The following is a 72,089-nucleotide window of genomic DNA, read 5'->3' as shown; positions in this document are numbered from 1 at the left end:
TTCTAGCCAAATACTATTTTTTTTCTAAATTCATCTTTTAAATATTCTTATTTTATTAGAGATTGAATTTTATAATTTATTAAATTTTTAAGTTATTTTAATCTCATAACTCATATTATAGATTTGACCGTTAATTTAATTAATTTAAATTTATTTATTTATTTTTTTAATTTTATTATTTAATATTATAATTATTTATTATTTATTTCAATTTAATTTATATAATAAAATTATTTTAATCTTACAACTCACATCAGTTTTATAAATTAACTGGAATAAACTTAAGTCATTCCATCTGACGGGTCAACTCTGACTTGTCCATTCTTCACCGGGTCCCACAGTCCTATTGTTCTTCCCTTTCATTCTTGCGGGGAAATCTCTCTCTGATTTCCATTTTTCCAATTTATTTTTGGCATCTCTCAATTTTGTCTTGTGAGCCACTGGGAGGTTAGGTTGCGGGTCATTATAATGAGCGTACATCTTGCCTTGACAAATTCTCTCTACAAATACCCATCCTTTTATTGTTCCTCTCCCTCAGACTGACCCCGTCTCTTCCACCTTTCAGTTCTCAAACCAGTCCACAGATTAGCGTTCCAGAGATGAATGAAGAAAGCACTAGCTCAAGCAATTCAACATGTAATTCACCACCACCACCACCATCTTTGGCTACTACCATTACCAATAAGCTCAATAAACAAAACCCAACTCAGCAAAGCTCAAGATCAAAGGTCAGAGACTGCAGCAAACACCAAGTTTATAGGGGTGTTAGAAGGCGAGCCTGGGGCAAATGGGTGTCAGAAATCCGCCAACCTCGTAAGAAATCACGTATTTGGCTCGGAACATTCCCTACGCCAGAAATGGCAGCGCGTGCTCACGATGTGGCAGCGTTGTGTATTAAAGGTGACTCTGCCATTTTAAATTTTCCAGAACTTGCCGACTCATTACCACGCCCAGTGTCGGTAATGCCACGTGACATTCAGTCAGCCGCGGCGAAAGCTGCTGCCATGGTCGAGTTTAATTCACCATCACCATCCTCGTCACTGTCGTCATCATCGGTAACGGTGTCTGAAGATGTGGCAGAATCCGAGGAGGAGTACTTGAGTGAAATCGTGGAGTTACCGAATATAGAAGGGAGCTTTGACTCTCCTGATCAGTCACGAATTGAGTTCATGTTGTTTGACTCTGTCGATGGCCATGGATGGGTGTATCCACCGCTAGACTTGTGTGGGGAGTTTTCTGATCAGTTATTGGGCCTGGAGAGCTTGATTTCGAGCAACTTTGCAGGGTCTGTATTGAATTGATGGCTAATTAAATTGGTGGTCTGCTCTCTTTTTTTTTCTTTTTTCTTCTTTCAATTTATAGAAGAAAAAAATATATGCTTGGCTACTTCTTCAGACTGGTCACTATTTTTATCACTGTAATATGATCGATACTATATGCTAGAGTAGATGCTTAATCTCTTTCTATCACACACAAATATATGTTAGTATTTTTTGTAAATACACATATATGAATAAATATGACTTGAGATGTTTTAATTGGTTGCTCCAAATACAAAGTCGTGTATTTTGTGATTCTATCAAGAAGAACTGAGAGATTTCCTAGACTAAATATATAGTAATCATGTGATTAATTTTGTCTACAACGCACGCAAATCCCATCTTTTGTTTATTAATGTGTGCAGATAGCTTTATTTAGTCTCTTTTAATCAATTAATTGAAAGATAAAGGAATTAAATTTATTACAGAAACCACTCATTTATTGTCGGGAAGATCTTCTGATCTTCAACTTCATCGAATCTGCTATACTTTGGAGAGTTCTGGGAATTAAATTTAGTTAATTAATTTCTGTGTTTGAGATCTTTTAAAGGTATTAATCTGAATTCTAAATAAAAAACAAATCCCTCTAATTTGCTCAAGAAATTCATTTTTAATCTTCTTTCCCCACTCTCCTTCCTTGTCTTCTTCTTCGACAAATTAAGAAGCTCTGGATAAGGAAGCAGTGGCTATATCCCCAGTACTGTGTCTGCTTGGTCCAGTCTATCAGGGAAATGCTCTGGTCATGGAAGGGGCAAAAGACGCAACGGCGGCTTGGCTCCTCCTTCCAATCCCGGTTTCGCAGAATTAGCACAAATCCCAGAATCACTGTGCCCAATGCTAGTACAGCACAGTACCACCGGAAGTGGAAGTGGAAGTGGTGGAGTCTGAGACCTTTCAGCAAGACCTTGACAGCGTGACGCATGTGTGGAGGGCGATGGTGATCTTGATGGCACGCGGGATACAACGTCTCCAAGATCCTCTTAATATACATACCGTTGCTCTTTTGTAATCTTTGATTTCCTATTTATTGTATCAATGAAACTTTCCTTGTTTGCTTTCTTATTTTCTTAATCTACAAGCGCATATTTTTTATTTCAACAATTGACGAAAATGACAATAAACTCTAACTGAAGATCTACCCCCTTGCTCGGCAACAAAATCTAACATTTGCCCTAATTTAGAGTGTGGGGGTTATTATTTTTTTATATGTCTTTTACTTGAAAATATGTGGAAAGAATAATTTTTTAAAATAAATTTATTTTAATATTAGTATATTCAAACAATATAAAAAAAATAATTTTTTATATATTTTTTTAAAATACAGAAATAAATATACTCTTAGTTGCCCTTAGTTGTCATGAATGCAAAAAATTATTTAGCACAATTTCTTTGCCCGCAAGGATCGTCATAAAAGTAGCTCAAAAAATGACATAGCTTGAAAATGTCAATCTGATTAGTGAAAAGATAAACTTTGTAATAAAATATAATATAAATAATTTCTAAATAAAAAGTAAAAGAATTTAGATTTTGTTCTTTTTAAAATGTGATTGAAATGTGATTGTGTTATTTTTTAAAATATTTTTTATTTAGAAATGTATTAAAATAATATTTTTTTTATTTTTTAAAAATTATTTTTGAAATCTAAAAACTTTAAAAAATTATTAATTTAAAATAAAAAAAATAAAAAATAATAACTTCTTTAAAAATATTTTTAAAATGTAAAAAAACAGCTTTTAATTAGATTGGTGGCCTCGTTCTAACGAAGAATATGGTGGCGGGCCATGATGGTCTCTTCAGGTATTAAGATTTTTGCCGATTGAAACACGACACGTGCCTTCAACACAGTAATTCTTGGAACTCAACTCATCTGAGAATATACTGGCGTCATTTCTTGGTTGAATTCATACGAGGAAAGGACGCATTTATGCTCTATGACACTAATATTTTAAATTAAAATCGAAGGTCCTAGTTTTATTAATAATAATAATAATAATAATAATATCTTAGGGAGGACGCATTTTGTTATTAATTATTTAGAGCAAATAAACACGAGGACGGCTGATTTAACCATTTATTAAGTCGCAATCACGGCCGTCGCCATCAATCATTCAAATGTGTTTATTACATTAGATGCATGAGAAGAGCAACTTGCACAAAGTGCCGTTGGAAGGATTGTCGCTTGTTGACGTCACATAAGCAGAACGGACCGTTGCAAGGGTTTTTCTTTTCTTTTCTTTTCTTGAATCTTATAAGTGACAGTTCGATGCGTCAGTATTTGCGGAAATATTCTCTTTGGGTGTTAAATGGAAACAGAGTAATATAAAATTTGTCATAGGCAATGTGGGTATCCAGAATATACTAGAGTTTGTTTTTTAATGTATTTTTTTTGTTTGACAATAAATTAAAATAATATATTTTTATTTTTTAAAGTTTTTTTTAATATTAGTATATTAAAATGATCTAAAAATATCAAAATACAATAATTTAAAGCAAAAATATATTAATATTTTAACGGAAATAGTTCAACTTAATACCAAACAAATACAATATACAGTCGAACAACTTCAGCTATTAATAAGAATCTCATGCTCCAAACTGCAAGGAAGAACAATTCCCTAATCCCAGAAATTATATTGATTTAGGGAATGTTTGTATTTATAGTGTCATTGTGTTTTTTTTTAACAAAATATTATTTTAATATATTTTCAAATGAAAAATAATTTAAAAATTAATTGCCATCGTAATATCAAACAATATCTTGATAAAGTAAGACATATGTGTGTCTATAATTTGTTCTAATGGAGTATATTATGGAAAGATTTAATTATAACTTAATCCAGTAATATGATTTCAGAAACTTTATACTTAGTCTTTATATTTTTTTTAATCTATTTTTCAACTGATCCATATTTAACAAAATAAATGGTAGAGTTGGAAAGTAATTTAAAACATATGACATGATATGTGTAAAGTTAAACTTTCTTAATACGTGAAAAGTCAAATTTGGCCACTGAGGGGGGTATAGTTTTGAAACCCGACCCAGTCAAGTGATTGGATCACGGGTCAGATGGGTTGACCCAGATCAACCCAAAAAAAACAAAAACACCTATACAACACATTCACTTTTGTTGAATAACACATTAGTTCTTCTGTGTCCATAGAAGCAAAATTTGAATCAAATGTCGAAGGAATTGAGCCAATCTCGTCAAAACACCTAATAAATCATCAGCATGCTTCTTTAAAACTTCATCATCACAATCATCTTCAATATCATTAATATTTATGACATCTACATTTCAAACATAATTAATAAATAAATATTATATATTAAACAAAACTTTATTTTAAATAATATTTATCACTAAATAATCACAAATCTTCAACTCACCACGATTATTCAAAAGCAGATTTGACATTTTCAGATTTTGATGAAGAACCCAATTATCATGAAGATACTTCACACCCTCCAACAACTGGAGCATTAAGCATTTAACTTCACTCTGACTAAATGGTTGTCGCATTGACTCAATGAGTCCTTTGAGGTCATGCTCCATGTACTCCATCACCATAAAAATATTATCAAGGCTGCTCCGTACCACAACTTTTTTAACATCAACAACTGAAGGATGATGAAAAGAAAGAAGAATGTTTATTTCCCTAAGAGAAGTCAGTGGAAAACCTTCATGTTCTTTCTCCATCTTTACCTTCTTCAATGCTACAATTTCCCCAGTCTTCTTTTCTCTGGCTCTATATACAATACCCTAAGTGCCCTCATCTATTTTATTTAGTCTCTCAAACTCATCAACACTTCTACACCCCTGAAGCATGTTTACACTTCTTTGAGGTGGATCTGCAGGTTCTGGTGTTTTGCAATAATCATCTTCATCCTCAGGTTCTGTATCAGAATCACAGATCAAGAGTCAAGTCGTCTTCTGCTCCTCTGCTTCTCTGTTTTTGTTTCGTTAATTCAAATTGATTTCGTCTTTCGTTAATTAGGTTTTCATCTGTCCCCAATTCTGCTTCGTTCTTCTTCAGCGGTTTTGCTTTTTAAAAGGCCAAAATAACGTCGTTTAATGTCTGTTAATATAAAAAAAATAAACTGGGTCTCACCCGGGTTTGACTAGGTGGACCGGGTCCCGGGTCGACCGGGTTTCAATGAGCCAACTCTCAAGCGGGTTTTTACCTCCACCCGGACCGGTTCTAGGCCCGGGTCGACTTACCAGACCGGTCAAGGTTTTAAAGCTGTGGAGGGGAGTATTAATATATTTTACAGTTATTCATGATTACTTTGGATTTCATTAATTTTATTACAATGGGATGATGGAACACTTCAAACGTATTTTATCTCTAATTTTTAAAAATATTTTAAGGCATGTTTAGAGTGTAGTTGCGGTTGCTTTTTAAAGTATTTTTTACTTAAAAATATATAAAAATAATATTTTTAAAATCAACACATTAAAATGATTTAAAGACACTAAAAAAATATTAATTAAAAATAAAAAAAATTATTTTTTTTAAATACTTTTAAAATACAAAATAAAACCTTACCTGTCGGCATGGAATAAGATTTGAAATATGGTGACAAGCATCATTCATTCATACATGAAATTGACTTGCGCCCCAAATCCTTTCGCGAGGACGATTAAATTAGAGTTAGTTGAGGGTTCGACAGGTAAAACAAACGGTTTTATTTTCTTACAGTCTTTTGAATCATTCAAAACCCACCATTGCAGCTCCCAGCGAGGCGTGAATCTTTGAATTACTGATTTAAATCGCTTCTCCAGTGTGTTTATTTCAATATATATATATATATATATATATAGACATGTTTTTTTAATACCATTTGCTTCATTAAATAAAAAGTCAAAACTTTAAAGAAAGACTTGCTATTTTCTTGTAGGAGTTAGCAAGTAAAAAGAAATGGTTGGTAATTTTGATCCAATTAACCATGGAGTTGTTTTATTATTATTATTATTATTATTATTATTATTATTAACGTGGATGTCCTAGTTAGTTTGTGCATACCTTAACTAATCTCATGGACTCTAAAGTTAATGATCATGTAAGTTTTCAGTTACCCTAAAAGAACTTGAACTCGTGATCATTAAAGAACAAATTCAAAACCTGATCAATTAAGTTTTTTTAGGATTTAACTATGAAATTGTCACGGCAGAAGATTGCTTCTTGAATTTGATTAATAAACTATAAAGGGAATAATATGTACTCTTAGAAAACATAACAAAGAAAAATCTTCTATTATTCTCCTTTTAAAAAAAAAAAAAAAGAATTCATGTTGATTGCATATTTAATTTTTTTAAGTCTTCATTTCATACTCTATCAAATTGGAAAAATCTTTATCATAGAATTGTACCAAACTATATATTTGAAAGATTTTATGATCGTTTAACAACTTAGAACACAGCTCACAAAAAGATGAAACACTCTACTTGTATATTTTTTTTATATAAATTATTACATTTGCAAAACTATAATGTATATCAATTAATTAAATATTTTTAAATCTATAATTGAAGTAAAACGTACGACGTCGCATCTAATAAACAAATCGAGCGTGAAGGATGGGAAAGGAAAAAAAACCCCTCTAAAAAGAACCTACCACCAGCATACTGTCACCCACAATATTAGGTTATGGAGTTTAATATGTTAGATCACATGTCAAAATCATGGATTCTAGCCCTAAGATCTGGGTGGTTTTACTTTTGGGAGACATCGAAACATTATTAGGCAATTAACGTGTGAAAATGACACTTTCGTTTGGGTTTACGAAAGAGACATTTTCATGAGATAGCAGTGTCCTTGTAGTTTCTTACCATAGCTCTCTCTTTTGTAAAAACAACTAGATTATGCATCCACGTATATTGTGAGTAATGTTAATTTTTATTTGAACATAAAAAAATACTTGAATATTAGTAATATCTTTTTTCTAATTGAAAAAAAAAATCATGAAAGTGTTTGCTCAATATAACTCGGTTGACTTTACTGGTCAAAAAAAAAATTCATACAACCTGTGAAAATAATATTTGACTAACAAAATTTTAAAATGATATATTTTTTTAATATTAAATTAACAACATATTGAATTGACTTAGGACAACCCGGATTAACATGTCAAATTTATGGTCTGGGTTATAAAACTATAATAACCCTATAGAATGCAAATCAAAATAAATTATGAAATTTAATTCTCAATCAACTCAACATTGAAGGATGAAATTGAAAAACAAATCAATTAAAAAAGAATCTAAAAAAATAACTCGAGTTAACATGTCAAATCAATATTAAAAGATAAAATTACAAAAAAATCAAGAAAAAAATCTAAGTCAACCGGGTTAACACGTCTAATCAAGTTAACCCGTTAAACCTGTGATTCGTGTCATGAAAGTATGATAACTAAATAGAAAAAACATTCTAATATTAGAGAATGAAAGTAAAAAAAAAAATTAATTGAAAAAAAATCAAAGAAAAAAAAAACAAAGCATTATTTCAATGAGTAATGCTTTAGGATGAGGGATACAATAAAAATCCCTCCTTTATTAGTTTATAATTAATAAGAGTTTAATAACTAAATAGAAAAAATATTTAATATTAAAAGATGAAATTAAAAAAAAATTAAAAAAAAATAAAAAAAATACTATTTCAATGAATAATATTTCATAAAAAAATAAGTAAAACTCAATCCTCTTTTAATTTATAGTTAATATCTATTCAAAAAGGTTATAAGAACATTTGGTATTCATTTTTAATAATAATAATAATAATAATAAAACTCTTGTAGTCATAAATTGCGCATGTAATTGGGTCTCTATGTTTTCGTTCATTAAGACATCTCTGTCCATTATCAAGGAAATTTCTGTTAATTTTTATTTTTAAAGAAAAGCGAGTCACGTGATAAATTTCTACATATTCAAATTTCAAAACAAAAAAAAATGATTAAAAATTAAACAACTAATAAAGAACTTAAAAGATTGCCAATTTCTTTATTCATTTACCATTTGATTTTTAAAAACAATTCTTTGAGTTTTTTTATTCACACTAAAGAAAGTTTATTTCATTTTAAGAAGTAAAAAAAATGATCTAATTTTTTAATCTGTTACTTATTTCCATTGTCTAAAATAATATAGTGATTATTTGGATCTTGTAAATTAAATATGGTCTCATGGTATTAAATGGAGGAAACAATTATGGATTTAATATTGGTGATACATTTTTTTTCATAGACATAACTTTTCAATTTATTTCTTCCAAATAAACTTTGATGTGTTTGAGCTTTTCAAATTTTACATGAAAATAAAATAAATATTCACCTAAAAATACAAAAATATGAAAAAAAAAGTCTAGCATAAATGAATGAAAATTGACATTAAACTATAACTAAAAGGAATCAGTGTTTTACTGTGGACTGCACTGTGCAGTCCACAGTAAAACACTGACTCCTTCCTTAGGCCTTTTTTTTTTATAAAGGTTATCTATGTTTTTTTAATTAATTTTTTTCGTTTAGTTTAGTTTGTTAATATTAAATTTCTTTCTATTTAGTTATTAGACTTTCATGACACATATCTCAAGTTTCACGGGTTAACCTGGTTTCACGAGTGAACCAAGTTAATTCCGGGTTGACCCGTCAATTTTTTATTATTATTATTTTCATAAATATTTTTTTTAATTCAGTTTGTTAATGTTAAATTTTTTTTATTTAGTTATCAGACTTTTATGACACAAATATTGGGTTTAACAGATTAACATGGTTTGACGAGTTAACCCAGATTTTTTTTCTTTTTAATTAATTTTTTTGTTTAGTTCAGTTTGTTAATATTCACTTTTTTTTTATTTAGTTACCAGACATTCATGACATAGATCCCGGGTTTAACCGGTTAACTTGGTTTGACGAGTTAACATGAATTTTATTTTATTTTTTGCTTTTTTTTTTCTTTTTAATTATTTTTTTCGTTTCGTTTAGTTTAGTTTGTTAATGTTAAATTTCTTTCTATTTAGTTTTTTTTCTTCTTAGAGGTTACATTGATTCCTTCCTTAGGTGTGTTTTTTTTTTTTAGGTTATCTAAGTTTTTTTAGCTGTTTTTTTATGCTTTTTTGGATTTTTTTTTGTTTTTTTCTTTATTTTTTTTAATTAATTTTTTTTATTTATTTTAGTTTGTTAATGTTAAATTTCTTTCTATTTAGTTATTAGACTTTCATGACACATATCCCAAGTTTCACGGGTTAACCTGGTTTCACGAGTGAACCCAGTTAATTCCGGGTTGACCCGTCAATTTTTTATTATTATTATTTTCATAAATATTTTTGTTTAATTTAGTTTGTTAATGTTAATTTTTTTTTATTTAGTTATCAGACTTTCTTGACACAAATACTGGGTTTAACAGATTAACATGGTTTGACGAGTTAACCCGAATTTTTTTCTTTTTAATTAATTTTTTTTGTTTAGTTCAGTTTGTTAATATTCACTTTTTTTTTATTTAGTTACCAGATATTCATGACACAGATCCCGGGTTTAACAGGTTAACTTGGTTTGACGAGTTAACATGAATTTTATTTTATTTTTTGCTTTTTTTCTTTTTAATTATTTTTTTCGTTTCATTTAGTTTAGTTTGTTAATGTTAAATTTCTTTCTATTTAGTTTTCTTTCTTCGTAGAGGTTACACTGATTCCTTCCTTAGGCGTGTTTTTTTTTTTAGGTTATCCAAGTTTTTTTAGCTGTTTTTTTTAATGTTTTTTAGGATTTTTTTTTTTTTTCTTTATTTTTTTTAATTAATTTTTTTTCGTTTAGTTTAGTTTGTTAATGTTAAATTTCTTTCTATTTAGTTATTAGACTTTCATGACACATATCCCGAGTTTCACAGGTTAACCTGGTTTCACGAGTGAACCTAGTTAATTCCGGGTTGACCCGTCAATTTTTTTTTATTATTATTTTCATAAATATTTTTTTTTAATTTAGTTTGTTAATGTTAAATTTTTTTTTATTTAGTTATCAGACTTTCATGACACAAATACTGGGTTTAACAGATTAACATGGTTTGACGAGTTAACCCGGATTTTTTTTCTTTTTAATTAATTTTTTTTGTTTAGTTCAGTTTGTTAATATTCACTTTTTTTTATTTAGTTACCAGACATTCATGACACAGATCTCGGGTTTAACGGGTAAACTTGGTTTGACGAGTTAACATGAATTTTATTTTCTTTTTTGTTTTTTTTTTCTTTTTAATTATTTTTTTTCATTTCGTTTAGTTTAGTTTGTTAATGTTAAATTTCTTTCTATTTAGTTTTTTTTCTTCTTAGAGGTTTTTTTCTTTTATTTTTTCTTTTTAATTAATTTTATTTGATTAATTTAGTTTATTAATATTAAATTTTTTTCTAAGTAGTACTCGACTGATGCCTTTAGTTTTTTTTTATGCCTTTGACTGTGAACTGCACAGTGCAGTCCACTGTGAAAAGGCTGATGCTTTTTTTTTAATTAATTTTTTTATTTAATTTAAATTGTTAATGTTAAAAAATTTTATATTTAGTTATCAAACTTTCATTATACGGATTCTGGGTTTGACAGGTTAACCTGGTTTGACGAGTTAGCCCAGTTAATTATGGGTTAACCTATTAATTTGTTTTTTTCTTTTTAACTATCAAGCTTTCACGATGCAAATTCAAGGTATGACGGGTTAACCTGGTTTGAAGGATTAACCCAATTAATTCATATTTTTTTTTTCATTAGTTTTTTTCTTCCTGTTGGTTTTTTTTTAACTAATTTATTAAATTATCACACTTTTATGACACAACCTTGTAGCCAGATCCATGTCCAATGTTATTGGGTCTGGTATTGCAATCCAGACACTTTTATGCTAAGGGTTAACCCAAGTTTAATGTTATTATTAATATTATAAACATTACTCTTGGATCAGGCGTTGGAACCAAACCTGAGACTCTTGGGTATAACTTTGTAAAAAAACCTAATACTTTTAGATCTTAACTATTTTTAAAATGTAAAAAATAATTGACCCGCGGCATCGCACGGGGCATGTAACTAGTTTAGATCTATTTTAGCTCAGGACTTATCTCATTGTGTCTCAAAAATAATGTTTTTTTTTTAATTTATTATTATTATCATTTTTTTTAATTATATATATATATATATATATATATATAAAAGAACTTTTAGGGATCTTCAATTGGGATACGACAAGAACTTAAGAATAATGTGAATAGGGTTAAGGTGTCGACCACTTGTAGACTGGGCATGCTCTGCACCTCCTGCTCGTTGGCAAACTCCAACGATCTCTCCTACGTCAACATGATTTTCAAATTGTTATTGTTTTATTCAGATACAAGCATAACCTAGACATATATATAAAAAAAACATCCAACACTAGTTCAAACTCATTTTTTTATTTTTAACCCAAAATCATTCTTTTAATTCTTTAATGATATTTCTTCCAAATTTCTCATTTAAAAGCTACTTTTATACTTTAAAATTCATATCTAAGCAAAAACTACATATTTATCATCGATTATCTAACTTTTTCAAGATTTATGCATGCCAACCCAAAACTTGTTTCTTTTTATATTCATCTTTCAAAATCTGTATTGAATTAATTCGTCAACATATATCACACATTCATTTAACCAAAAAAACATGATTACTCTCCTAAGTTTCACTCTAATCCCAAGACGTTAAAGTTTAAGACATGCCAAAATCTCCATCATAATCAAACGCAAGAGTTTATTTTAATTCTTAATGATCATGAATACTTCCACCCTTTCTATGTATTTATAATTAAACAAGCAATTCATGCAATCTCTAGATTTTTAATTTTTTTTCCTCAATGGTCGATAGTAGTTATATTAGTTACACTAAATTTTCTTTTGATTCTTCATTAAACTTCATTTCATATCATCGTAGAATTATACATAATCATCTTTTTAACAAGTTTTCACCCTCTTTTAATTCTTTCCTCACAAACTCCTTATTTGGCCGAGATTTTCATTAATCAATAATAGTTTCACTTTAAAAAATTTTCATTCAAATACATTTTATATCAATCTCAAAATATTTCCCTGCAATATAACCTACCACAATTCTTATGTCAAATCAGAAAAACAATTTAATTTATTTTTTTCAATATTAGCTGAAACACACATAACAAAAGTGGTATGATTTTTCTTTCAAATACATGCACATATAAAAATCCACATTTCTCTCACTTTCCACCATTAAGGTTGATTCTTAGTATTTATTTGATACTAAGTTTAATTTCAATTCATATTATAATTTTGCATTTATTACCATATTTTAACCCAATTGATCCAAATAATATTCAATTTTCATTTTCCTTAATTTCCTTAAGAACCCCACCTCAAAATTTATGAGTTTCAGTATCAATTTTATTTGTATTCATCCAAGCTTGTATATTTAGATTTAGAACTCCTTACCTGATAATAAAATGAGCTTTGAATGCTAACAAGTCAGAAATTTTCAACTCATCTTCCTTCTCCCTCCAATTTGTCATGCCTCTCTCTCTAAGATTTCTTTTCTCTCACTTGATTTTCTCTTTATTCTTATGGTTGATAGGTTCAGGAAATCATCTCTCTCTTATTCTAGCCTTAAACCTTGAATTCTCTTAAGTTTTCGATGTAAAAATTACAAGGAAACAAAAACCTCTTCTCTCTTTTTCTTTCCAGCAAAACTAAGGTGTTTAAGTGAAGGAGCTAAAATTTCCATTTTATTCACTTATTTATGTAAATGCCATTAATAAGTCTATATTTTATTTTTTATCCGGCTGTTGACATTTTTGTATAACTTTTGTGAACTCTAATTATAATGAAATTGCAACCTAAGATAGAGCATTGTGTCAGAAAACTCTTTGTAAAAGTTAAGTTTTATCTGATAGTCAGATTGAGAGTCATGCTTGATAGCGTATAATTTATTGATAAATAATTTTTCATCAAAAATCTGAATTTTCTTGTTCTATCCTTACATGGATCATATCAGTTATTCTACTAAACCCTTGAGACTATTTAATTATTCTAAAATATATTTATTTTACCTTTTTATTATTTAGTTTATTTATGGTCTTATTATTGTTCCACACGGTAACATTACTGATTTTCAATCAGGATTTAAACTCACATTTTTTTTAACCTTTTGATCACATGTTTAAACTCATTTAATTTTTTATTTTTATTTTTTTGAAATCTGACGGTTTACACCTACTATCCTAACTAACCATCGGAAGGTCTCCAAGCCTAAAGAAGACTTGTTTTTGTAAATGCTTGTGATTCTTCGTTATTACTAAGTACAACAACCCATTTACATTATTTTAACACAATACAAGCTTTAGGAAAGAGATGGCTATTAATCTTTCCACTATAGATGATCCATCAACTTCTGCATATCTCTACTAACTAACTCAACATGTAAAAATGCTCTGAGGGTCTAATTAATTATCAATTAATTAGACTTTTATTTAAAGAATTGTTTTTTATGAGAAGGTTATGCCCTCCATTGCTAAAAAATTTAAATTTACTTACAAAATTATTTGTCAATATTTATTCTTTAAGTCTATCGGTACAAATTTTACTGACAGGCTCAAAGATGGAAATACTTTTTCATAAAAATTCTTGTCGGTGATTTGTGGTCCATCGGTGATAAATTTACCGATGGGTTTACTGATGGCAAAAGCACACCAAAAAACAAATTTACCAGCTTCATTTCATTAGTATTTCTATTAGTAAATATGACATATCACCAACAGAAAAACTGTATGTAATTCCATTAGTAATTTTTTTTGTCTGTCAATATTTCCCTCAATGAATTTGACATATAACTGATAAAAGACTATACAATTTTGTCGATGATTAAACTATGGCATAGGCATTTTTAGTAATTTTTTTCCAACTATTTGAAATATACGAATAGTCTTAATCCATCGGTAACACCATCAGTGATAATTTTAAAATATTTTTTAAAAAATAAACAGAAGTATAAAATAATTAACATAAATTAAATTAATATAAAAATCAAATATTTATTAGAAATTTAAACATTTATAAGTTCAAATATAATCTAGAATAGAGATGTTGGAGGAGAAAGAGGAAGCAAGTCTTTATTGGGACTGTAAGGCCAACAAGAAGGAGCACATGTACCATCCATTTATGATTTCATCTTCATTACCAATCGATGGAGTTTGGTCATCTCAGAACTAAGTCATACATAATCAATAGTAAGATGGGTTAACTGAGTTTGTACTTGTTGGTCTAAAATTGTCTTGAACTCTAGAGTTTTAGTGCTTAGAATTGATTATGAGCATCTAACGACTAAAACATTGTGAATCATCCAAAGTCCTCGGCCATAGTGTTAAAAAGATTATACACCTGATTTCTATCAGGTCAACCAAACAATCCTGTTTTAAACCACAAATCTGCATCGAGATCTAGATAGATTGAATAATCATTCTTATATCTCTTCTTTAACCAGATGTTATATGTTTCTTGAAAAAAAAGTCAGCAAATTCAAAAAGATAATAACTTACAAAAAATAATAATTGAAAATCAACATATCACAAAGTGCTGAACTAGACTATTGATGAGTTGCTACACCTTTTTTTTATGGTCCACACATGCATTTCCACAAAAAGCTCCATCTGGCTCGACTCGCATCCAAGAACCGTAGCTCACAAGAAAAAAATGTTGTTAGTTAAATATATTTTAAAAAACAACAAATAAAAAAAGGATGTAATAAAAACAAAAACTTACCATCCTTTTTCGCATGTAAAATGAACATAATAGAATCGCCGGTGTGCGTGGTAATGAAACTGTGAACACGTCGTTTCTAGTTCTCTATATTGGACTATAACCATCGCACAAAGCGCTCGGATGTCACATGATGAATATATTCAGCCCATACAACATCTGAGATGTATGGTGGTATAAAATCCTTCCAAACCGCCACGTTCTTCCAACTTGAAAACTCTCTTTCTTTCGCATATTTTTTGGCTTTTTTTTTTCCTCATACCAAAAATCACACAGCCTATATGGTACAAATGAATTATCTGTTAGTAAATGAAAAATAAAATTAGCATGATTCTCTTAAACCCTCCTTGCAATAGCGTTGTTAGCTCTATACCATTCAATTTTTTCCTTCTAGCTAAAATTTGTAAAAGAAATTTTTTATTCATATTAATAAACTAACTAAATTAATATAATAAACTAACTGATAAAATTATAGGGGGTGTTGTTTGTTGTATTGAAAAATAGAAAAAGAAGAAGAAATGGGGGAGGGAGAGAGAAGAGTCTCTCACCAAGTTATAAATTAAATACTACAAATGGATTTACTAATGAAATTAACCCATCGATAATTATGGCTGTAAAAGTGACATCATCATATTTTTTGACTTTTTTTAATTCTTTCTTTTCCCACTTTAATTCCCTCGAAATATACCGAAGAAATATTTCATCAATGTTTATCGATGGATAAAACGAGGGAATAATCTGTTGGTAAAATTCACCACAATCTATTGACATAAAAATTTTGTCAGTGTTTCCATTTGTATTTGTCAATTTACTAGTAGTGATGGTCACAAGGTTTAGTTTATAACTAGTTTTATTAGTCGTGCAATGTCATTAGTAGAATCCCAAGTTATTTTCAAACATAATAAAATAATATGATAATGTTGTGAATGCATTTTGAAATGTAGTATGATTTTTTTTAATTAGAAATGCAAACATGCTATTTACACTGCATGTTGGATTTCAAGTAAATTTTTAATGCGAAAAAAGTAATTATGTTATGGATATGTTCTTATCATTTTTTGTTAAATTAAGAAACAAAAAGATATTGTTTATACTTTATAAAATAAATTAAGAAATATATGAACTGATTAATAAAAAAATAGTTGTTAACACTAATAAAACATTATAGCATGAATGTCATATTCATAGTAGAAATAAAATGACGGATGCACATTCAAATATTTTATACTAATTGTCCTTTTCATTTTAAATATTTTCATTCCTTTTATCTTAGTGGCTTTATATTGCTGCTAATAACAAATGATTTCTTTTTTATATAAAAATTCATACAAATACAACCAATTCATATAAAATATAAGAGGAAGAAATTTCAATACAAATCAAATTAATTTATTTGAAGTGTCCTGCAACTAAGAATATATATATATATATATGTATATATATATATATATATATATGTATATATATATATAGACACACACATACACACCATTGAAAAAAAAAAACAAAGTTAATTTAATTATTTAAGAAATAAGAGAGAGTGTATAAATCAATATTTAAATAAAAATATTTAATGAAAAGAGAAAAAACAAAAACAAAGAAAAGATCAAACATTGATGGATCAGGCCTAAGTGCGTCTAGGCCTAGAAGCCTAGACACATGCCTGGTATTTTTTTTTTCAAGAGCGAAAGAAGCATCATTTGCTCCAATATGTTCTAGTTTTTAAAGGAGGGCGACATGTCACTTGTAGTGGAATGCAAGTTGCCAGCACAAACAACATGTCATCGATTAGTTTGGTCATCGAAAATCAAGGTCCATGTTTTTGGATCCCAAAAATCAAATTTCTAGTTCATTTATACCGAATAACACCTCTAAAATACAATATAAACTTCAAAAAATCACTTAATAAACTCAAAATACCTCAAAATCATTTTTAAAAAATAAATATCTGTCGAATCAAAATAGACCAAATGAAACTTGATCTACTTTTCCCATAATGTTTAGAGAGAAAAACTACATTCATTAAACTTCTCTCGAGAAAAAGAGTTCATTGACACAAAAATCATCATTTTTTATGGTCAGAAAATGGCCTAACAATTTTCTCTCTCATTTATCGTTTCCAGCGAGTTTCTCTCTCATCTCTCAAACCCAGAGACTAATAAATAAATAAAACATTTTGGAACAAGATAAAGATTCTTAAAACCTTGAGATTTATCATATATTTTCTCCATGTTTTACATTGTTGTCCTTTATTTTTTAATTTTATTTTTTTACTACAATTAAAAACTTTATCTTGTGGAATTAGGCCACAATATAATTAAAATAGAAAAAGTCTTAGAATAAAATTTAAAAAAAGAAGAAGATGAAAATGAAAAAAGAAAGAAAGAAGAATGGCTTTATTGCATGTTCGTATGAATAATGGAGCAGCAGAGAAAAAAAACCCATATATTTTCTTAATCTACTGTATAATAGTCTGGGTACTCTAAATGATCAAAGCTTCAACCATTGGTAATCAGAAGTAGAATCAGATATTTTGGAATGGGGAATGGCTGAATAAGAAAACAATTGATTTTTTGATTGGAAAAATATGTTAAATTAAAGAATATAATTAACATTCAAACCTCTAGGACTAAAATATAAAACTTTCCAGATTTTGATGGTGCCATAGCCCCCACCAGCCACGAATCAATGTAGTTCCTCCTTGCTGGTAATGGTGGACCAAAACTTTAATTTTTATTTAGGTGTCCGGACTTTAATTAACTATATAAATTTTTAATAATATAATTTATAAAAAAAAATCTATAACCTAACAAGTTAAGTTATATTATTGACTGTTATCAAAATTTTAATCTTGGCTGGCAGCGGGATTGTCGTCCCTTATTTACACAAAGCATCCTGTTACATTTTTAATTCAATAAACATGCATCATTTTAAAAAAGAAAAAAAAAATAGTTAATAAACGACATGCATGCATGTTGATTTTCGCATTACTATGATTAGGCTGTTCGAGAAGATGAGCCCATCTGCTTTAAGGCGAAGTCTTCAAGTTAAAAGGGTCCCCATGGAGGACAAGCTGATGGCGTCGGTCATAATTGCATGGAGAGGTGATTCTCTTGTGGTGGAATCGGAACTGGACAACTCAAAAGGCAATAGCGGGACTCGTAGTTTTTTCTCTCGAAAAAATGTGATTTTTTCATGCATTTGCAAGCATAAGAAGGTTCCGACCAGTCTTGCCTGAATGGCATTAACTGTTACAGCTTACAGGCCCCAAACGACGGCAGTGTCGCGCACTGTTCCTTGAAAAATATGAGGATATAAACCATTGTTATTTTAAGTTCAGTCCAACCTCGTGGCAATGACCTTAAGGAAATTGACCCCTCACACCTGCTACTGGACAAACTGGTCCCAGTTAGAAGATTCGAGTCACATATTCAGAATTCTCAGCTCTTTTGTTATCCTGTTGTTGAGAAGATGCTGACCCTTATGGATTTCAAGAAGGAAAACGCAGTTTCTAAGTGCTGCTATCTAATTTTCCTACAGGTATAGCAAGAGTCCATTGGCACATGGAGTGGAAAATTTGACCGAAGTGCAGCGAGAGACACGAGGGTCGTTCATTCTTAAAAAAACCCGCGTCTCAGGATAAAATAACAAATATAAAATAAATAAAAACACAAAACAAAAATTAATGTTAATCTAATCGAAAGCTATAGATAGTTAAAAATAAAAAAGGTGGTTTTTCTAAACTACCTTGTAAACTGTGTCTGTCTAATTGATCCATAAAACACAGAGGTCAAGATTAGTTAGCTGTTCGTGGATGGTGAGCTGCATAATCAATCAAGTAAGATGTCAATTCTACTTTTAAGTATAAAATAGCTGGTCAAGTGGTTTGCCATCTCACGACTGAGGACAGATAGCCCTCTCTACAGCAGAACATCATTATATTCTTTGTTTTTGTTTTTTTTTATAACCATAAATATTTGGCTAGTTTATGTGTATCTTGATAAATTTCTTAAGATTTTAAAATTAATAACTATATAAGTCTTAATATCCCTAAAATTTATAATACTTAAACTAATAATTTTAAAAAATAAATTTAAAATTTAACCAATTAAACTATATATTTTTTTTATAATTACTTGTCAACTTAAGAACCCATACTGAAATGCGATGGAACGAAGGATGATCTGGTGGTTCTGATGGAATAATCATTGGGTATGATGAACATATATAGAAACTGGAATTAATCAACTTTTTCCTGGACTTCATAAATGCTAATACTATCTTCTGACGCTAGCCGCGCCATGTTGCTTGAGCTGAAAGGTCAGATTTTGGTGTCATTTTTTAAGATCAATATGCCTTGAGGATTGATGGCATCAGATTTCTAAACTTCAAACCCGACCATTCCAAACAAATATCTATACACTAGTCATACATCCTTCTTTGCGTCGTACAGTTGGGCTTATTTTATGGCTCAATTATTTATAATTAATAATTTTTTTAGTTTTTTTCATCATATCAATAATTAGATAATTATTTTTGTTTTTATTATTTTGTACTATCTATCTATGAAATAACAATATCGATTGTGAACATATATGTAAATATTGGGTTCTCAAATATTATATACACAACCAAAACTATGAAATAATATTATTCGAAAGTCTCTAGAATCTCGATAGATAAATCTGGAGTTGTTTAAGGATTTATTATCTTAAAATCTAATCTTTTTGGTTTTAAATAATTTTTTAAAGGCTGAGTTATTCAAAACCACAAGTCATCCAATTGTCTGGCATCTAACGATAATCCACACGAACCATCCATGAAAAATCTCCTAAATCTCTATTTAAGATAGATGGATTGCTATGCCTAGAATGCTACCTCTAATTTTGTGTTTACGTAGTTTTTATGTCTTACAAACAACAACTCTAAAAAATAAAAGGTATAACTTATTATTTATATGAAAATCTAAAAAACCCTTAAATTGGTAAAATATTAATTTGCCTCCTAAATAATATTCATATATTAATTCAGGATAATTTTATAAATTAACTCAATTAAGTCCTTACTTGATTTTTTTAAGTCTAGAAATATAATCTATGTATTAATTATATTCTAGTCCTTAATTTCTAAAATATACTTTAATTAAGTCATACTTAATTAAATTATTTTAGTTTAATTTATGAATAATGGTTTTTAATGTGTGTGTGACCCATTAGGTTCCTAATATGTTGGCCCAAATATAAATTATAATTCTAATTAAATAGAATTAAATAATTTAATTTATTATCAATTAAACAATTGATTGATTTATATTTGAAGATCAAGTGTATTGTCTAGTAACATGTCATGATCCCTCAAATATTAGAAAAGTCATTAGTGGTTTGACTAATTTTTTAGTGATCAATTTCTCAGTGTCATTAATATATTTTCATCAATAATGTTCTAATTTAATAATAAAGCATGAAGTATGTTTGTTATGTTGAATTATATTTATTCTCTACATAATAATCATTAATCATTTGAATAAGATTTGAAACTCTTTTCAAATTTCATTCCATCCTGGCCAAGAATTTTTCAATCTATACTATTTGAAAACAAATGATTTTTTTTTTCAAATTTACTTAGGGTGATGAATCCTCTCTTGATCGCTCAAGTACCTTCATATAGTTCATGTTATATCCAATGTCTGCTTTTTCATTACCTCGATCAAGATAACATATAACATGATCAAAGTATAATATTCTCTATATAAGATGACTTAGTAATCTCAAATTTAAGAATCACCTATACAATCATCACGTGAGCCTTTACATAAACATATGTGATCTCTTTCATATGAAATTTGCATATGGATCAATTCAGTGTACATGTCTTATAACAAGCATCCACATAGTAGTTTTAGGTGTCCATTATATCTCAGCTTATGAAAATAATTGTTTCCTTCCATAAAGGAAATAACATAATATGTATTAGTTTTTTACAACTCTAATGAATATCTAGTATTTAAGAGAGTATCAACTAGGAACATTTTAGAAACAATTCTTTAATGCAATAGGAATCTCATAATTATAAAAACTTTATAATTTTCTTCGCATAATATTTTTTTTCCATAGACTTTAGCTTTACTCTAAATTCATTAATATAATATTATATGAATATTAAAGATAAATCAAGCCTTTATTATAATAAATATATATTTATATAAATATAATAATATCTCATGTAACCAACCGATTGATTATAAATCATATTAAACTAATAGTAAAAACATAGTTAACTTAAATCTTATCCCATTGAAAAAACAAATGTTAACAATCTTATATTTGGATTTATTTTATATTACACCTGCCAGTCCAACTATACACATACAACCTAATTAAACATTTTTAGAATATTTTAACAATTAAATTTGAATTAAGAAAATTCATATTTCCAACTATAATTAAATTTATTTTTAAAAAATAGTATATGAAAATAGTATATTCTTCATCCTAGATGGATATTTAATTTAAAATTTTAATTTCTCTTGATTTCTGAAATAAATACTATAATTAACATGCAAAATTTGATATCATAATTTTATTTAAAAATAGATTAATAGAAAGCCAATGATAGTGAAAATAATTTTTAATATAAATAACTCTAAAACTCTTATATAAAATATATATTAAAATGTTGACATATACTCAATTTGAATTCATAATATATTTTTTATTTTTTAAGAAAATATTATAAATTTGTATCACATGATTTCACAATATTATTGGTAAAATATTTGAGTGAAAATAATAAGAATGTAAATGATTTATAATTTTTCAGTTGTATTATTATAATTTTTTTTAATAATTTAAGGGATCTATGACAAAGTTAATTCAGTATTAGAAACTTTTTTTCCTTCTATGATAATATCATAATATTTAAAAAACAAATATATGCAAGATGAGGATGAGGTAATTGGTTGAGATCGAGAGTCTTAATTCATTTATTTATTATTGATAGATGGCTACGTGCAGCGCCCATGGCCTAATGGATAAGGCGCTTGACTTCTAATCAAGCGATTGTGGGTTCGAGTCCCACTGGGCGTGGCTTTCATTTTTGCTCAAGCAACTTGATCATATCATTCCAGCTTTCAACTATTTTTGGCGCAGAAATCCAGAAATCTAATCATCGGATGTATGCTAAGTCAACAATGCAGAAAACGCAAGCATATTTTGCACTTACAAATGGTTGGAAAGTATACTTCAACAAGAACCACATGTGAAAGAGGACAAACATTTAAGAAGATAAAATGAATAAATGGAAGGAGTAAAAATTCCGTGGAACATCATTCATGATAGTTATACGACTCATTATAGATCATCCATGTGAGTAGATTCGGACTTTGATTTTAACATGATATTATCAATGTAGATTTTCACGTTGTGAATGATTATAATATGAAAAATCAAATTCATTATCCTCTAGCAAATAGCACCCGCCCTATTTAAATTAAAAGACATTATCATTTATTTATACATTCCTAATGAATTAGGATATCTGAAAATAGATTTGACACATCTTTCTCTACAACAAAGATGTAGTTATAACTAGAATGACCATTTATAAAGTTGAGTATATATTTCATTGATTAACATATTAGCCAATAACATTGGATATTCATTTTTTAAAGTTACAATATTCATATTTCTGAAATCTATTTATATCCTTAAATTTCCATTCTTCTTTAATATTAGCATTATGTTAGATATTCATTTGCCATATCTAATTAGCTTTATAAATCCAACTTCTAAGAGCCCTTCAATTTCTCTTTCACATGATTAATTATGTTTGGGACCAATAGTTGTCAAGGTTGTTTGCGTAATTTGAAAACCCAGACTTTATTTGCAAAGGATTTTCAACCAAACCTCAATCTAAACTAAGCATTTCATTGTAATTCCAGGCAACATAGTCTTTATAAATGTGCATCAATGATATCAAATCCTTCTAAAATTCTTTCGGTATATTTACACATGTAAAAGCTAGTCTAGGCTTATCTTCAAGCCTCATGTTAACTTCAATTTTTCTCATTCCTAACATTTTTTTTATTATATTTTTTTTTATCTCTTACATTTACTAACTTAAACGTCAAAGTGTCTCATGTACCCACGAGGGACTTGGTTTTTAGGGATATGGTCAGGGTAGAGATAAAAAGCTAATAAACCAGTTATAAACTAGCGTAAGGATGGAGTTATGGAAAATTTAATTTCTATCTGATTTTTTTTAATAATTCTATTAATAGCATTAAGTATGAGAAACTGAATAAAAGCTAGTTCATTTTCTTTCACTTCTCATCTATTTTTTCATGGCAGAGAAACTCTAGGATAAGGAAAATTGATTGATCTCCCCACTATAGGAAATTCATCCCTTTCAAATTTCCATCAATTCACTCATCAAGTACAAGTGCTCAACAATATTGTTTTAGCCATACAAGAACAAGTTCACACTCTCGTTTTTTATCAATAGAAAATGCAACACACAACTCTGTTACATGCACCATATGCATAGAGACAACTTGGTTCCATGAAAGAACATGATAAAATGACATAAAGAGCAAACACAATACTTCAATTCTAAGAAAGAGTTGTTCTCACAATAAAGGCACTCCTCAATAGGTCTTAACCACAAACATAACTATCTTCATTAATCTTCCTCTAACTTTAGCTTGTATGCTGAAGAAACCCTAGATATGAAATAAGACTAATGATTGTACAACCTTTAAGAACAAACATAATTCCCACCAGGTGAGAGACTCTTCTCTTTATCACAGAGTGCTACATACTCATCTCTCAAAAACTTATGTTACCATGAAGGTTAATTTAGATAACTATAATAGCCATATAGATCCTAGGCAATACATACAATATGTCATAAACATCTTATAATATATAACATAAAAAATAATGCTATGTGCAAAATATTCTTTATAACTTTTCATGGATATATTAGAGTGCGATATCACAACCTTAAACTTGACTCTATTCTTGGTTTTACAATCTTCATGTTAAGCTTATCTCTCGTTTCAACACTAGCTTTTCAGTAAAAAAAAGCATGAATAAGCTTTTTGTCATCACCTAATGAGAAGATGAAAACATTTGAGTTTATATCAAAAGATTCAATGAGAAAATGCTTAATATGAAAGATCTACATGAACTAATTGTCACTAAGGCTTTGATTAGTAAAGTTTACAACTACTAATTATAGACATGTCTATGTACACTCCATAACATGACTCTTTTCTATGTAAAATAAACAATGGAGAACCATATTCAAGTATAAGCAAATGTTATCAGATAAGAACACCCTTTTTTTTAAAGAATAAAATCTCCACAACACCATCAATCTCTTACCAAAATATTATTTAAAAGGAGCATAAAAGGATCTATTTGTGATTACTTGACATTCCCTAAGTTTCTTACCACACCTCTTATCACTACACATGTAGAAGTGTTTATTGTCATTTAGGGAAAAAAATTTGTGTGATATCCACCTATAATAAAGAGTGGCATGAATACAAAGAATCCTAACAAGTTCTGTCACTTTCACCGTAATTACGATAATGAAATTAAGGAATATTTACAATCCTTAATTTACTTTCACTGTAAATTAGGCATTTCTTTGTAATTCCAATCAACATAGTCTTTATAAATGTGTAGTAATGATACCAAATCCTTCTAAAATTCTTTTGATATATTTACACATGTAAAAGCTAGTCTAGGCTTATCTTCAAGCCTCAAGTTAACTTCAATTAATGCATGTCCATCATCCATTTTTGGTGGCACTTGAGGAGTACTTGTCATATCAAGCAAGATTAATTGATAATGTTGATCTAGTTATGTTGAAGAAATTTTGTTCTAATAGGCTTGAACAAAATCGTTGAAACATGCAACTAAATGAAAATAACTTATTTATTTATTTGTTTCAAATTCTTGGCCAGTACCTTCCAATTGAAAGTTATTTGGTCGAGCAAAGTTCGTTGTTAGTCGCCCCATATATATTGTTTTCTTGGTTACTAAAATGTTAATAGGATGACACATATTTTCCATGCTAATGAATTAAGTGGGCCTATATTATCGTTGTACAACCATGTATCTACCATCCTTAAATTGATCATAAATGGTTTATCATCTACAATTAATTGTTTAATTGATCCGTATGCTAACCAAAACATGAATGATTTTTGTTTATCATCTACTTTAACTATTTCAGTTAATTCATTTGGTAACCAAAATACAAATGGTTTACCTTAAACCTATAGTTCTGAGTGTAGTTCAATTTAATATGCAATCCCAAATATAGGTTTGGAGTCATTAATTTATCATTTTTAAGCATAATAAACTCAAGAGTATCGAGGTCATTCCACAAGATTTATCTTGGAAGAAGAAATTTATTTTATTAAAAATGATATTTTATTTAAATTCTAGGTTGATTGTATCTCAAATATTCAAGACAAATACAAGTATTAAAGTGTATATGAATGTAAGTGAGGTTGGATTCTTGGGATTTCCTCCACTACAATCGAGGATTAAACATGACTTTCTCATCACCACTAATCTAAAACCATGCATAAATAACACATAAAATGGTCTCTATCGGGCGATCAAAGTGAGACTTATACAATAAAATCTACTAATAATGTTGTTGGATAACCATGATATTCAAATAAGAAATCAAGTTACTAAGTTACAACACTAAGCATTAGATACAAAATTAATTTATTAGCACCTAAACAAAATGGTGTACCAAAGTTTCATTCATTAAATTACATGTGATAATTCATGAGCTCAATCATAAGTAACTAAAGCGGGGTTGACGGACTTTATTTAAGGAGTGAGTGAAGGGCAATTAAAGTAGATTGGATTTCTCCTCTATCCCATCCTGACTCGTCCATTAACCCTCGCAACCGCCCTAGCAAATTGTCTTTCTAGCTGTGAAAAAGGCATATCGGGCAATTAGTCCATTTCTTGTCTAATATCTAAAGAGAATGGGAGTCAGGATAGACTATTCCCCTGAATCAATGAAATTAGATGCAGCTGCTCCCTCTCGTCGTACAAGAAAAATAGAAAGAGAGTGGCTAGCGCTCCTTCCGCTGAGACCTATTGGCCGTCAACTGCTTCAACTGCAGATGCGGCTGAGCTAGATATGCCATCAATAACGAAGGAAGTGGCTGACGAAGAATTACTTGGGAGGTTGATTTAGTCATGTGTAATAAAGTAGTGTATTTAGACACACTTACAATGATATCAATTAGTATATATTATCTAGGTATCAAGCATAAGCACTTTGAGAAACCCTATCAACCTTGGTTCATAGGTAGAGATTCATCTTTAAACTCAACTCATAAGGGATTTAGCTACATATAAATTTTATGAAAATAGAAAGATCAAATAATATAAAAGTGAAAACATTAACAACAACAACAACAACAATAATAATAAGTTCATATAGATTAATATCATAATATAAGCTTACAATAATATGGAGTCTCAAATTAAAATTACTTTGATCTTTTTTTCTTGTACAAATGATTTTCAAGTGCTTTTTATATTCACAAATTTTAATGGAAGACATAAATCAAACAAGTAATAATTCAATTATTTAGATTAAAAAAATCTTTTAAAAGTGTAAATCAAAACAAACAATGAATGATTTATAGGGTTTTTGTATGAACTGGTCCATTTTTATTATCTAATGACTAAAAAAAATAAAAGGAAAAGTAAAAGCCTCTTGGACAAGAACCACCAACACGTAGTTGTATACTAGCTCCAGATTTTAAAATTCTAGCTATGGATAAGATGACCATACATGATAAACCATGTAATTACAATCACCTTCTAAAAATACAACAAACTTTCTTTCATATTTATATAAAACATGATATCTCATTAAGAAAAATAGATCACCATACATACTAGTGAAAATCACCACTTGAATAAATCATTGCAAATGTTCAAAAGTTAAGCTGAAACCTTATGGAAAATTTGAAGCTTTAGAAATTGAGGGGCACAACAATACAATATAGGAGACTCGAAAACCCAAAAATACAATTGAGAAATTTATCAAGTATAAGGTCAAGTTGTAATCATTAAAAAAATCATTTACCAACATCTATAAGCACAAGAGTTATGATATTTTGAAAATAATGAAAACTCAAAATTTACAAATAGTAATCAATGCATAAGTTTATGTTTCCATTTAAAATAGAAATAAATAAATTAGTCCATCCATTTCTTGTCATACAGATTCAATTATTAAAAGCTTCAAAATGGTTATCCATTTTTGTTTATTAATAGTACATAATTGTTTTATAAAAAAAAATCAGTCCTTTGGGCTATGCCCAAACAAACAGCCTGACCTTTTTTTTTTCCTCTCTCTCTCTCTCTCTCTCTCTCTTTCTCTCTGTACTAGCACACACCTTTATTTTTTGGTTTTGATACTAATAAACTCTCTACAAAGTACAATTATTATGAAGGATTGACACCCCATTTCTAGTCAATAGTCAAAATATAAGCACCACCATATTGTTTTATATAGTTTACGTCACTTTTGTTTTTTATGTGGAGCAACACTACAATTCTATGATGTTTTCTAGCACCGATAACACTAATTTCTCCATCACAAGCATCAACCTCAACGATAAGTGCTCATGGTACGCCATCTTTTCTCCACTTACCATTAAGGTGAGCTGACATAACAATTTATAAATTCCTCGAGCCCTCATCATTAAAGAGGATCAATAATGAATAGAGACTTAAAAAAGCAAGAGACCAACACTAGTCTATACAAACACAAGCTAGACCCAAGTTCCATACCTAGATATACGTACTCACACAAATACACAAACTCATAAACTCAATAGACAAAATCTTAAGAAATTTTTCTCACTCCTTACATTTTTTTTATTATATTATTTTTACCTCTTACATTTACTAACTTAAACGTCAGAGTGTCTCATGTACCCAAGAGGGACTTAGTTTTTAGGGATATGGCCAGGGTAGAGATAAAAGCTAATAAACCAGTTATAAACTAGCCTAAGGATGGAGTTATGGAAAACTTAATTTCTATCTGATTTTTTTAATGATTTTATTAATAGCATTAAGTATGACAAACTGAATAAAAGCTAGTTCATTCTCTTTCACTTCTCATCTATTTTTTTCATAGCAGAGAAACTCTAGGGTAAGAAAAATTGATTGATCTCCCCACTATAGAAACTTCATCCCCTTCAAATTTCCATCAAGTCACTCATCAAGTACAAGTGCTCAACAATATTGTTTTAGCCATATAAGAACAAGTTCACACTCTCGTATTTTATCAATAGAAAATGCAACACACAACTCTGTTACATGCACCATATGCATAGAGACAACTTTGGTTCCATGAAAGAACATTATAAAATGACATAAAGAGCAAACACAATACTTCAATTCTAAGAAAGAATTGCTCTCACTATGAAGGGACTCCTTAATAGGTCCTAACCACAAACATAACAATCTTCATCAATCTTCCTCTAACTTTAGCTTACATGCTGAAAAAACCTTAGATATGAAATAAAATCAATGATTGTACGACCTTCAAGAACAAACATCATTCTCACCAGGTGAGAGACTCTTCTCTTTATCATAGAGTGCTACACACTCATCTCTCAAAAAATTATGTTACCATGAAGGTTAATTTAGATAACTATAATAGCTATATAGATCCTAGGCAACACATATAATATGTCATAAACATCCTAGAATATATGATATAAGAAAATGATGCTATATGTAAAATCTTTTCTATAACTTTTCATGGATATATTAGGGTGCGGTATCACAACCTGAAACCTGTCTCTATTCTTGGTTTTACAATCTTCATGTTAAGCTTATCTCTCATTTCAACACTAGCTTTTTAGTAAAAAAGAGCATGAATAAGCTTTTTATCATCACCTAACGAGAAGATGAAAACACTTGAATTTATATCAAAAGATTCAATGAGAAAATGCTAAATATGAAAGATCTACATGAACTAATTGTCATTAAGGCTCTGATTAGTAAAGTTTACAACTACTAATTATAGACATGCCTATGTACACTCCATAACATCACTCTTTTCTATGTAAAATTGATAATGGAGAACCATATTTGAGTATAAGCAAGTGTTACCAGACAAGGACACCCTTTCTTTTAAAGAATAAAATCTCCACAACACCATCAATCTCTTACCAAAATATTATTTAAAAGGAGCATAAAAGGATCTATTTGTGATTACTTAATATTCCCTAAGTTCCTTACAACACCTCTTATCACTATGCATGTTGAGGTGTTTATTGTCATTTAGGGAAAAGATTTTGTGTGATATCCACCTATAATAAAGAGTGGTATGAATACAAAGAATCCTAACAAGTTCTATCACTTTCATCGTAACCACGATCATGAAATTAAGGAATGTAATGCCTTAAAAAAAGAAATAAAAATATTGATCTCCAAGTGATACCTTCAATAATTTATGATAAATGAGATATAACATGAATAGATAGGGAAAATCCCTATAATGCACTACTTGAGAACATATAATTTTCAAAAATTATATCTTCACTTTCTTTTAAATATTTCAAATAAAAAACATTAATGCTTCCCTATTGATGAGGATCAGCCCAACATCAAGCATAATCATGCCAACGACCCATTAAAGGTGCCAATTGGGCCAATTATAAGAGTTAGGGGAAAGATGCTTAAAGAAGCATTGAATGGGCTTGTACATAACATATGGAAGAAGATGGACCTAGAGAAGCTTGAGACATCTAAGGAGCATGAAGGACAACATTTAATTCATCTAATTCAAATCCAAGAAGAGCCCAATTCATGTGGAACAAGGGGCTAATATGTCCGGCCCTATACCAACCTTGTTAGGCTTGTTTTTATCCTAATGATACAAGGATAAAAAGTTATCAATTTATTTTTCTAAACAATCAAGAAAGTTTCGGTAGATTTGATTTCTTAAGAGGGAAGGATTATTTAATACTTTTCCTAGCTTAGAAAGGAAAGTAATTAAATCAACAACAAAGAGGGAAATTTATTTTCTTATTTATCCAAGTTAAACAAGAAAATCCAAGCTAATAAAGGACCTAAAAGGGACGACAACACAAATTTTCCAAATCAGATTTCTTCTATCTTATATAGGATTTTTATAGGGTAGCAAATCTGATCCTATCGTATTTAAGATATTAAATTTAGATTTATTATTGTTATTATTATTTTCTTCTTAGTTTAGGGTTTTATTTATATTATTTGGTTTTAATTATAAATGGACCTCATATAAGTCCACATAAAGGGTTTGTTTCAGTTTAAAGTCAGTATAAATAAAGGCATAACCAGACATGTAAGAGTTACGTATTTCTCAAATCAATAAACTTCTTTTGCCGTACTTGTTGTGTGTTGGTGGGATAATCTCTCTTTCTTGATTCTCTAAAGAATGAAAAACAACTTATCAAAAAACAACTGACTTCGTGACGTCATCCTTATACTTCTTATTCGCGAATCAATATTTGTTGGGTGGAGATTTCCGTTTTTCAATAGTGCTGGTGCCTAGGTACAAGTTATCTTTGTGTTATAATCCTATCAAACCTGATTTACTTGGCTTTCCAGGAATTGATATCCTTGTGTGTGGGTTGCTTGACCGCGTGTTTAAAAGGTTTGCATCATATATGTTTTCAATAAATTGTCTTTATGAAAATCTCCATGTCTTTAACTAATGTCAATCTACATTACTCTATAAAGAATTTTCATGGCAATGTTTCCCTGTCTTTATTAAAATTCACTAAGTATTCATAACCACTTCTCTTAAAAAAGGACTAGGGATCCTTCTCCTAACTCCATATGGGTCACTTCTCTCTAAATGCATACATAATATTTACCTTTATACTCATTTTTATTACTTAGACTATTTTAATTAACAAGCAAGACAATTAAATTCTTCTTCTCTTGTAGAAACATTAACAAAAGTTAAGAGAATAACTTTTATGCAGACACATAAACAAAAGCCATATGTAACATTCTCATGCACTCATAACTAAAAAGGTAATGTTTATATAACAAGTATTTTTTCCCTTATTTTTTTGTCAAAATCTTCCAAACATGTATGCTTAAAAAACTTGGAGAGTTAGATAGTGGTGCATAATTAAAACAATGTAGTCATTTAGGCCACGCCCAAACAACTAGCCTAACCTCTCATTTTTTCTCTCTTTACATTTCTCCTTCTCACACAACTTTTCTCTCTCTCTAATCTCTCTTTTTGTACAAGCATACACCTCTGTTTTTTAGTTCCATGATTGACAAACATTTAACAAAGTATACATTTCTATGAATTGTTCGCACTCCACTTCTAGCCAATGATTACAATGCAAGAACCACCATATTTCTTTATGTAGTTGACACCATATATTTTTTTATACATAGCAACACCACAATTCTATGTTGCTTTCTAGCACTGTTAACACCATTTTATCTACCAATAGAATCATAAGCACCAACCCCAATGACCGATGCTAATGGCACCATAACCAATAATGTATGCCAACTCCTATACTAATTGCACAACTTCTTTTCTCCACCTTAAACAAGGTGAGCCAATATAATATGTCTATAAATACCTTAGACCATTACTATCAAAGAGGAATAAGACTGAACAAAGACTTAAAAAAAAAAGGATCAACATTAATCCATACAAACACAAGCCAAACCCAGGCTCCATACCTAGACATACAAACTTATATAGACTCACAAACTCCATAGACAAAGTCTTAATAAGTTTTTTTTTTTATTCCTTATATTTTTTTGTTACATTATTTTCATCTTTTATATTTACTAACATAAACATGTGAGTGTCCTTGTACTCACAAGAGACTTGTTTTTCAAGGACATCTCTAGGCTAAAGATAAAAGCTCATATACCAATCATAACCCAGTCCAATGATGTAGCTATGAAAAACTCATTTTTTGTATGAAAATTTTTCACAACTTCAATATTTGCTTCTTTATTCTAAAGCATTTTTAGAGCTTATGATTTATTAAAGTTGCTTTAGCTTTCTAAGTTACTGAAACTAGCTAGTATTCATAAAAGAAAATTATAAAAACTAATATTAGCCAAAATCACAAAAAAAAGATTAACTTGTGCTAGCTTTATAACATTATATATTCCAACAATTTTCTTACACATAAAAATTTTTGTTCATAATTGTTAAATTCATTATAAAAAACAAATTATTAGGTACAGACATAGTTGCGCTTCCTTACTCATGTCTACGAGAAAATAATTATTACTATATACAAGTTTTTTCTTTGGATAGAGGATATAATTTCAATATTAGTATACTAATTTTATGCCTTTTCTCAATCAAGTATATGAATTTTAATTCTTTTTTATTTAAGTGCACTAATATTTTTAAAAACTTCAATCAAGTAATCTTGTCCACCTTTATCAATTTTTATGTTATGTGATGATGTATCATTTATCCTTATATCGCTGTTGGTATTCTAAACTTTCATTTTATAATAGTCAAGTACATGAACTTTAATATTTTTTTATTTTGATACACCATCATTTTAGGTTCTCTAAATCAAGTTTTTTAATATAGTCTATCTGTTATAATTTCAATAATTTTTTATTTATGTTATAAATATTTTAATTATATTAATAATTTATTTTTTAGTTATAAAATATTTTTTAGTCTTTACAAAATGACTTATCATTTCATTTGATGAAAAGAGTTAACATCTAAAAGAATGTTTTTTTACAATCATTTAATTTAATTTAAAATATTTTTATTTATTTTAATAAATTTATTTTAAAGGGTATTTTTATAAAAAAAACACATTAAAAAATGAAAAATTGACTAAAGTACTTGAGTAAAACAATAAAAATAAAGGTGTATCAAAATTAAAAAAAATAAAGTTATGTCGGGCCAAGGAAAAGAGGGTTTAATTGGGCAAAGAAGAGGGTTTAGTTGGGCCGAAAGGTTTCTCTCGTGTAGTAGCCAGTAGGGCAAGGAGGGCGTGTCTTGATGTCTTCTTGCATGAAAGGAGAAACAAGGCCAGTTCAGATGAGGTTAGGTCTCTTTATCTTGAAAAACAGAGACAGAGGCACAACTGAAGACAGCAAAATCATCTCTGTTTCGAATTCAATTCAATCAAGCACAACCATGGCTCATTGACTCACAATCAACAATGTAAGGTTCCTGTCTATGCCTCTGTCTCTGTCTCTATATTCTTTTATTTGAGAAAAAAAATTCGTAATTTTCAGTTTTGATGGCCTGTCATTTCCCTTCGAGCTCTTCACTACACCCCAAAACCACCATAAAACCCCACCAAATCCCACTAAGAACCATCACCTACCCTTCCATTAGATGCAAGAAACAAGACCCAATTCTTGAGAATGATAACAAAACTGAAAATACCAATAAAAAAACCCATTTCAGTTTTCTCTCTTTACCCATAACTCTCACTATTATCTCCACCTCTCTCACTCCACACCCTGCCTTTGCTGCCACACCAACACCCAAAACTTACCATAAAAAGAAAACCTTAAAAAAGACACAACAAGAAGCCTTGACACCGGACCAGCTTAAACAATGGTCTCAGAATCTTCCAGTTGTATCCAGTAGAATACCGTATACTCAAGTTTTGATTTTAAAAGAGAACAACAAGCTTAAGCATGTGATTAAAGCGCCTAATGCCTCTTTAAAACAACGTCCGGAGGCTGTTTTAGTGGTTTTAGATGATAATCAAGTGTTCAGGACTGTCTTGCCCTCGTTAGAGAGTAATAGGAGGTTTTGGGATTCATGGGATGAGTTCAAGATTGATGCTTTGTGTGTGAATGCATATTCCCCTCCGGTTAAGAGACCTGAGCTTCCTAAGCCATATTTAGGATTTTTGTGGAAAGTTCCAGAGTTTATGCTGTCGAGGTTAAAGCCTAAGAAGGAGTCCAAGAGAGCTATGGAGTTGAGGATGGCCAGAGAGGAGTTTAAGAGGCAAAGAAAGGACGAGCTGAAGAAAATGAGAGAGGAAAGAGAAATAATCGAGAAGGCAATCAAGATGCAAAAGAAAGACGAGGACAGGAGGAGAAAGAGGGAGACTAGGATAAAGAAGTATGAAGAGTCATTGCGTGATGCACGGAAGAATTATACAAGAATGGCAAGTATGTGGGCAAATTTAGCACAGGACTCAAATGTGACAACTTTGTTAGGGTTGGTGTTTTTTGTAATATTTTATCGTACAGTGGTGCTTAGTTATCGGAAGCAGAAGAAGGATTATGATGATCGGCTCAAGATTGAGAAGGCAGAGGCTGAAGAGAGAAAGAAGATGAGGGAGTTAGAGAGGGAGTTGATGGGTATTGAAGAAGAGGAAGAAGATGAGAGCGTGCCTGGGAAAGCGGAGCAGAATCCTTATTTGAAGATGGCTATGCAGTTCATGAAGTCAGGAGCACGTGTTAGGCGTGCACATAATAAGAGATTGCCTCAGTACTTGGAAAGGGGTGTGGATGTGAAGTTCTCTGATGTTGCAGGACTTGGGAAAATACGTCTTGAACTTGAGGAGATTGTGAAATTTTTTACACATGGAGAGATGTACCGCAGGAGAGGAGTGAAGATCCCAGGTTAGTTTTTGGAAAGCCATTGTATGCAATTTTAATGATTTTTGATTTGAACTTTCAGTAGGATTTGTTTTCGTGGCTTGTCATCTCATTTATGTTCTTTATCTAGTTTGAGGATTTGGTTGAGAGGACCTTACATTTTATGTTATTGTTCTTGTTTTAATTACATCAAACACTGCACTTTTTCTCTGCATGTTGTGGAGTCACTTTAAACATTCAATTTGGAAGTGGATTGTGCAAATAACTTCCCTTGTGCAGAACTTCTGTAAATAAAATTAAAAGATTAAAAAAAGCAGCACAGATTGAACTATCATAGCAAATTAACATTTCACACTAATATGCTGCCTGGCAGGCATTCATTCTTTCATGAGTATTAAGTAATAAAAAAACTCAAAACATAACTTTTACAGACAACGTCGTAGAGGCAGAAAGGACTGGAAATAACAGCTTGCTTTTAGCAAAATTATCATAGACTATTTGTGATATTCTCTTTAAACGCTTGACGTTCACTATGGAAGTTCTATCCATCACATTCTTTTGGTTGCATCTCAAATTACATGACCTCATATACTGGTATGAATCTTCCCTTTGGTCAATTTCTGGGATGATTACAGACACTAGATTTGATCTAGTTGAAGTTTACTGGAGATTCTTGGGGATAGAGTATTCTGTGCTATTAAATGTTTTTGAAAGCAAGAGATGAAAGGGATATGGAGCAAAGAATTATGTTTTATTTATGTTTGTGATTCCTATGAATTTTCATTGCCAATTAGATTATTTTTATGAAGTCATTATGCTTGTGATCCTGTGCGCATGACTTGTCCGCTTGAACCCATTTTTCAATCAGGTGGCATACTTCTTTGTGGCCCCCCTGGGGTGGGGAAAACTTTACTGGCAAAAGCTGTGGCCGGTGAGGCAGGTGTAAACTTCTTCTCCATCTCTGCATCTCAATTTGTGGAAATATATGTTGGAGTTGGAGCTTCTCGAGTTCGAGCACTTTACCAAGAAGCAAAGGAAAACGTAGGTGTTCTCTTTAGCTTCTCTATTAACAAGGTTCTTCACATGATAGCTTGGAGTGGTATTGCTGATGTTAAATTCTAAACTTGTTCTCACTATGAATTTAGACATGTATTTACCTTTTTTTCCCCCAATGCTTTCAAATTCAAATATAGAGCTGAATATTGTTCAGAATGCAACCCCTCTTTTTCAAGCTCTGGGAACTTTAATCTTTTTCACATGTCATCATACTTATTTTTGTTTGCATAGGCTCCATCTGTTGTTTTCATTGATGAACTGGATGCTGTTGGAAGGGAGCGTGGTTTGATTAAAGGTTCTGGTGGACAAGAACGTGATGCCACTCTTAATCAGGTTGGTTGGGGCATATCCTAAACCTGTACTTTTAGACTTCAATGCTGCTGTTTTATGATAAACCTGCATTTGAGGATTGATGTTCAGTTTTCTAATTCCAGCTCCTTGTATCCTTGGATGGGTTTGAAGGTAGAGGGGAAGTGATCACTATTGCTTCCACAAATAGACCAGACATTCTAGACCCAGCACTTGTGAGGCCTGGGCGGTTTGATCGAAAAATATTTATACCTAAACCTGGCCTCATAGGCCGCATGGAAATTCTGAAGGTAATGATTTATGATCTCCATCATGTTTTTGTGTTCTCCTCTTTTTTCTCCTGTCATTTTCTTTATGGCTTGAGAAACTAGGCCATTCCATGCCTTTTAGCTTCTTTTTATCCTGTTTTATTTTTTATTTTTTTTGGTAATAGGTTCATGCTCGTAAGAAACCTATGGCTGATGATGTGGACTATATGGCTGTTGCAAGCATGACAGATGGAATGGTTGGTGCAGAGCTGGCCAACATAATTGAGGTTGCTGCAATTAATATGATGCGTGATGGAAGGACTGAGGTATTGCCTATTCTTGTAAATTGAAAATCTTACTCCATTTGCTAGTATGATTTTCATTAGACGTGAATTGCTGAAGAGGAGCTGTGAGAAATGGAATGATTTGGACTTTAGGCAGCTTTTAATGTTCTTTGAACCAAGTAGACAGAAAAGCATTTGCCTACTGGGAGGTCTCCCATAAAACTTGATGGAACTGAGACTTCAATTTCCTATTCAGAACATTCTTTGTCTTGGCAATCTAGGAGACAATATTTTCTGCCCCAAATATTACCTTGACAAGCATGATGTGTTCATAGCCACATCCTATACCAAAATAAACTTTAAGTGTCTGCTTTTGTTATGGTCAGGAGAGGTCCATTTTGTTTTTCTATCTATTCCTAGGAATTATATTGTGGTAATGACATAGCTCACTACTGTTGGGACCAACTCATGGTTTGTACACCGTCATAGATTTAAGTTTGCTTATAATTTATGATCACATTAAAAATCACATTCTATTTGGTCCTCAAAATTTGGAATATAAGAATTTCATGTAGATAAAAACCAGCCACTACTTGGATGTGACCAACCACCACTAATATTGGCCATTCCACAATATGGATGATCATGAGATTTTGAGTCATCTAATTTTTTATCCTCTTTTACTGCCTCGGCTACTTCATCCCATAAATCATTTTATTTTAGTTTGCATATTTTTTTTAATATTGTTTGTTTTTGTGAAGAATTGAAATGTTAATGAAATATTATTTGCCTAGCTGTAAAAAAATGGATATTTTCTTATTTCCTGTGGCTAATTTGTTAGTTATATTATACAGTCTTCTCGGTGACCTTTTGCCCAAATGATTTGATTTATAATTTAATAATTACTTTTGTGTATAGCATAATGTCAGTGAATAATTTATTGCATCTGTGCAGATTACAACTGATGACTTATTACAAGCTGCACAAATAGAGGAAAGAGGAATGCTGGATAGAAAGGAAAGGAGCCCTGAAACATGGAAGCAAGTAGCTATTAATGAAGCAGCCATGGCTGTTGTGGCTGTGAACTTTCCTGATCTCAGAAATATCGAGTTTGTATGGCTTTTAAATTCATTTTTATTAGTTTTCTCATAGTACTGTTTCTTTCATTCAGTTGCGTTCCTTGACTCACTTTTATTCTTGTTTAGAGAGAGATTTTAAGTTAAAACTCATGATGTTTAACTTGAAATGCCATTTTTTATGTGTGAGATGGAGAATATAGGGCACAATTCATAGCTTGTTTCTATGTGTAGACAACGTGAGTGCAGAACAACCGCCTAATCATTTTTAAAATCGGTCCTAAATGTACCACATAATTTTTATGCACTTTTCTGAGTCAATCAATATTTGCTCAAGCCTTTTGAGTACTAGTTGTGGTTCTATACAACTGGCATTGATTTTCAAAGCACAATAAAAATGAGAAGTTGCTGGCTTTTTTCAAAAAATAAGTTGGATTAGTTAGACACCTTTTATTGAACTCTTTGAAGATGAGGATGAATCAAATTCATGGCATATGTTGATGATTTGTATGCATTTTGACAGCTGAACACTTTGATAGTCAGCAAATTTATTTCACATTTTGTTGCCGTTGAGTGGTTAAATAATTTTTCTTTGGACAGACTAATAGATTTAAGAAAGAAAGAAAATAGATTCTGCCTGTTCTTTGTTTGTAACCTTGATTTTAAGGGGATGTTGCTTTTTCTAATGATGTATACTGCACATTGAAAAATTTCTCTCATATTCTTGGAAACTCTTGGAAATTCTAATAGAAAATGGTGAAATTCTAGAGCATGACCATGGACAGAGAAGCAGAAATATTTCAAACAATGGACTCTATAGTATGGTGTTAGTCTTTGCTTTGACTTCGGGGTAATGGTGTTTCATTATCATTTGCCCAAAATGATGTTTTAACTTTTAGGAAAAACATTATAAACGATCAAAACAACTCTACAAAAACTATGGCAAGTTCTTGGGTTTTTGCATGTCGAATCTTCCCTGTTATAGGGATAGGGCTTTTCTAGGCTGCAACAGGAGTTCAATTTCTGGTGGTTATCCTTCTGGTTTTCCAATAATGTTTCAAATATTTTAAAATCATCACATCTTTGTATTTGTCATTTGTCTTTAGCTTGGGGAATGTCAGCGTCTTGCCTTTTATTCTGCTTGCTATTGAAATATTTGACTTTGTTGAGATGATTACCTAGAATTTAAACTTGTTGGGTATTTGTGCTAGTATATATCACAAATTGTTCCCATAATAAATGTACTTTGAACCTTAAAATTATAGGATTATACTCATCTATTTATTGGATTAGGTAACAATTGCTCCCAGAGCTGGCAGGGAACTTGGTTATGTTCGGATGAAAATGGATCATGTCAAATTTAAGGAAGGAATGCTTAGGTATATATATCCTTTAACTCTTCAATGTCTTTTATTGCTCAAAGGATAGCCAAATATCAATCATGCCAAACTGTGATTGATACAATAGCACTGTGTTACGATTACTGCAGTAATTGTACTGTTGAAATTGTTTTATGGACTCATATTTTTCTTTTAAGATACCCTCTTGTTTCTTTGTATCATGCAGTCGGCAATCCCTTCTGGACCATATCACCGTTCAACTGGCACCACGTGCAGCTGATGAGCTTTGGTATGGTGAGGGTCAGGTAAATAAACCTTTGTTAACATGTGTGATTCGGTAGGTCATTGGATATATGTTGTGATTGATGCTTGGATATTAGCTATTTCATTCTTTTGTTAGCATTTAAGGTCTTGTTTTATTGGTTTCAGTAGTAGGTCTTTTTGCATTTCCTAAAGAAACAAACAGTCTTCCGAGTCATTTGCTTGATTTAACTCATTAAGATCTGAAGACTAAAAGTCAAATGATGTTCATTCTTTGCTGAGTTGTTGATTAAACTAATTACAAGCTATTGCACGGCAGAACACTTCACATAAAAAAGCATCCAACCATGAATTCAAAAACAGATGAATGATGTAAATGAAATATTTCATCAATTTGTTATACTATTCTGATTAGAAAAAAAAATTTCAGCTTCTCAAGCAAACAGTTTTTTTACTTCGTTTTAGTTGGACTGCCTTAATTCTTAACATTCAGGCTTTGAGAAACCTATTGTCATTGGTAATATCAAAACCCTCACGTAGTTTTGTGTTTTTGATATCATCATATGTTGTTTGTCGTGTAAGTTGATTGTTCTGGGTATCAGGATTAGTATTTTGTATTCTATATATCTTAACTGGTATGCTAATACTTGCCTTGATACATCAAATTATTCCAGTTGAGTACAATATGGGCTGAAACAGCAGACAATGCTAGGTCAGCAGCACGGAGCTATGTTCTTGGTGGCCTTTCTGAGAAACATCATGGTTTATCCAACTTCTGGGCTCCAGATCGAATTAATGTAGGGATTCATGATCTTTTCTACACTTTGCATCATGGTTGCATGCACCACGCATTTTTTTGCACCTGAATTACCATATAGACTAACGTGATTATATTGTTCCCTTGCCATTTATACAAGCTGAGGGTGGATTGAAGATGGCTATATAGAGCAAATTTACAATATTTTAGTTGAAATGACACGCTAATGCAAACATTTTCATCTCTATTATATGCTAATTATTGCACTAATGCATTCTAAGATGGAAATTTGCAAATTTCAGGAAATTGATTTGGAGGCGCTACGAGTTATGAACTTTTGTTATGATGGTGCAAAAGAGGTACTTAATATAATGCAAAAGAAGATCTTAGTTGCAACTTCCCAATATCCTTATCTTGTGCAAACAATTTGTCTGTGTCAGATTCTGCAGCAGAACCGAAAATTGATGGATGCTGTTGTTGATGAACTTGTCCGAAAGAAAAGTTTGACCAAACAAGAATTTTTTAACTTAGTTGAGTTGCATGGTGTGATCAAACCTATGCCACCAAGTATACTCGACATCAGGGTTGCCAAGCGTGCACAGTTTCAAGAAATGTTGGTGCACCAGAATGAAACAACTATAACAAGCAATGCATGAGCAACATGCCAAGAGAACTGAATTTAGCATGGAACTCGATCTTTGTTTATGCTGCAACATTGGCCAAGGAAATTAGCCATAGGAAGCAGCTGTTACCTTGATTGCATGGTAAAAATGAACGGCTAGTTGTGAACCGTGCAAATTATGTTAATGTGAGGTAAACTTCTTAATGATAAACCTAGATCATGCATCACCTTGATCTATCACGGATGAGCTGATACAAAAGGCACACAGAAGTCCAAGTTACGTGTGGGGAGAAATTTTGACGGTGCTTCATCCTTTTACCTTTTTTCTGAACTCTCATATATTCTGCAATCATTTTCTGTTTTGCTTCACATATTATGATTTTTTTTTTGTCGAATAGGCTAGAAGTTAGCTTGTATTTGCTTCTTACTAACTGGTTGTGCCCTCAAAGGCCAAGCCATTCCTATCTCTGTGCTGAGTTTTACTGAATTGCTAATGAAATTTTTTTCTCATCCTGTGCATTCTATTGTAATGGTCAGATGTGCGATTCTCTCATGATGGATGCTGTGTTGTTTATTTACATGTTCAAGAGCTTCTACCTTCCATTAAGTTTGAAAGTAGATCTTCAATTCCATGTACAGAATGGTCTTAACGTTTTGGTCTAAAACCAACTACAAGTAGCTAGTTAATCTTCCATTTGTATCAACTTGGCACGAGGCTTTTTGGCTGATCATGCTGCATAAAACTCTGGTTCTGAAAATTTCATTGTACTACTGTCTTGTAAAATGGGGAGAAACAGGCCTTTTGCGTCCAGAACTTATTCAAGTTCTCCATTCTACTTGTTTACTCCATCGAAGATTCTAAAGTAATGTTTTAGTTTTAGTGGCAAGGCCGGTATTTACTCTTATGGAAGATTCTAAAGTAATGTTCCTAGACCAATGGCAAAGAAGTTTCAATTGATGGGGGGTGGTCTCTGATACATGGTATCATTACTTCATCCCACGTGATTTTAAGAAAAGTAACGCGGTATGATTATATTTGAAGTTATTATAATTCCAGAGATTTTAAATTTACGATTTAACGAATACATTAATTCGTAATAAATTAAAACTGATTTCCTTTAATAATAATAATATTTACTCCTTTAAGGTGATAAATAGTTATTTTTTAATTAAAATCCTACTTAATTTTTCATAACTTCATAATTACGTTCGACTTGGCCATGTTACCAAGTTTTTTTTCAAGGTAATAATCTAATTTTTTCAGTTGTAATTGTACTATAATTTTAAATAACTATCAAAATTACAGAATGAATAATAGCTTGAATAACCATAGAAATTGTCTTATTAATAATAGTAGTGTTTGACATTAGTTTCGGAAATGTTTTTTAAAAATATTAAATTTTTTTATTTTAAATTAATATATTTTTAGATAATTGTAATAAGTTAATATTAAAAATAATTTTTTTAAAAAAATACTATTTTAATAAAAAAAACACTTTAAAAATTAATTCTGCTATCATTCTTAAAATTACCAATAACGTCCCAATAAGTCCTCTTTTGAAAGAGTCAAATCAATTCTAGATTTCTTCAAGTCATAATTGTCACTAATCCACACTCGATTATCTCGCCAACCATCCATTACTCGATTAATGTAACCGCCAAAATCCTCCACGTTCTGTGTTGAATTAACTACCAACCACCACTTTCCACACCCATCATATCGATCATGCTTTTGGTTAAAATATATAAAGCCCTCTAGCAGATACATGCAGACGACAACAATGAACATCACCAAAATGACATCTCTTGTGGCTTTCTTTTGCATTTGTTTTATCATCACTGTTGCGTCCATGAATGGTTTGGTTATCGCAGAAAGAGTGTTCAAAGTTGGGGATGTGTTTGGATGGCAAGAACCTGGACAAAACAGCTCTTCGTTGTATGCTCAGTGGGCTACTAGGAACAGATTCCAAGTTGGAGATTCTCTCTGTGAGTTCATTACAGTTAGCTAGATCTTGACTATACAGTTTGCTTCTACTTCTACATCTAAGTTTTTTGAATGCTGTTAAGATTGTATGATTTTCTCTGGTTATCAAATATCTTACTTGGTGTGTAACCGTTGTTCGGTTACTGATGTTTACATGGTAGAAACGTAAACTTTTCTTTCACCAGGAAATTTCTTTTTGATGTTCTTCTACTTGCTTATGAGAAAGTAAAGAAGGAAATATGGGCTGTCCTGTGTAAACATCATAATTCTGAAACCAGATAAGAATGATTTATGACCAAAGAGTAGTACTGTTCTTGCAAGAGAATGAGTACAAGCTTAAAGCAGTGTTTTCTTTTTTGTGCAGCCAGTAGTAGCATTTACGTTCTCAGATTTATGATTCGTTCTGTTGTTTTCGTTCTTCGCAGCCTTTGATTATAAGAATGACTCAGTTATTGAAGTAGACAAGTGGGGATACTACCACTGCGACGCTAGCAAACATATTGTTGCCTTCAACAATGGAAATAGAGTGTTCAAACTCGACAAGTCAGGACTATTCTACTATATTAGTGGAACCCCAAGTCACTGCAAGAATGGCCAGCGTTTGCTAGTTGAAGTGATGGGTCTCCACCACCATTCTCCTCCATTTATTGCAGCTCCACCTGGATACCTAGCACCATCCCCACAACTAAGTTCAGGAGTATCAGTCTCAGGGACACTTGGTTCATTGTCAATGGCTCTTATGGCCACATTGATTGCTTTGTTATGGTCTTTAGCATGACCTATTTTCCTTTTCAATTGTTATTAGCTATATATAGGTTGGTTTTCTTGAAAAAAAAAAACCTTAGTATCTGATTCCCGCTGTTGGAATCTTGTGTTTGAGCATTTGTCTTTTCAGTCATTCATTGCATATTGTTGGATCTAATATGCTAGGAGTTTGTACTTTGATTTTTCCAAGAAACGTTATTGCTATTGAATTTAAAGCATTTTATTAATGTCTTACTCCATCCAGTGTGATTTACTTGTGTTGAAAGAATGAATTAGTAAAAGTAATCTTGGCAGGAGTACCTCCTGGGTTTGAATCATTCTAAGGCCTTCTCATCCCATAATATATATACATGGATGGGAAGGCCTTAGAAATTGCCCCAACTGTGGGGACACTTGCACAGTATCAGCAGCATGGGACATAACCCTCTCTGCTCTTTCAGTTTTTAAGAAAACATTATAAGATATATACCAATAAATTATAAAATGATGTTAAGCCAACAGAAGCGCATTTAAAAAAAAAATGTTGAATGGTAAAAATAAAAAAAAATAAAAAAAACAATCTCAACTTGTTAAGTTCATAATTTGAGTCATTTGGTAATTTTAATTTTTTAAAAAAACCTTGAAATCTAAACAACGCATAAAATAGGCATAATACTTCAACTTTTCAAAAAAGCCACTATGAAAAGCACTTCTCAACTGCCCTGAGCATAAGCATGATTATTGCCATCAATCTTCTTCTAAATCTTGCTCACATGCTTTTTGGAGAAAAAACATCTAGATGTGAGATGAGCTTAATAACTACACAAGCTATTAAGAATGAACATTATTTCCATGAGTTAGGAGACTCTTTACTTTATCACAAAGTGTTACACACTCATTTCTTTAAAGATCGTGTCGCTACAAATGGCAACTTAAATAACTATGATGACCTTATAAATAGCAGGAGCATCAAGGATCCATTCATGGTAGTCTGATATTTTTTTTAGCTTCTAACCACACGTTTTACCACTACATGTGCTAAGGTATTAGCTGTCATTCAAGGAGGGTTTTGTGTGATACCCATTTCTTATAAAAAATGGTACAAACACAAGGACCTAATAAGTTTGATCACTTTAATGTTATGCCCTAAAAAAAAGATGGAAATATTGGTCTTTAATGGATATCTCTAATAATTTATGAATAAGAAGATGCAACCTAAATAGATAAGAAGAAATCTTTATAATACATTACTCGAGATCAAATAATTTTTAAAACATGTATCGCCATTATCTTTTAAAGTAAAAGCATTAATTTTTATTCATATCTCCAAAGTCTCAACAAAAAAATCTCCATATCTATAATAAAATATCCATAGCGATATCTCTATGTCTTCATTAAATTCTCCAAGTCTTTGAGACCACTTATCTCCAAAGGAATCAGAGATCTTTGTCTAAATCATTATGATCACTTATCTCTAGGTCTCGATTAAACTCTTTAGGTCTTCGTGACCATTTATCTCCAAATAGATCAAAGATCCTTCTCCAAGTTATCATGACCACTTACCTCCAAGTCTCAGTGACTACTTATCTTTAGTAGGTTTAGGGATGCTTTTCTAGGTCTCTATGATTGCTCATGAGAAATTTGTTTATAAATAATTTTCTAAACACATACACATGCCATATTATTTATTTTTATACTCATCTTCTTATATTATTACTAGATTATTTTTTTAAACAATTCGTAATATAAAATCAAAGTTTGTGTATGTATGTGTCTATATATATATATATACTAGACTAGTGAGCAATGATGTCTAGTTTAGCATAGTAAGACATGCTAAACATAAGAAAGTTTTCAAGGAAAGTTTAGAGTTCATACAAGTTTAAATCTATAAGCATGCAAAATAATAACTCATGGCAATATGTTTTCAATAAATATAATAATAGAATATTAGCATGCATACTAAGCATATATCCAAACTTACAATTGATAATAATTAAAAGTCCTAGTATGCATACTAATAATAATAATAATAATAATAATAATAATAATAATAATAAAATATATACTTAAATTAAAACAAAGAAATATATTTACTTGTTGAAGCATTTTAAAGTAATGAGACTTTTATTATTATTAAGGATGAATCTTTTATCCTTAAGGTTTTATTTGTAATGCCCTACACTTCTAAATGCATTTATACTTAATTCCTACAATCTTGTACATAAAAAAGTGGGTGAATGTTTTTTATATACAAGAACAATCCCAACTCATCCATCGACAATTTCATCAACGAATACAATGATACGTTATTCCTTACACATATATACATTTACATTACTTTCTAAATGATATACATAAAAATTGTTCTTAAAGTAATAATTTGAAATACACGAATTCCCTTAATATGAAAGGTCAGATAGCTCGAGGTTCCTCCAAAAAAGAAACTAAGGTAATCAAAGGACAAATACCTTAAATACATAATTAATAAAGGTTATATATTTTTTATATCCATAAATATCATCACTAGAACTTCTACTAACTTAAGGAAAGATAACCACAATAGTGAAATTCATACATAATCATATCCATTACCAGAATATTTAAATCAACTGTAGAAATGACACAACCTTAAATGTTCTCCTTAACAAAATTTCCATTAATACCATAACTTCCATTCAAATTGTTCATTTCACCAATTTGTGGCCTTTCTTCTTTTCCCTTTACATGTACTATAAAATCATACATCTATTCTCCAACTTCATTAATGCCTTCCAACATGAAAAATTAGATAACTCAATAGCGCTTCTTTTAGATCCCCTATCTTTAAAGGCATTTACCTGAAAGCACTTATAAAATCACGAAAAATATAATAAATATTCGAGTTATCAAGTTGTTAACATTCAACACTTATACCAGATATACCATTCTTATCAATCTTCTTTAATTATTTAAAATCTATATCATTTCCAAATTTAACGTATACTCATTTACCTCGATTGAATTCTCTTTTCAATTCCATTATAGTGTTTCCATATCATGTTCCCATACAAGTCACATCCATTCCATATAATTCATCATCTCACAAACACAATTTAACTTATACAATATCTTATTTCTAACAAAATGAATTTCAACCCCAATTATATTTCTCAATTTTCACATTTCATAACTCATTTAATTGCTTTCTTTTCCAACAATTCCTCATAATTATCATTGAATATCCATGATCGTTACTTCTACTCTTTTTTTAATAATCATTTCATCCTATTTTAATTTTTTAATGATTATTCAAGTATCTCTTTACCCATTTTATTGTTTTCGAACAATTAACCTTTCTTGAAATTGTTTCAACATGCTTAACGTCACATATGACTTATCCGTATCATTTCCAATCTTTACATATAAATTGGCATTTCAACATTACCCGTATTATTTCCCATTCTCATATTACTCATACTATTCGGGTCATCCATATATTTTTCTTTTAAAAAATCATTCTTTGTACCCCTTGTCATATTTACAAATTTGTCATACCCATTATTTATTTTATTTATTGACAACACGTTCTAGTGTTTCTTTCAATACAACATTTCATATAACTTTTTAGTTTTCAATTCCTATGAATTTATCATTACCTATTGTCCTCACAAATTCTCAACTTACATACTCATTGTCATATTTGCATTTCCTTCCTTTTTTGTCTTTCAAATAATCTTCATTTAGTATAGTGCAATCTTGACAAAAGTTTTCCTTAAAATAAGTCATTTCCATGTTTGGTGATACATATTATTGACACATACAAATCAATGTTTAATTTCCAGTCTTGTCATTGTGGACCTTATTCTCACATAACACCATGACAACCTCATGACTATCTCATCATATTCATCCATGATCAATATTCCACCATTCAAATCAATTCCATATTAACAAGAAACTTAATAAACAATTAAATATTTAAATTATAATTTGTATGCATATAAAAATAAAATTATTTAATAAACACGCCTTAAGATTCAAATCAGTGATATACCCCTCCCAAGGGATCATCACTTATCTATAAAAGATACTATACTAATTATCTACTGCTTATGATTATACTGAGATGAACCTGAATTCAAGTAATTAACATCATAAATGTTTGAGTACCATTATAAGCATTAAAATATAAGCAACATATCAACAATAACCTCTTATTCTCATCCCTAAAAGATATTCAACCTATTTCTTTGATTCAATAATTTAATCATTCCAACCATCATTAACTAGGTCAACTTAATCTCAATCATCCTATACGGATATCCATAACCCTGACTATCCCTCACTGAAGCCAATAATCCAGCAAATCCACTTGGTTGCCAATAATCCGGCTATCCCCTCATGGATGCCAATAAATCCAGCAAACTCATTTGGTTACCAATCAATCCAGTTATCCCACTTGGATGCCAAAAATCTAGCTAACCTATTTGGTTGACAATAATTACGTACTAGATAATTCACTTCATATTGCTTTAGTTTTTTAGAAGCATAGGAAATTACTTTACCATGCTGCATAAGTACACAACTTAAACCTTTAATGGAAGCATCGCTATAAACTATAAATCTATCATGCCCCTTTGGAAGTGCTAATATTGGAGTAGAAGTCAATTTCTTCTTCAATTCTAAGAAACTTTCTTCACAATTCTTTGTCCATTCAAACTTGACATCATTCCTAGTTAATCAAGTTAATAGAGAGGCTATAATTGTGAATCCTTCTATAAACCTCCTATAATATCTTGCCAACCCCATAAAACTATAAATTTTAGTCATATTCATAGGTCTTTCTCACTTAAACACCATTTCTATCTTTTTAGGATCTATAAATTTTGGTCATATTCGTAGGCCTTTCTCTTTTAAGCATCACCTTATTTTTTTAGGATCTATATATTTACCCTTTTTTGATATCACATGTTCTAAGAAAACCACCTTATCTAAGTTGTTTTTTGCACATCTTGCTTCTTAATTCTCAACTAATGATATCTTGATCGCAAATCTATCTTCTAAAATACTTGTGCTCCTTTGAGTTGATCAAACAAATCACCAATTCTAGAAAATGGATATCTATTATTTATGGTTACCTTATTTAATTGTCTATAATTTATACAAAGTCGAAGAGTACCATCATTTTTCTTAAAAAAAAGTAGGAGCTCCCTAAGGTGAACTACTTGGTCAAATGAACCCCTTTTCTAACAATTCTTGTAGTTGCACCTTTAATTCTACTAATTCAATAGGAGTCGTCCTATATAGAGCTTGAGAAATAGGTGCAGTACCTAACAACATTTTGATAATCACCTATACCTCTCATCTAGGAAGTAATCCTTGTAATTTCTCAGGGAATACATTAGGATAGTCTCGTACTATAGGAATATCTTTTAACGCCTTTCCTCTTTTCTGGGTATCCTTGACACATGCTAGGAAAACCTCACACCCTTTTCTCATTAGTTTCTTGATATTAATCATGGAAATAAACCTGTTACACACCTCGTTTCCCCTCTAAATATTACTTCATCTTTATTTGGTATATAAGAAGAATAACTATCTTAGTATAACAATCAATTTTAACATGGTACATACTTAGTCAATCTATTCATAATATTATATCAAAGTAAACATGTCAAATGGTCCTAAATCTACCCTTAACTCATAACCCCCTATCAAAATATTGCAACCCTCATATACCTCATTTACTTCTACTTCCTCCCCCAATGGTGTGCTAATAACTAACCTTTTAGCCATTTTCCGTATAGGTACATTCAAAGTATTTACATTATACAAAATAATGTATGACTCTAGGATCAAATAACACATAACCCTTATGATCATTCATAGTAATCATACATGCCATTACATCTAGTGCAGCTTTAGCAGCAGTCTGATCTATATAATATACTCTGCCTTGAATCCTGCTATTCTACCTTCAGCCTCGGCCCCTACTAGTACCAACTCTTAATTGAGTGGGTCATCTATGTTCTCCCCCAAGCCTATCCATTGTCTCTAATTGTCGTTGGCTCGATGTTTGAGTCAAATGTAGGCAATTTATTTAGAAGCGTAATTATTCTATCGATGCCTCTTTTGCCTGCAATTCCTCTTCTTACCTGCAAATAAAACATCTTCCAACAGTCACTCTACAATCTCCTAGATGTACCTGTTTATAAACATCACAAAGAGGGAAAACATGTGATCTGTAGGTAGCATTCCCTGATGAATTACCACCATTTGCTACCCTAGCTCGTCCTTTTTTAGGAATAAATCATCCCCTGCTAAACTATGAAAACCTGCTAGCTGATCCCCTATTAGAGAAACCCTTTCTCCGAAAAGACTGAACCTGTTGAAACCTTCATCTTTCTCTCTTAAGAAGAGGGGGTTTGCTTATAGAAGATGCAAACTCTTTGCTCTTCCCTAAATCCACTCGATTATGTCCCCTAATCAAGGGCTTCTTATCCTCGATCACAACCTCTAATGTCGAAGCAACCTTAACTAATTGTCTCACTGTTATAGGCTGTAGGGCTACCAATCCTCTATTCAGCTCTTGTCCAAGCTTTTTTCTAAATCTGTTTATTTTGTGTTGCTTTGTCCGAAGTAAAGCAGATCAAAATATAGAAAGCTCCTAAAATCTCTTTCATATTGATCCATGGTCATATCCCTATGTCTTAACCCCAATAACTCATGCTCTTACTCCACTGATGCTGTAAAGAGTAATATCTAGTCTCAAACTCTAAAAATTAGCCCAATTCATCTCCTCACATTTCCTTCAAGTCCTAATAGTAGCCCATAAAGTCTAAGCGCCATCTAAGAGTAACTATGCCACACAATTTACCCTAATCTCTTCAGGCATTAGAATATGTATAAGTGACTAAAATCCATGTCAATTATTCTACCAAAATTTTGGCAGAGTTTCCTTTGTATCTGGACCATACCAAATTATTGACCACTTTATATATAACACAACAACTAACTCAATCACTATCTAGCCTTGCTAAACTCTTTCTGCAACAACCACTACCTTTATGAATAAACTGATGAGTTACTAATCAAGTAACCAGAGCTTTGAAAATGTAATGAAGGTGATAACAAGTACTTTTTTAGCCACAAAAGAGTGAATTTGCTATTTTTCATGACTTTAGAGAACAATCCCTATCTAACTCATCCATATTATTTGAAAGTTAGATCTAGTTGAAACCTCTTTTAAGCCATGCTTAAATTGTTTAAGAAGGTTTCGACCATATTTCAAAGCCAACCAATCTTGTATGGTAATGACAAATCAAAAAGCTCGAATTGTTCTAGTTGAAGACTTATGTTTTTATAAATCAATGACTAGTAAATTGAACTGTAAGTGATTATACATACCACTAAAGTATGACCCAAGAGACATGAGATGTGAGTATTTCATATTTCAATTATTGGTTCTAAACATAATTTTAAGTAAACATCAAATTATTTATGAAATAAAAAAGCAAAAGCAATTTTTCAAAATTATTTTAGCAAAAAGGGTTTTTAACAAAATTGATATAGTCAAAATATTTTGAATAGAGCCATGAGATCAATCATGAGGGTTGATTTTATGAGTTTCAAAGGGGTTGCCTCTTGGCATTTTACATGGCATACATTGGGGTTCGATCATTTATACCATTGTATTTATCCAATCATGGACAAAAATATAATGTCAAGTTGTTACTTTCATAAAAACATTTTTTGATTTCAAAACAATAAAAGATGGAAAAGGCACGTTTCACTAAAAAGATGATGCAATCCCAAAACAAAAATGCAGAATAACAAATTTCTATAACAAAATGATTGTCAATACAACAACCTTATTAGATCAGCTTCCCTAGAAATATCTGTCTCGTCAGCATTTACCACTTGTTATGCTGAAAATGATATGGTGACAATATGAAAGATGACATTATCTTTTACAAACTCAACTTGTCCCTTACTGATCAGCTTACAAACTTGATATTCAGAAATTCTTGTAATTTTTAGATGAGTGGTCAAGGATCTCATCATGATATTCACATTTCTCATTTTAATTATACCACCTAGAGAGTATGGAATGTAATGGATTTAGGATAATACACTCAGTGTTTAGAAGATATTGGTGAACATCTTTGAATGGTAAGGGTATATCATTTTTTTACAAAGGTCTGAGAGCAACTGGTGACATAAAAATAGGCAAATGTTCGAAATGGATGAATGTGATGTTGAAGTATGGGATGATTTTGATACCTATTTCTCAGATGGAATTCTTTCAATTCATCATTTGTCATAGTGTTAAGACTTGTTATAACATTCCTGATCCTTCCCATTTTCAAGCCTTGCTCAACTCTTTCTGCAACAGCTATTACTTCAGTGACCACCTTTGCTCCATTACTTCCGGTTCCAATTTTTCAACTTCATAACTATCCGTTTGATATAGTCCATAATGGCATGTCATTAACTTGTCTCGAGTAATCACTTAGTTGTTGCTGTGATGCATGCATAACCTGTAGTGTATAAATTTAAATGCATGAAAAACCTTTATTATGAATGATAATTCAAGTTTGTTATAGTGATATTTAACAGTGATTGAAATTTAGAATTTGTGTTAGAAACGATATTTTGTTTATACTACTAGTTAAGTTTTGTTCAAGTTTTCAATGAAATGTCTGATATTTGGTTTGTTCATCATAGATTAATGCTTATTCCTTGGTTTAAGTATACTTGTGAGAAAGTTAATTCCATATGTTTCTCCAGAGAAATATTTTTTTAGAGTTGTTTCAAATCATGGTTAAAATAGGGGTATGGAAAAATATCTGTCTATGATAAACTTTTGCATGTAATTAATAGATCTTAAATCAATTTTGGAAAAAGCTATTAAACGCAAACTTTGATTCTTTATTTTGTTCAAAGGTCAGGCTTTGTTTTTTTTTTTATTAATTTGGGTTGACCTCTCTTAGCTTATAGCCAAGCTCGTTTGAAGTTTTTTTTTTTTTTTTATAGCATGAGGTAGGCTATAATATAAGCATGTGTATTTGCTTTATGTTGTATAGCCCAAGCTAAATGGGCTAAGCTTTTAAGGTTTAAGGCTATGTTTGGTAAGACTGAAATTTATCAAAGAAAATAATGTATTTTTTTGGTATTTAAAGCTTGTTTGGCAAATGAGCCCATGGAAGTTTTCAAGCTTTATGTCTTTATCTTTTTGGTGATTTCTAATTAAGGATTTTTTTTTGTCTCCATATTTGAAATTTTGACATACATGTGTGGTGTTTTTTTAATATTAAATAAATTTGTTTCTTTCTGTTAAAAAAACAACAAAAAACCTTTTTTCAAATATATATATATATAATGTTTTAATTGCATATGACCAAATATCTAAAAAATAAAAATTATATTTGCATAAATAATAAAAATAAAAATATCCATGGCATAACTCAGTATTTTTTTAAAATACCAAAAATTCAAGAAAAATAGTTTTTATCTTTGTATGCATTTTTGGATTTAATAACTAGTTTCTTAAATCCACGAAAATTTAGCCTATATTTCAAACATACCAAAAATTTATTTTTTTCTTTAAATATCAAGAATTATAAACTTATATGTAAGACATATTTCTGATATAAAAATATAAAAAATATATTTTGACTTTAAAATAGTTAGGTTTGACCCGTAAAGTCAGAACCACTCAGCTGGAGTGGACTAACTTTAAACCTTATACTGACCAACAACTATAAAACACAACAATATTTTAGTTTATATCAGATAAACAAACAATACAACTTACCTTAGGTAAAGTGTACTAAGGGTGATACGTTCTCCATATATACCACCAGTTCTCTTAGACCAGTTAAGTTGTGTTAAGAAAAGTCTGAAATGTAGCATCTTGAATTTCAAGATTTTTGGGTGGAAAATAGTCATAATATAGATTCTAAAAGAGTCTAGATTATTATAAATTGATTGAGATGAATGTGAATTTCCTAGTTGGTCTAGTAAAACACCAGGTGACAACAATTTTGCCACCTCTTGAAGAGCGGACTTGTATTCAATTTACTATTTTTTTTTTGCATGCATACCATATTTATTTTGCAACATTGCATATTTTTTCATTTGTAGAAGAAATATGGGCCAAGCCTTAAATGCCAACTCCTACAAAGATCTACAAGAGGCAAATTAGAGAGTTCAACATAAACAAAGGCAAAATAACTTTCTGAGAAGGGAGATGACCCAATTAACCAATCTGCTAAAGTGAACCATTTGCCCTAAAAACAACTTATGGAAGCTAATATTGAAAAGTCCATGCCTCTTTGTCCCTTTATATTCCATCCTCATAAGAGAGTTTTGGATGTTTATTTGCTTAATCAAAGTTTGCAAATTCTTACCTCACCGAGATCATTTAAAGATTCATGTTGTCTAGCCTCAAGATCCACTTCAATTTACTGCAAATCACATCAAATATCTTCATCTTTGTTAAAGACACTCAAAGATGTTTATCAACATCTTATGAACACTAAGTATATTTCCATTAGATCCCACATAACCACCATTCTTTGGGTGGTAAAATTCAAATTAGAAATGTGAATATCATGATAGGATCCTTGACCACTCAACTAAAAATCACAAGAATTTTATAATATCAAGTGTGTAAGCTAATGAGTAAGAGGCAAGTTAAGCTTGTGAAAGATAATGTCATCTACCATAATTTCACTAGATCATCTTCAATGTAACAAGCAGTTGGTTAACATTGATAGGACACAAATATTGTCAGGGAAGCTGATCTAAGAAGGGTGTTGCATTGTCAATCATTTTGTTATGAAATTTTATTGGTTTGCATTTATATTTTGGGATTGCATCATATTTTTTTTTAATGAAACATGCCTTTTCAATCTTTTTATTGTTTTGCAATCAAAAGATGTTATGTGAAAGTAATAATTAGGCATTATATTGTTGTCCATGATTAGATAAATATAATGGCAAAAATGATCGAACCCCAAGGTGTGTCATGCAAAACGCTAAGAGGCAACCCCTTTGAATCTCGTAAAATTGACCCTCGTGACTGTTCCCATCGCTTTATTTGAAATATTTTACCACATCAATTTTGTGAAAAAACCCTTTACCAAAATAATTTTGAAGAATTACTTTTGTTTTTTTTTTTCAAGAATAATTTGATGTTTGCTTAAAATAATATTTAGACACTTTTATGTAAGGTGACAAACGATTCATTGAATAAATTCTCATTTGAGTTGACCAAACAATTTTGAACCAAGACACGAAAAATAAAAAAACTCATATTTTATGTTTCCTGGGCCATATTTTAATAGCATACATAATTGTTTATAGTTCGTTTGCTAGTCATTGATTCATAAAAACTCAAAGTCTTATTGTAAAAGTTTCAAAATCATTACACTAGATGATGATAAAATTTATTGGTTCTAACCGTTTGTGCTTGAAATGATGAAATGTCATCTTTGTTATCCCTTTATGTTAAAAAAATACATCCCTCCTGGTCCTCATTTGAGCCTAAATAAGTTTTTCTTCCTTAAAACCCTAAATAGGATCACACTCCACACTTTGAGGGAAAATGAAAATTCAAATGATCAAGAATTGATCCTAACTAAGATCATATCTCACACTGGAGGGAAAATGAAGATCCTAAAAGTCAAAGGTCTATCTTGACTGAGATTATACCCCACATTAGGAGCAAGCAAAAATTTAAAGATTAAAGACTGAAGAGGTCGTGAAAAAGCTAAAGAGCCCGAGAAATCCCACATGTTGGGGGGTATGCCTAAATGAAAGACAAATATGAACAAGTAAAGGTCAAAAAATGAGGATGTCCCACCAAAGCAATAAAAAGGGGTGTATCAAAGAAACTTGATGAAAGAAAAGAAATACAACAATGACAGTGATCCTAAGTCTTTAGAATCTTAAGACACTCTTTGAGCCTATAAATCCCTTTATTTCATAACCAGTAGCCACAGCCTATTCAATTATTCATTGATATGACTTGATAAACTATAAATAGTCACATATCTTGATTGAGAGTAATTGGTTATAGATATGTGAATTCATCAATTTTTATCGAAATGAATGGCAACAATTAGGAGTGGTAAGGATGACTTAGTCTTTATAATAGATATACTTAAGCATAAATATCCACTTATGATTTAACTCATTATAGTAGACACTATCATCCATATAGATAGACTATTGGTAAAGTAAGCACACCAAACTATTAAAGAATAGAAGATAAGTAACAATACCATTGACCTCAGATATGATACTTTAGGTTGATAATATCTTCTCTCTAGTATAACCAGTCTCTTATCTTAAAACTCTGAAAACTAATTAAAGTTTCTAATAATAATAATACTAGATAATGATTTATTTTTATAAGTTTCAGACCTTTTCCCTCTTTAAACACAAATACACTTTTTTTTTCTAAGAAAAAAGAAGGATCGCCATGATATTAGGTGCGACACAAATAATATCGAAGTGGTCAATATACTAGACCAGGCTAAATTTAATAACTATGACAGCTCATCATTTTTTTATGAACACTATCAAAACTAAATAAAAAGAAAAATAAAATAAGGCATGTATGGTAAAAAAAACAAAAAATAAAGTTTTTTTTCTCACACATCGGTACACTTCTTAAGATCGAAGAGGAAGTAGAATAAAGAAATCAAATTGCATGAGCTTGAATGGGAATTCCAATGGTTATTTGGGAAAGCATGTTATTTCTTTCCTTCTTTTTTTTTTTTTTTATTTGGAGGGAAATGATTTAGCAAAAGGGCTAGGTCATAGTCCAGGAATTTGATCGTTTACTGAAGAAAGAATTCTCGATACAAATATTGATTTTGAGACGGGAAATTGAGAGAATACTTTCTTCCGAGTTATATAATCTAATTTTTTTATAGCCTTGAAACTATTCAGCAAGTGTAATAATTTTATTTATGAAGTACATAGCTTTGAAACACATAAGATTAAGTGTGTATGTTAATATGGTATAAGTTGTTTTCTGCAAAAATACTTTTTAATTAAAAATAATTTATTTTAGAGTTTTTTTTTTTAATTTTTGATATTTTCATGTTAAAATCATTAATAAATATTTAAAAATATATTAATTTTATATATTTTCAAGCAAAAAAATAGTTCAAAATTACTTTAAAAGATGTCATCTAGATGACCACAATTACATTTCCTTTGGGCAAACTGACATTTTTCTAATGGGAAATTGAAATTCTTCCATTTAAATTACACAAATCTCGATGAGACCAGTTCAAAGCCTCAAAACTTCACCAATTTGATAGTTCCGAATTTAGATGGCTTCAGCATATGTCTAAAACTGTTTAACCAATTATTTTGTTATATGAAAAGCTCTGCCAGTTACAATGGATATATGCTCATCCATTCCGTATAAAAGCTAGAACAAGAGTTTTAAGCCAACTGGTCATAGATTGCTCTAAATTGGGACATGATACTGTAACAAAATAGACAAGCCTTTGTTATTTACAAAGGGTAAAAAGCCATTATCACAAAATTTCCAGTAATGGTAGTAGATATCACTGGAATTAATTAAAGGATATACCCTTTTTCATAGAAGTCATGTGCTTGTCCAGGAAGGAATAACATCAAGTATACATGTCTGGAGGCAAGGATCTTCAATACTTGGATCTGGAGAGCCACATGACTTCCTGAACAGCTGATGCAGCAAGCAAGAAGCAGCTCGTGAAAGTAAAGAATATAGAGACAGCAACATGGTCACAGAAGCTCTGTAAAGGCTTGCAGAAATTTGGCAAAGCTGTATGTTGGATTCCTGTTCGATTGAGGTTGGTGACTCCTGATGCAGCAGCCCCTGCACTTATCATTGCATATGCAAATACCTGCAACTCAAAAATTAATGAGACCTCAGTAGAGCACTAGATCAATGCATGAGGTGAAACCAAGTATTTGAAGATGTGCAAACTCTGTATAACAAGCATCCCTAGTTCCAGCCAAGTTGATTTGAGATAATCGATTAATAATTTCAGCTAGGTAGGGAAATAGGATTTACTCCAATAATCTGACAACTTTGGCACTAACGGCTCCAGAAAAATTAGAATCCTTTCCACCAGAATGGGATGTCAATATGGCCATCATTTTAAATTTGCGCTCACTGATAAGGAGCTGAAGAAGCTCAAATGGATGCAAATTCCAGAGGCATGATTTCTTGACAATGTGATGACAACATTTTGTACAAGAGATTAAGAAGTATAGCCCTCCTCAATTCTCCCAATGAAACATGAGGAAGCACATGTTATGTCAGTTTCCAACAAGACTTCTATGGCATAAAGAAGAGTGTGACACGTTTTCATTCTCACCCAGCTAGCTACCTTGTTTAATTAGTAGAACGAGTTAGCTAAATGCTGTGGATTTTCTATATCTTTAATAACCAAAGCATATTGAAAAAAGGAATTGCGTGAACAAATGAGAAATTTCAGAAATGCACAAACGATACATATGGAAGGCACTTTTGCTCACTGAAACCAAAACTACTCAGAAACTACCAATCCGAGAGACAATTAGCTAGCAGCATGCGTGCTTTTAATATGAGAATTTATGTATATACCTGATCTCCTGCAAAAATAAGCCATGCATGACTTCTTGATGGAATCACCGGAGATTTCCTAAGCAACCTTGACATGCTAATCAGCAATTGCAGCAAAGAATGTGCGGCAACAGCTGCAGAGACTCCAACCAGATATCTGTTCAGCACCAAATAACAGAACTATTAACGTTAGATCATCCAATTTTTTACACAAATACAACTCCTTTTAATATATGTCCTCCATAAAGTGGCAAGGCAGGACTTCAACATGAGGCCTTCCCCTGTCCTGCTGTGCTTTGCAGGAAGGGATTAACACAGTCACTCAGGTTAACAACTCCTTTTTACACGAAATTTACTTCACCAGATTATTCTTCACTCATGTCAGCATCAACAGCCTTAAACTTCTCTTACATATTAGTAAGAAAACAACAACAACAACAATAATAGCAATAATAATAATCCGACCAAGAGTCGTATACGAAAATACTAAAGTAACAAAAAAAAAAGAGTCACGGGTTTGATTCTGTTCATTCAAATGCCACGAAAGTGGAGGTGGGAGTCCCAAAAATTTGTTGTTACACTAAGAAGAAACAAAACCAAGGGCGATTTCGTGAACACAAAAACAACATGACAAACAAGTAAGGTCATACCCTGCGGTTGTCGGTTAAGCTTGGATTGGGCATCACAGCACCGCCCAGAAATTCAATTTAATAAACCGCAAATTAAGACTCCTTTAATCATATAAAAATATATAAAAAAAGAGGCCAAAGAAAATTAAGTTATAGATTTTGGACATTACTTTCATTATGAGTATAAAATGAACACAATGGCATGCTTGAAAAATGCGAGGGAGGCAAAAGCTTTTTAATTAAACCCGTGATTAAATAGATAATACCCTCCATTAACAAACAATTAAGTGAAGCTCCAAAACTTCCACTCTCTGCCATTTAATTTCCATCGGATTCTCAGCAACCAATTAAGCAGCGCAGCAACAAGAACAAAAGGGACAAGGGCATTTGCGAAATTATAGTGAGAGTAACTTACTCAAATGAGTGAGAGAAAGACCACTTAGATTGAACAGGGAGCATGAAGCCATAGATGGAGATGGTGCTGGACTGTTGTGCTGTGACCATAAAGGACAGTGCAGCCACAGACGTTATTATGCATAGCAACCTGAGTAAAACGTGCATAACTTCAGCTTTCCGCCCAAAAGGCCTCATAGCAGCGGTCGTTCCCCCTCCTGAAGCACCTACAAGGGGCCCACTCATGGTTCCACTGATATTATCAGACGCTGCCTTCGACTCAGGCAGCTGCACTGCCACCTCTGCTGCTGGTGCCAGTTTTTGCCCATTTATCATCATGTTTTTAAGTTTCTTTTTGTGGGTTTTTTTGCTACTTTTTATTTAATATCATGTAGAGTTTTCGAAATTTTTTCGATGTGTAATACGAAGGAGGCAGTAAGGCAGTAAAATGTGAAGAGGGTGGAGAGATTTTATAGGCACCAGGGCAGGGGTTACGTGCTTGTCTCTCCTGTTACTTCCAGAGCGTGTTCTTAAAATGTGTTAATAAGTAAACATTTAATAATATGATGATCTGCAACCAGTTATATATAATCTGTTTATTTTTATATTTTTAAAAAAAATTAAAAAAATTATTTATTTTTGTTTATTCTTTTTAATATTTTTGAATGGGTGTAATGTGTTTGTGTTAAAAATAAATTTTAAAAAAATATTATTTTAATATATTTTTAAATAAAAATCACTTTAAAAAATAATTATTAAATCATAAATATTCAACACTTTCACCAATGAAATAAATTAGATTTTCAATAATTTAAATTTATTATGGCAATTTGGGTTTGTAGTATTGGCCCACCCAACAACATTATCTAATTATTGTTTGGGCTTGTTTTTGTTTGAAGTGGCAACATCTATAAAATTCAGATCCTGGTTCAAACAGTTATATTTTTATATTTACCGTGAGTTGTTCAATATATACATCTAAATATTTTTTTAAGTTTTCACACACAAAATTTTATATATTTTATTAATAAATTTTTTATAATTACATATTTTTATAGATTGACGCGACATTTTTAACTAATGATTAGAATACAACACGCACTTTATTTTATGCAAATCAATCACTTTCTTTTTTAAGCAATGATTATTTCTAACTAACATGTTAATAATATTCATGAACCATTTTATCAATAACAATGTTAAATACTATAATTAATGGTGATTGTCACCGTTTTCACCAATCAATTGTCATGTAACTTTCCAAGTTAAACTGAAATGACAAGATTTATAAATACTTTAACACAAGACAAATAAAGGAGGTAACAATTTATTAGACTTTGCTTTTTTCATTATACAACAATTCACTATTACATGCATTTTCTTTCTTATACGTATTATTAACTTAAGTATTAAAGAGTTTTTCGTTCCACTAGAAAAAACATGTTTTTTTAGATGAACTTTCAGCCATTACACAAGCCCAACTACTAGGCCTAGAAACAAAACCTATATTTAAAACATAGACCTAGGATAGAAGCCCATGAAAAACTCCATATCTATATAAAGTCTTTTTACAACTTAATCACTATGCCTCCTATATAACCCAAAATCCAACCTACCATCTATTTAATAAAAGTGCAAAGATGGAGTATGATATTTTAAGGAAACTTAAATATAATCTTTCTATAGGGTATAATCAACCCCTTTTTTTTACATTATGTTTTGAAATTGTTTTTTTAAATATATTTGAAATTGTTTTTTTTTCATATGATTTTGATATCAATAGTTTATATAATGAAAAAAAATATTAATCTAATATTTTTAATATATTATCATTCTAACATAACTTGAGTAATTTACTATCAGATTAATCTCTAGTTGACAATTAACTTTCATGAAAGTTAGTGGTAGGCACTAGCATCCCGTTATTGCTTTTAAAATTAAGAATGAGGCTAGCACAATATATAAGAAGCTAATTTTTCCATTAATATCTCTCCCATGATTGTTATACATGTTAATAGAAAAAGTAATCTTATGACAGATTATTTGACTAAACAAAGAGTTTATAGACAAGTTGATTTGACTGTATGTTTATAGTTATTTTTCAAATATTTATATTTTACTTGATTCGTCTATTTTATTGACTTAATAGGTAAGTGAGTTAAGTTTGCTTGATTCATGTTTAGTTTGAAAAATATTTTTGAGTATTTTTTTTCTTCTTCTATTTAGTTATGCTTTTATTAGCTAAATGAATTGATTAATAATTTTCCACTAAAAAAAAGTTCAAGTAAAAATTCCAGTTTAGCAGAGAAAAATATCCCATTAAAATAAAAATGAAATACATTAGTAAGAGATAGCCTTGTTTTACCTTGTATCCTTCTTCAACTTCTATATAAGAAAAAGAAAAAAAAGAGTCAATGAAATACCCACATAGATCTTCTTAAAGCATAATTCTTGCTTCTCATTACCTAACTAAACCCTAAATATCAATTTGAATCAGGACAATATATATAGAACGAGTTGAACAAATAAATTGCTAGACTTGAATCAAAACAAACATAATAAAATTATTTCATAGATATAGTGTTAAAAAAGTTATAATCTCATCATCAAGATGGTGGAAAATCGATAATAACTATAAAACACTTGTAATCTATCATAATTTGCTATATTTTGTTTTTCATCAACTATTTTATCCATGTTTGAAAATAGTTTCTTGTAAACTTGTTTTGTTTAAACTACTCTTAAAATATTAAATTTTTTTATTCAAAATGACATAGTTAATACTACAAACTAATATAAGTAATTCAAATATAGGAAAATCACATATCAGTTAGAATAACAATCCAATTTTTTTTTAAATCACAATTTTGTCTTTTAATAATAGTTGCTAATAATTATTTTTATAGTTGTAAAATTCAACATAACTAGCAAGTTGACTTAAAATACTCATGACTCAAAACCTAACCTCAACAAAGTGACTAATTTAACTGGCTAACGTTTTAATATAGTAAAATCCATTTAACTTGATCATACTTAGTTCCAATCAAGTCTTGTCAACTATACATATAAAAAGAAAACATATAAAAGGATCCTATGAGATATAAGCCTATTTAGAGTCATATTCTTTGCCAAACTCTATAAAGAAAAGTCAATGAAATACCTATATAGATAATTATAGATGATTATGTGATAAAAAAAAAAAGGAAAAGAGAAAAATGATAATTCTTTTCATAAAATATTCAGTCTACAACTTAAAAGAATAATTCTTACTTCTCATGACCTAACTTAATCCCAAGAACAATAAAGGTTCAACATTGATATATATATATATATATATATATATATATATATATATATATATATATATATATATATATATATATATAGAACCCAACATTATTCACCTAAGAAACCCTTTTTTTTTTCTTTTTTTTTTTGTAATAGCCGAAAGCCTAAGAAACCCTTTCTCCAACCCTTTATTTACTTGAAAAAACTTAAAACGCATTATCGAGATCTTAATAAACTCGTTCATAATCTTGTATTACACTTTAATCTCCTAAAAAAAGAAAAGACCCAATAAACTTTTTTATGCTAAAAACACCATATTGGAATCCCTTATGTAAAAAAGAACTCATTGATATTAATAATGTTTTTTTATCACTAGATTGTGTCTAAAAACCTCAAGGAATCGGGACAGAAAATGTAAAACTCAAAGATTTTAGGGAATAAAACAATTTAAAATGCAACTCAGGGATAACAAAGAAAAAAAGAGACTAGATATTTATTTCAATTTAAAATTTGTCCCTAAAGCTTCAATTGTTTAAAATTGATAAAATCTTTTCTTATTCCACTAAATTGAGCATTTATCCAACATTGAAACCTATTTTTGACATTACGAGAACCTCACATCAAGTCAACCAAAATAAATAATCAAGTTTAATTCTAGATGAATTCAATATGAAATGATTAAATTAAAAAAAAAAAACCAAATGACAAAAAAAATCAAAGAACTACAAAATAACAATATAGGCAATTATTGTAATTCATAGTGGATTGTGCACCCTTCGATATTGCATTTCTTTTCTTTTTTCAATATTTCCTGCACCTCGCATTCCTCACATGTTCACGGTGTTAAACATTATTCCATGGTTCATTGAAGGTAAGTTTTGCGAAACTAAACTGCATTGATTTTCAAAAACTAAAAATTAAAATAATAGGAATCAAATTTGATATAAATAGTATTTTTATGTTATATTTTAAACATTATTGTCCAAGCATGACCTCACGGAAAAGCTTCCAATACCACTAAGAAATGTGGGATTTTGAGATTATAAGAAGTCTCACACACCGTTAAAGTGTGGCGGCTCCCTCCCATGCTAACGCATGTAACCCACACACCAGTTAATTTCCCTTGCCCACCCACACACCAATTAGTTACCCCTAACATGTTCACTTTAGTCTTTAACTTGGCAAAAAAAAGGTTGAATATTTGTTTCAATTTTAAATTAAGTCCCTGGAGTTTTAATTATTTAAATAAATAAAAATAAATTTTATTTTTCTAAACCAAACACCAGTTTTTTCTCTCGATATCATAGGATTCTCATATCCAGAGAACCAAAACAAATCATCAAGTTCAATTCCAAATAAACATAATGCAAAAGAATCAAATTGAAGGAAAAAACATCAAATGATAAAAAAAAATCAAATGATAAAAAAAAAAGTTGAACATTTTCCCCTTCCCATTCAATTTTGTCTCTCTCTCTCTCTCTCTCTCTATATATATATATATAGCTAAAAAAGGGAGTGAACATTCATCTTAGTTTCAGATTCTAAAAAACAAAAGGAGAAAAGACGAAGCTAAGAGAAGATTTAATTATCTTTGTGTATTTTATTGTCTTCATTAGATCAAACCTATATATTTTAGCCATAAATTATATGAAATAATAATAAGAGTGTATTTGTCAAAAAAAAAGGAGGTCTAAATCCCTGCTCTTTTTTGTTAACTAGTCGTCGTCGTCGTGGTCTCCAATCCCACCCAACCCCACAAGTTTTTTAGGTCTTGGCTGCAGCACTAAAAACCTGGCCCTTACTCTAACACATATCGTCCATGAAATTAGTTTAAACGAAAAATATTAGTTATATTATATCTTTACTGATCCCTTTTCCCTCACAATATAATCTGTAATGTTAAGAAATATAAGTTATATTATATCTTTACCAATATAGTTTTGAAATCTAGCCCGGTTCAACGGGTCGACTAGGGACCTAACCGACCCGAGGCTGGAACTGGGCCGGGTTGAAAAAAATAGGGTAAGAAAAAACCCGGTGTGACCTGGTTGACCCGGCAAGATCCAGTCAAAAACCCGATTGAAATCCGTTGACTTTTATTTTTTTACTAAAACGACGTTGTTTTGATTTAAAAAAAAAATTGACCCGACCAACCCGGTAACCCGGTCAAAACCCGGAACCCGAGCCTTGGACCAGGCCGGCTACCAAGTCGGGTCTAAAAACTATGTTTACTAGTCCCATTTTTTCTGGTCCAATATCTCAAATTCTAAATGGACGCCTATTTAATTTATTTTTTTTTAAACAATTCAAAATATGAAGTAAAACAGCTTTAAAAATATACTCGGTCATTGGTTTTTTAAGAATCTTAATTGTTTTCTTTTATTAAATAAAATAGTGAATTTATTAATGAAACTATAACAATTTCAGGAATTCTTAGCCGTTGAAAATTTTTAAGATTTCCAAGAAAAAAAAAATCGATTTTTTTTTAGGAAATGTACAAGAATTTAATTGTTTTCGAAAACCTTAATAAGAATTTTAGATTTATTTATTTCCTAAATATTTCATCTCTTAAAATAAAAACTTTGATTTTTAAAAGTAAACTGTAGATTTTAGTCTTAATCTTAATCTTAAATAAATTTCAAAATATTTTATTTGTTAAATATTAATTTAAGTATTTTATTTTCCTATTTTCTAAAACAATGTCACAAATTTAATGGCTGAGAGTTTTTGATAACTTTTATCTAAGCATGTCAATATTCCCATCTCACTGGAGGAGCTGGAAAAACACACAGAGTACGATCCAAATGATTCCTGAAAACACCACCGTACCTTGATTCCATAAATCCATTATTTTTCATTAAACCCCTATTTATACATATTTTGCACATATCCTCCATTAAACTCCTTTCCAAACATCTTGCACATATCCTTTGGGATTCCACCAGATCTGTAGGTTCAACTTCCTAACTCGTATATATGTGTGTGTTGTGATACGCTAGTTAATGTGGTTAGATGATTTTGCCAAACTTGTATGACTGTAAACTATATATACAGTTGTCAGATTAATATTCTTGGCGCTCTCAAATCTGTTACTAAGTCATGAACTTGTTAAGCTTGTCTAGTTTGGTATGAGAAATTTTGTTGTGAAAAACCTGCAGCAATTATAGATGGATATTGTAACAAGGGAGAAATTAGAAACAATATAAGATTTAATGTGATTCGGTAATATCTCTACATCCACAGGAGCAAGGAATTTTTATTTTTTACGATGTTGAAATAGGGTTACATGATATGTAATTATACGAGACCCTAAACCATCCAAGAAAACTTAACCGTCCAACGAATCATAACCATCCAATGAGTATTAATATTTTTTTTCTAATACTCCTTCACCATACCGCGGGAGTGTTGTCCCCGCACCCCCCCAACCTATTAATCATCCCTATAAACAAAACAGGAAATAAATCCTAGAGAGGAAAATGTCGTCATTCCGCTTTGCTCGGTACATTCCACTCCAACATCTACTTATGAATAACAAACTACAACAATCTCCACCTTGGCCAATGAATATCCACCCCTTATGAGAAAAATAAGGAAAACTCCACCTAGAACAATAGGTTGGGACGTCTCCATCTAGCATATGGAGACATTAATTAAGTCCTTGCAATGCTTGAACTTATTTGTGGTAATAGACTTTATCAATATGTCTATTTTATTTTCAAAAGTGTGAACTTTTTCAAGCAATAGTTGACCAGAAAAAACCAATTTCCTGTTTATGTGAAACCTCACATCTATGTGCTTGGTTCTTGCATGATATACTTGGTTCTTTGCTAAGTAAATGGAACTCTGACTATCATAATGCTATTGAACTCCACCTTGCTGAATACCCAGTTCTTTGACCAAATCTATAAGTTGTAAGGCTTCCTTGATATCCTTAGCCACTATCATATATTATGACTCAATAGTAGATAATGCAACTAGAAACCGAACCACTGACTTTCAATAAATAAGCCCCCTTACCAGAGTAAATATATAACATATGGTAAACCTCCTATCATCCAAGTCGCATGCATAGTTTGCATCTACATGTCTCACAACTGAAGGATTACCATGATGTCAGCTAAATATGATACCATGGTCTATAGTACCCTTCAAGTATATGAAGATTCACTTGACTGCATCCCACTACTGTCTTGAATTTGATAGAAACTTGCTCGCTACACTAACTGTGTGTGCCAAACCTAGTCTTGTGCGAACCATAACATATATTAAACACCCAATTGCACTAGCACAAAGGACCTTTGACATGTCTTTCACTTCATCGTCTGTCTTCGAGCATTGTGCAATAGATTATCTGAAATGATTTGTTAAAGGTGTACTCACTAGTTTTGTATTATCCACGTTGAACTTTGTCCAACACTTTCTCAACATAACTACATTGAGATAATTATAATCTCCTGGTAATTCTATCTCTACGACTCTCCATCCTAAGAATCTTTTTAGCAGCACCTAAATTCTTCATGTCAAATTCTCTACTCAATAAAGTCTTAAACTTGTTGACCTCACTCATACTCTTTGTTGCAACTAGCATATCATCCATATAAAGCAATAAAAAAAATAAAAGAGTCATCATTTAGGCTATTTATGTAAACATAATAATTATACTCACATCTTTTGTAGCCAATCCTAATCATATAAGAGTCATATTATTTGTACCACTATCTTGAGGACTATTTCAATCCATAAAGTGACTTCCTCAATTTACAGACTAAGTGTTCCTATCTAGGTTGACTAAACCTTTTTGGCTATACAATGTAAATTTGCTCCTCCAAATCACCATGGAGAAAAGTTATCTTATAATCCATTTGTTCTAACTGCATATCAAAATGTTCTACTAAGCTTAACACTACACTGATGGAAGTATATCCGATTACAAAGGAAAATATCTCATCATAGTCAACCCTTTTCTTCTGTGAGTAACCTTTTGCTATTAGACGAGCCTTGAACTTCTCACTCTTCTTTTATGATATTACTTATTTCTTCTTTTACACCCATTTGCATCCTATCACCCTCTTTCTCTCTAGAAGTTCAGCCAACTCCTATGTCTGGTTCTTATACAGAGACTCCATTTCTTCTTTCATAGAACTCATCCATTTACTTTTATCTTGACTGTGTAATGCCTCTTGAAAAGTGGTACGATCCCTACTGTAAGTGATAAGTGCATAAGAGACCAAATCTTTAAAATCATACCTTAAGGGTGGCCTGAAAGTGCATTTAAGCCTGCCTAAAGCTATATCATCATGTTGTTGGTCTTCTGAACTAGAACTCCTTGAATTCTTAATGGTTTCTTCTTTAATATGAGTATCTCACTCTATATGCATCTCATAGTCATTATTGTTGTAATGTTTTTGGCACTTGTTTCTTTTTTTCCTGAGTATGTTGTTGACACGACCAAAAGATTGATGTCTTTTCCCAAGTGCAGGAGTGTCGAAGTAATAAATAACCCGGCAAGACCGGGGTCGAACCACAGGGAGGTTACTTGTATAAATTATAAGCAACAATAATACTACAACAATAGTAACAATAATACTAATAATAATAATAGTGAAGAAGAAGAGGAAGAAGTTGATGAGAACTTTGAGATGAAAGATTAACGTAAGGATTAAACAATGATAACAACAAATGTCAAGGTTAGAGGATCCACTAATGGTATTTCAAACAAGTATAGTATAAACCCTTATTATTCAATTGGAAACCACACACAAGGAGATTCCAATCAGATTATAAATTGTTAACATGATTACATTAGCTATCTTATTCGAATAATGCTAATACTTGTAAATGTTTTCAGACATTCATGATTATAACTTATGTTAACAACAAATCAAGTTCCTTTCATAGCTCAGGTGTCGGTTATACCATACAGTATGGGCTATGAAAGTGCCAAGTATTTGTTGTACCAAGTGTTATACAACATAAATCTAGATTAACCATTTAACAAGCAAAGTATTAAAAGTGAATAAGATAACAAATATAAAGCATGTTAGTATCCAACATTAAAGTCCATGTTGAGTTTATATTATACTTATCCTTACACCATTAGTGTAACCTTTTCACCTTGACATAATTAACTTAGCTAGACATAATGAAAGAAAGAAACATAAATAAACAAGATAAGAACATAAGTAAGATAAAAGTTAACTAAGTAAAGGAAAGGAAATGAAAGGCATAAACTTGATATTAATGAAAGCAAAGCATAAGCAATACAAAGAGAGAAAGCAAGAGCATGATCTTGATCTCAACACCAAGATGCCTAAATACATGGCAAATGCCTCCTTTTATAGGCCAAAATTCGGAACTATTGATTTGTTGACTAATTGATGAGTGGGTGGCCACATCTTGACTTGGTGACAATTCTTATCTTCTTGTCTGCCAAAAACGTCATTGATGACGTCATAATTTGAACAAACTTAAATCATGAAAGTTTTAGGACATTGTCTCATCTTTCCAGGGTAAACATTTGAGATCATTTGGATTTCTAGAACTTGAGATATGGGCTGAACACTGAACAGTGTCTAGGCTGCAGGACAGATTCAGACTTCTTTATTGTTGCTACAATTTGGACTTGAAAACAGCCTTTTTAAATCTTGGGCTCCACATAAAAGTTGTAGGCCTATGTCTTATCTTTCCATCCATATAAAACGGACCTAAATCGAAGATCTACAGCTCCAGATATGACCCAATTACCGAACTGTGTTCCAGTTTGGACTGCACCAGCATCTCTTTGGCCATCTTTTTGTCCTTTCAATTTCAGTACTTCAACTCCTCAATCAATTCTTTCATTTATGTGATAGGCCTGCATTTAAGATGAATATTTACCATAAATTAAAGGTATCTTATATAATTAGATATGTTATTATAAAACATGCTTTAGTTAAGGAGTTATTGATACTTTAAGTGCAAAATGATGATATAAAACCTTGATAAAAATGCACTTTTAAGTACTAATCACACCCCTCAACCAGCTTATTACTAGTCCCTAGTAATTAAGGCGTTAAAATAGAAAAACAATTTGCAAATTCCACAAAGCAAGGCATTCATCATTCAACTTCCATTAATCTATCTAGATAAACAAACTCTCATTAAATTTTATATATCTGCTCAATACCTCTTAAACAAAATATTAATAAACCTTCCTTGTTATGTGCTCAATGTATGAAACATAGATGATGGGGCTTTTATTGGAAGAAAACAATATTTTGTTCTAATGTTTAAGGCTAACTTCTTTGAGTTGGGATTATTTTATTTTATTTTACTCTTTTTTTTTAATATCTATACATATAACTTAAAACACAATGCATCTTTAACCCATGTAACGAGCTTTCGGCTAATGACTCCCAGACCAGTTGATCTTAGGGCATTAGGTGTTGAGACACCCTTACGAGCTTAGTAACTCGGGTTGCAGATACTGATACGTAGATAGTGCAATGTTTGATTCCCTTAAGCTTTTCTCCTTAACCCATATAACAAGCTTTGGGCCAATAGCTCCCAAGTCAGTTGACTTTAGGGTATTAGGTGTTAAAACACCCCTTCGGGCTTAATTGCTTAGGTTAGGAAGGCTACGAAACCAAACTTATCTACGTTTTTATTATCATCATTTTTTTTCTCTCTTTTTTTTTGTTTTTTTTTGTTTTTTTTGGAAATTATAGACTATCCATATCCCTTAGTTGTTACCTTTAACAAAAGAACATAAATAATGTAATAATCCAATGTGCAACCCACAATCATATGTTAAAGTGTGTGTGTGAAAATGAAGGTTTAAGAATATTTGTTAAATGAGTATATGAGCAGAACCAAGTGATAACAATGCGAGAGTTTGTAAACCTGAATATTTCAAGAAGTATTCTAATAAGCCTTGTTATGAATATTGCAAATAACCATTAGAAAATGTTTACTAAAATGCGTCTCGAAAGTCATTCCCCCTTACTCTGCCATCCTAGTAATAACAGTTTTGCCAAATGGTTTTTAAAACAAAAACAGTTAGTTGGTTATTTTTTTTTTCAAATACTACTACCCTCTCCCCCCAACCAAAACGAGACATTGTCCTCAATGTCCTAAGGTAGAAAGATAGAGTATAGAAGACATCACCTGAAACAACGAACACTAACAAACCTGAAACACACTTAAACAAATATAAGAAATAACAGAACAAAATACTATGCTAGAAATAAAACCAAAAGACACAAGGATTCACAAACGAAGGCTCAAATCCAATCTAAGCTTTTTACGGATTTCTGTAGTTGACCAATTTATGCGACTCATGGAAGGATCAATTACAAGGGTGAAAGATTGTAGTTTGTCGATCAATTGTTCAGCAGTAGCAGCAGAGATTATGATTTGTCGTGCCGAAGATGTTAGAAATTCCTATTCCACAGCTTGATCAAGAAAAGACAACAAAGTATCATAAAAACCATTAACATTAAGCAAACCTATAGGTTTACGGTGAATGTGAAGTTGGGCCCAAGAGGAAATATGAAAGATCTCTTCCAATGTGCCCAGACCACCTGGTAAGGCAATGAAGGCATCAGCATGGTTAAACATTGTATTCATTCGATCAAACATTGTGGAGACCTGTAGTTCCTCTCCAATTGTTCTTCCAATGGTGTCCCCTTTTGTTAAAGCTTCGGGGACGACCCCCAAAACTTGACTACCTCCTAAAAATGCAGCTATTGCCACACCCCCCATTAACCCAAGGCTGCCTCCCCCATACACTAAATGAATCTTTTTCTCAGCTAGTACCTGACTAAGATGATTTGTTGCTTCTAAAAAAGCTATTTCCTTCCCAGGACTGGATCCACCGAAAACGCAAATATTTTTTATGTGATAACTTGAGGAACCTGCCATTTCTACACGCTTCTGTATCTGTCTAATGTAAGGGTTGAGTAGAAATGAGGGGAAGGAAGAGAAGATTTTATAGATGCGGAATTGAAAATGCAATCATATCACCTATATGTAGGCCAGCTGGAGTCTCACTCTCTCTCTCTCTCTCTATTTATTTATTTATTTATTTGAAAAAGCATGTGTATGTACAGGTAGTTGTGATTGTGGCTCACATCGTCCCTTGGTTTTACGTCCAAGAACGGCTTAAACGCCCTCTATGGGTCAGGGATAGGCTTCCCATCCAGTTTTCTTAAAAACTAGCAAACATGGTCTTTTTTAGTCAGATTCCCAAGACTAAGTCTATCATGTTCTTTATGAAATTGGGGCCATAAATCATGAATTGCACGATGCACATCTCCACTAGGATGCGTCTCAAGGGTCAACAAAAGATTATCTAAAGACCCCTTACTCAGGCCATCCTTAATGAATTGTATTTTATCTTCACGGTTTATAGATACCATTCCTAAAGAATGACATGTTGCATTGCAAGTCCATCTGGCACATTTGTGACAGACTTTCAGTCGTTTTGCACGACGTTTCTTTGCAAAAGTGCTTTTATCTGTTCCAGGCATGTGTGAAATGAAAGAATTGGAGGACTCACCTGATAATCGGACCTTTGCTTCAATCAGCCAGCGAATACCTTCAGGAATTCCATGATCCATTAACAACTTCAATCTTGCACACCTAGCACGGTAAATTTTTGTAATCGCATTCTGAGGCAGAGCGGGAAAGTACTTTTTCAATTTTTCAAGAATGGTGTCCATTTTGAAATGAGAATTGGAGAAGAGATTCAAAGAAGAGAGAAAGAGCAAAGAATTGCACAAATATAT

General features: G+C 31.0%; 4 protein-coding genes and 1 non-coding gene across 5 annotated transcripts; 4 read left to right on the top strand and 1 right to left on the bottom strand.

Moving 5' to 3' along the window:
* Positions 1-407: 407 nt before the first annotated feature.
* Positions 408-1,538, top strand: LOC133701432 (ethylene-responsive transcription factor TINY-like). Its single transcript, XM_062125346.1, has one exon. It carries the CDS (start codon positions 600-602, stop codon positions 1,299-1,301), a length of 702 nt encoding a protein of 233 aa, XP_061981330.1. The 5' UTR covers positions 408-599; the 3' UTR covers positions 1,302-1,538.
* A 20,563-nt stretch (positions 1,539-22,101) lies between these two features.
* On the top strand, positions 22,102-22,174 carry TRNAR-UCU (transfer RNA arginine (anticodon UCU)). Its single transcript has one exon. It is a non-coding gene; the product is annotated as a tRNA-Arg (tRNA).
* Positions 22,175-33,156: 10,982 nt separating this feature from the next.
* On the top strand, positions 33,157-41,192 carry LOC133701415 (probable inactive ATP-dependent zinc metalloprotease FTSHI 2, chloroplastic). Its single transcript, XM_062125323.1, has 11 exons — positions 33,157-34,753; positions 35,598-35,770; positions 36,017-36,118; positions 36,220-36,384; positions 36,528-36,668; positions 37,581-37,739; positions 38,996-39,081; positions 39,269-39,347; positions 39,978-40,100; positions 40,363-40,419; positions 40,501-41,192. Exons 1-11 carry the CDS (start codon positions 33,409-33,411, stop codon positions 40,714-40,716), a joined length of 2,646 nt encoding a protein of 881 aa, XP_061981307.1. The 5' UTR covers positions 33,157-33,408; the 3' UTR covers positions 40,717-41,192.
* Positions 41,193-42,273: 1,081 nt separating this feature from the next.
* LOC133700518 (early nodulin-like protein 7) lies at positions 42,274-43,631 on the top strand. The gene is made up of 2 exons (XM_062124082.1): positions 42,274-42,668; positions 43,092-43,631. The coding sequence occupies exons 1-2, from the start codon at positions 42,449-42,451 to the stop codon at positions 43,442-43,444; spliced, it is 573 nt and encodes a 190-aa protein (XP_061980066.1). The 5' UTR covers positions 42,274-42,448; the 3' UTR covers positions 43,445-43,631.
* Positions 43,632-56,832: 13,201 nt separating this feature from the next.
* Positions 56,833-59,569, bottom strand: LOC133701275 (CASP-like protein 3A1). The gene is made up of 3 exons (XM_062125138.1): positions 59,054-59,569; positions 58,031-58,166; positions 56,833-57,305 (listed from the first exon to the last, which is right to left on the bottom strand). The coding sequence occupies exons 1-3, from the start codon at positions 59,368-59,370 to the stop codon at positions 57,084-57,086; spliced, it is 675 nt and encodes a 224-aa protein (XP_061981122.1). The 5' UTR covers positions 59,371-59,569; the 3' UTR covers positions 56,833-57,083.
* Positions 59,570-72,089: the final 12,520 nt, after the last annotated feature.

The sequence above is a fragment of the Populus nigra genome, chromosome 8, assembly GCF_951802175.1.
Source record: "Populus nigra chromosome 8, ddPopNigr1.1, whole genome shotgun sequence".
NCBI lineage: Eukaryota > Viridiplantae > Streptophyta > Magnoliopsida > Malpighiales > Salicaceae > Populus > Populus nigra.
The sequence above is the reverse complement of the archived record's forward strand: the minus strand, read 5'-3'. Positions and strand labels throughout refer to the sequence as shown.

Excerpts from the sequence above, each read along its gene's own strand:
- LOC133701432 (XM_062125346.1), top strand. The coding sequence starts at position 600 with ATGAATGAAGAAAGCACTAGCTCAAGCAATTCAACATGTAATTCACCA.
- LOC133700518 (XM_062124082.1), top strand. The coding sequence starts at position 42,449 with ATGCAGACGACAACAATGAACATCACCAAAATGACATCTCTTGTGGCT. Across the intron at positions 42,669-43,091 it reads CCAAGTTGGAGATTCTCTCT|CCTTTGATTATAAGAATGAC; the intron begins GTGAGTTCATTA and ends CGTTCTTCGCAG.
- LOC133701415 (XM_062125323.1), top strand. The coding sequence starts at position 33,409 with ATGGCCTGTCATTTCCCTTCGAGCTCTTCACTACACCCCAAAACCACC. Across the intron at positions 36,119-36,219 it reads GTGATGCCACTCTTAATCAG|CTCCTTGTATCCTTGGATGG; the intron begins GTTGGTTGGGGC and ends TTCTAATTCCAG. Across the intron at positions 40,101-40,362 it reads GGGCTCCAGATCGAATTAAT|GAAATTGATTTGGAGGCGCT; the intron begins GTAGGGATTCAT and ends TGCAAATTTCAG.
- LOC133701275 (XM_062125138.1), bottom strand. The coding sequence starts at position 59,370 with ATGATGATAAATGGGCAAAAACTGGCACCAGCAGCAGAGGTGGCAGTG. Across the intron at positions 58,167-59,053 it reads TCTTTCTCTCACTCATTTGA|ATATCTGGTTGGAGTCTCTG; the intron begins GTAAGTTACTCT and ends GGTGCTGAACAG. Across the intron at positions 57,306-58,030 it reads TTATTTTTGCAGGAGATCAG|GTATTTGCATATGCAATGAT; the intron begins GTATATACATAA and ends TTTGAGTTGCAG.